The 72,089-nt window shown below is 36.7% G+C and overlaps 1 protein-coding gene and 1 long non-coding RNA gene across 6 annotated transcripts; one reads left to right on the top strand and one right to left on the bottom strand.

Annotated features, from left to right (window-relative positions):
* Positions 1–40,371: 40,371 nt before the first annotated feature.
* On the bottom strand, positions 40,372–71,543 carry scml4 (Scm polycomb group protein like 4). Of its 5 annotated transcripts, none has more exons than XM_048207008.1 (9): positions 71,029–71,543; positions 63,429–63,666; positions 53,298–53,524; positions 51,446–51,572; positions 48,023–48,223; positions 46,249–46,449; positions 44,531–44,737; positions 42,737–42,882; positions 40,372–41,801 (listed from the first exon to the last, which is right to left on the bottom strand). In XM_048207008.1, the coding sequence occupies exons 2-9, from the start codon at positions 63,628–63,630 to the stop codon at positions 41,676–41,678; spliced, it is 1,437 nt and encodes a 478-aa protein (XP_048062965.1). In that variant the 5' UTR covers positions 63,631–63,666; positions 71,029–71,543; the 3' UTR covers positions 40,372–41,675. The 5 variants fall into 5 exon arrangements, with proteins under 5 accessions (XP_048062965.1, XP_048062966.1, XP_048062968.1 ...); XM_048207009.1 differs by having other exon boundaries at positions 44,531–44,734; positions 71,029–71,541; XM_048207011.1 differs by lacking the exon at positions 71,029–71,543 and adding an exon at positions 53,914–53,983 and having other exon boundaries at positions 63,429–63,553.
* LOC125278157 lies at positions 46,306–51,080 on the top strand. Its single transcript, XR_007187061.1, has 3 exons — positions 46,306–46,445; positions 48,046–48,182; positions 50,471–51,080. It is a non-coding gene; the product is annotated as an uncharacterized LOC125278157 (long non-coding RNA).
* Positions 71,544–72,089: the final 546 nt, after the last annotated feature.

Genomic DNA, 72,089 nt, shown 5'->3' with positions numbered 1-72,089 from the left:
TTGCCTTGAACAGCATAAACACAGTTCACACAGCTAATATAACCCTCAAAATGGATCTTTACAAAGTGTTCATCATTCATGCTGCATGCATACATCGGATCATGTGAGTATTGTATTTATTTTGGATGTTTACATTTGATTCTGAATGAGTTTGATAGTGCTCCGTGGCTAAAGCTAACATTACACACTGTTGGAGAGATTTATAAAGAATGAAGTTGTGTTTATGAATTATACAGACTGCAAGTGTTTAAAAATGAAAATAGCAATGACTCTGAATACAGTAATAAACGATGGTAACTTTAACCACATTTAACAGTACATTAGCAATATGCTAACGAAACATTTAGAAAGATAATTCACAAATATCACTATAAATATCATGATATCATGGATCATGTCAGTTATTATTGCTCCATCTGCCATTTTTCGCTATTGTTCTTGCTTGCTTACCTAGTCTGATGATCCTGCTGTGCACATCCAGACGTTAATACTGGCTTGTCTAATGCCGTGAATATGGGCTGGCATATGTAAATATTGGGGTTGCAACAGGAGGTTACACACTACATGAGCTGACAACAACTCTGTCACCCAATGACTTTATTTGAAAATAGACATTGGGAAGAAATTAGATTAAATTTTGAATTAAATTTAATTAAAATTGAATGAACCCTTTCACACATAAGTTTAAAATATTCTGGCTGACCTCCCAGAGTTAAGGGCACCATTAGAACGTTTCCTTTACTGTTTCCATGACGATGCGCCATGATTGTCATATGACACACCACGGCCACACTGTTGCAAAATATTATTTAAAAGGAAACGGTGGTGCGTTGAACACCCTGTTCTGATGACACAAGAGTTGCAACTATGGCAGCTGAGAAGGTCATTCTTTGTGTTCTTTTGAAGAATTTTCGTAGCCTGATGAAGTCAGTGTTTAATACTGCAAAATATGCTTGATGTCACAGTCACTGCCCTTGCCATCCAGAATAAAAGAGAACACATTTGTAAACAACTTTACATGGACCCATTGTGTGAGCCGCCTCTTTAATACTGCGTGGTTTATATACATGCTGCTGCTGATTGGGCTGCCATTTTTGACCCACCAAACAAGAGAAAACGTATCAAACCCATTGCACACCTTTGCACACCATTTCCAGGAAACATGTAGTTCAACCCGGAAACCGTAGCAAAAAGTTGCGTACCGGTTTGAGCTTGAACGTGCCCCAGATGTATCGCTTTTTTCACCATGTCATCAACTATCTGATATTCCGATTCTCACATACAAACCCGATTCCAAAAAAGTTGGGACACTGTACAAATTCTGAATAAAAAAGGAATGCAATAATTTACAAATCTTATAAACTTATATTTTATTCACAATAGAATATAGATAACATATCAAATGTTGAAAGTGAGACATTTTGAAATGTCATGCCAAATATTGGCTCATTTTGCATTTCATGAGAGCTACACATTCCAAAAAAGTTGGGACAGGTAGCAATAAGAGGCTGGAAAAGTTAAATGTACATATAAGGAACAGCTGGAGGACCAATTTGCAATGTATTAGGTCAATTGGCAACATGATTGGGTATAAAAAGAGCCTCTCAGAGTGGCAATGTCTCTCAGAAGTCAAGATGGGCAGAGGATCACCAATTCCCCCAATGCTGCGGTGAAAAATAGTGGAGCAATATCAGAAAGGAGTTTCTCAGAGAAAAATTGCAAAGAGTTTGAAGTTATCATCATCTACAGTGCATAATATCATCCAAAGATTCAGAGAATCTGGAACAATCTCTGTGCATAAGGGTCAAGGCTGGAAAACCATACTGGATACCCATGATCTTTGGGCCCTTAGACGGCAGTGCATCACATACAGGAATGCTACTGTAATGGAAATCACAACATGGGCTCAGGAATACTTCCAGAAAACATTGTCGGTGAACACAATCAACCGTGCCATTCGCCTACTCCGGCTAAAACTCTATAGGTCAAAAAAGAAGCCATATCTAAACATGATCCAGAAGCGCAGGCATTTTCTCTGGGCCAAGGCTCATTTAAAATGGACTGTGGCAAAGTGGAAAACTGTTCTGTGGTCAGACGAATACAAATTTGAAGTTCTTTTTGGAAAACTGGGACGCCATGTCATCCGGACTAAAGAGGACAAGGACAACCCAAGTTGTTATCAGCGCTCAGTTCAGAAACCTGCATCTCTGATGGTATGGGGTTGCATGAGTGCATGTGGCATGGGCAGCTTACACATCTGGGAAGGCACCATCAATGCTGAAAGGTATATCCAAGTTCTAGAACAACATATGCTCCCATCCAGACGTCGTCTCTTTCAGGGAAGACCTTGCATTTTCCAACATGACAATGTCAGACCACATACTGCATCAATTACAACATCATGGCTGCGTAGAAGAAGGATCCGGGTACTGAAATGGCCAGCATGCAGTCCAGATCTTTCACCCATAGAAAACATGTGGTGCATCATAAAGAGGAAGATGCGACAAAGAAGACCTAAGAAAGTTGAGCAACTAGAAGCCTGTATTAGACAAGAATGGGATAACATTCCTATTCCTAAACTAGAGCAACTTGTCTCCTCAGTCCCCAGACATTTGTAGACTGTTGTAAAAAGAAGAGCGGATGACACACAGTGGTAAATATGGCCTTGTTCCAACATTTTTGAGATGTGTTGATGCCATGAAATTTAAAATCAACTTATTTTCCCCTTAAAATAATACATTTTCTCATTTTAAACATTTGATATGTCATCTATGTTGTATTCTGAATAAAATATTGAAATTTGAAACTTCCACATCATTGCATTCAGTTTTTATTCACAATTTGTACAGTCTCCCAACTTTTTTGGAATCGGGTTTGTATTTGCAAGAGAGTGTTTTCTCATTTAAAAACCTACATCATGATCTTGATCTTAATCTATAACGCGAGATGGGCGCCGCCTTGTTTGTTTGCCCTTTAGTTCAGAGAGTCCTGTCAGTCGGATTTATAGGCTACAGCACATGAATTCATCCATTTGTACCGAAATACATGTGGCCGGTGAACTGGGAGATGAATAGGGTAAGCTTTATAGTTACTTACACAATGTGTATCTGATATGAATAAACGTCTGCAAATTACAGGCTGTTTGAATGGATTGTTATAGAGTACCTCAGGGATGATGTGTTTTTGTAGGCAAAACCCAGAAGCGAGTTAACATTTGTGTAGATAAAATTGTGTAGATTTATCAATATAGCGAGTCTATTAAGATGTTATGATGAACTATATGCCTTTCTCCTCTGACGTTCTGAGTTGTTCAAAGCGTTTGTAAGGATACTGATTGTTAGAAGGCAGCTGTCTGACTCTGAGATGAAGAACAGGAATGGTGTGTGTAGCATTAGCAATACATTATTAGCTGTTTGATAACGTAGTCAAGCAAAAGGCTAATCATATTAATTCATATTAATTGATGACAGAACCGTTGCAAGGGCTGTGCCAAGTGTGCAAGCGCATAGGGGCTCGCGCCAAAGTAAAGTGACAGCTGACTTCAAGTAAAGCCAATAAAGTTCATGTTTTTGATCTTCGAAATATTTTAATACTATAAAACATAGCTAAAACAATATTGCTCTGAGTGTGTGTGCATATGTCAGGCAGTGTGTCCTTGCACGCCAAGTTCTGAGAGAGCTATTCAGTCCATTCTAAATTCTGATTTTGGCCGCCTCTGGAATGGATCAAACCATAGATATTAGCCTACCTGATTACTTTAAGTAAATACGCTGGAAATCTGTGCTCATTCAAGGATGTGCATTTATTTCATGTACGGAGAAGGCACGGGGGCCTGCAGGATTTCATCTGAATGTTTTTTAAATCAGAACTCCAAAAAGCAACGAAATTGTCAAACATCCATTTAAGCGCATGTTCACAGAGGAAAACGGCTGCTTATTCTCAAGATACTGTCTGTTTTACTGAGAAATCACTTCAGGTGATTCACTGAGAGAGCAGTCCAAACAAATGCAAGTGGATTCAGACCGTTTTGCAAAGGCGTTTTACCAATTCATAATTTAAAACACAATTTAAGTGTCAGATTAGTTCAGTTGCACAGCTGTTAAACTGAATATACGAAGCGAAGCAAGTATTTTTTCTTAAATATCCACAACACAAACAACAAATTGCTCGTCACTACAGCAACAGTATACTCTCTGAGCTGGCATGAGCGAGTGGAGGCGGGGCTAATTTGCATATTCATTGATCCGTGTATTAAATGACGCAAGGGTGTAGAGTTACATTCAAGCTATTTTAAGGCATGAAGAATTTTTTTTCACTTCAATTTTTTTTTAAATATGTTATTTTGGTGATCAAAGATGATTTTTAAGGGATAAAATAATTGACTACAGGGGGACTTTAATCATTTCAGCTCTGTAAGTGAAGTCGCTTGCACAATTCAACGTATCATTAAAAACAATCATGTAGCGAAAATTAACTCAAAGGGGAAATATTAATAATTATTCATAACTCATTATGATTATTAATTATGATTAACTATGAATATGCAAATCCGTTAATCAGATTAACTGGACGTAGCTACATTAAAATTAACATTACAATCAGTTAACCTGTTCGTCCAGTGAACGCTCAGTGTTGATTGTTTATTAATTCTAAGAAATGTCAATTTCCAAGTTATGGAAAAATAATATTTCTTATTGTACTGTACTACTCAGAGCACGTAGTCCGGATCTATCACTTAAGAGGCAATTCATTAGCAGACGGAGTCAGAACCAAACGTGTATTGTGCACAATCTTTATTAACTAACTCACAAACACATAACTAAACTAACAAACACATAACATAACATACATAAAGGGTCACACACACACGCAAGTCAGAATGAGTAATGATAGAGTTGAACCGGAAGAGATGCTGTTACTAGAGCTACATGAAATGTCAAAGGCAATCTGGAAAGGACTCATCAGTTTCTTTTAGCAATAGCAAAGGTAAAGTCTTTACAAATCAATACTAAATCGCTGTTTAGCATTAAAATGTACGATACTTGCAAGATGCCTTTAGGCTGAAGAGCGTCGGATCTGCAGGTTGAGGATAACTCTTGAAGTTATCATCTGAAGTTGTTGCCAGTCTGTTGGGTGATGAGCACATGGCTGGGTGTTGTAGGCCAGGGGCCTACCAGCCTTGCGGCCGGGCCTAGAGAGGCCGGCCGCAAGGAGATTTGTTCGGTCGTCTAGAAGCAAGGAAGAAGAGAGGGAGTGGCACTGTTCGCTGGTTTTTAACCTCTGGTCAAAGTCACACCTCTCAGTTGTTGACCGGACCAATGAAGATGTTGTAATTCTGGGTGGCAACACCCCTCCTGTCAGGGCTTTTACGACCCAGAAAGATTAACAAGCTGAGTTCTTGAATCAGAACTATTAAATATTCTTTTAATACTGATGTGTTGCACAGGTATGGATGTACTGCATACACAAGCATTTAAATCTTCCCGCTACGAACGTATAGACACTAAACATGGCATGATTGAAGTTACCGTGCAGGTCATAACATTTAACAATCATCAAACATGTAAATACAATGAGTACAATACAACATCAGTAATAATGGATACCATTTCCTGAGAAGGATTCATTTATAGCACAGTCTGTCTATACATTAATGCCATAGAGTCTGTGTTCTGTGTGGAAAATGCAGGGAAGATGCAGATTTTCTGTGTCTCTACTCTGTTCTCCATGCGGCAACCACATTCCTCAGCGCAATAAACTTGTAACTGAAAACTTCCCGGGGGATGGGGACTCCAGAGTGAGCTTAAAACTATTGGTTAACTAACCAATAATTGTGTCTGATTTGCCTCAGTCATTACACTCAGAAAATAAACTTTGTGCTAAAAAAAGTAGCTTGTTACTGAAAAGCTCTGCTGTTGTAAAAGCAGCTGAGCCAAGTGTCACATTATGTAGTTAAAATTCTTTACTCCAGCACTCCTTAAAATGTAAATGCCAAAGTATGTTTTTACTTAATCTTTGCTCCCTATTTAAGAAACATTATTCCCTTGCTATTATTTATTTGGCAAAGGTGAGTCATTATGCTTATACAGCAAGCTTTTAATCTACATATCCTGTCACCTTCTAACACCAACCAGTGTGCAAAGATACTCTATTTTTATAGCTTATTAAAAAGCATCTAAAAGGTATAAGAAACAGATAACGTATGTTGGAATGGAATGAATTATAAACAGGCAGAGATAAGCAAAACCTTCCCTCTAGGGCTTTCATATCCCGCAGTTATTTTCTACCAGTCTCTGTAACATGAATCCGTATTTTGAGAGTATGCGAATCATGGGAGTTTTCTTGACAGAGACATGCTCACAGGGAATACTGTACGTGTCATGCTGTTATTGCTGTTGGTTTCTTGATTATGCATTTGAGTGATGGACAGCTGCTGCAACTTCCATTCGGGAAACAATAACACAGACATGTACTGTATCACCATGCACGTTTGGGTGTACATATTTTCCTTCATATTTTACAGCCAACATCCTTGTATCTCTGAAGCAATGTTATCAAACCGATATTCCCCTAAAACAGCTCTGGGGTCAGGAAAATGAAATGACAGGTGCCAAAAGCATGTGGGTTATTTTGGGATGATTGATTTATCATGACTCAATCAACCATCAACTCTACCCCTCCTCTTTTGTATCTCTGCGCAGATTAAAAAGATGGAAAAAAATAGCCAGTGTGTGAGGTGTGGATAGAATGAAGGGTCAGATATGATGGGAGTTCGTGCGGAGTAATGGAGATGTATTATTTTGGGCGATATGGAGAATTGCTTTTTATCCCTGCTGATTGAATTCAAGGCAGGGAGTTATTGATCAAATGAGCCATCTCTTTCCTTTCCTCTCATATTACACTTTCCCTTCATTTTCTTTGTTTTTTTCTTTTGAAAAGAGACACTATAGATTTCTTGATTCATTTAATTAAAACAACACTGACCTAGCGGCATTTTGGCGAAAAATACTTTTATTTCTATAGTAAATCAAGTTTGATCCCTCCAATGAGTTGAAGGTCGATAGGACCGTTCTTTTAATAATAATAAAAAAGACTTTTTTTCTCTTCAAGCTCTGTTTAAATGGACATTTTAAGGAATTAACCTATGGCTCCTAACTCATAAAGTTTTGATTGCACCCTCCAAGTACAATAAAATATGTATTAAAATATATCTTCTATATACCAACAACATTTACCAAAGTTTTTTCTTTATTATCTTCTCATCACTTATTCATCAGAGGTCTCTCTCATACTAATCCATGCTTCTTCTCACTGTTGACATGAAGGAGAGAATCTTTCAGTGTTTCTATGTGTGTGTGAAAGGATGTGCAGCTGTCCACTGACATGCCAAATTGCAGCATTAATTAATATATTTCTTTTAGCAATATCACTATTGTTGTGCACGTTCTGACCTATATTATTTCAAATCTTGTAAATGTGCTATTGTTTATTTCCTCACACTGATAGCTGGAGACAAGAAACAAGAAGAGACCAAGAAAAGGAAAGAGTGGAGCTGATGGAGGAGTTTGCCAGTTGATTTGGATGTGTTTCAACTGGGAATGCTACCAACTGGGATTGAGGCAACATGGCATAAGTCGAGGGAAGAAGGAGAGGAAAATGAGAATGTGACAGGAGATGATGCAGAAGTGGAGCCAAGGACGAGGTAATGTAAAGTGACAGGATGCACATTATTGATGTCAAACTACAAAACAAGGGTAACTGAGGAAATGTTGTGAATATCCAGAAACCAAAACCAGGAGAGATTTCTAAATAAAGAGATTTGAAAAAAATCCCATTTTATTAGCATTTACTTACTCTTGTGTCATTTGAAACCCGTAAACTAAATTTTTTTTTCAGTGCAAAACAAAAGGAGACATTTTGAAGAATTGTACCACTCACTCTTTTCACATGGCAATTTGTAACTATTTCATGTTTTTTGGCGATTTGGTGCATTTTTTTCTTCTAAAAATCTTATGTAATTCACATCACATGAATTCATATGAAATTGCCACATTGTAAAATAGTTACATTTTCCTACGGTCGAGATTCCATGCAATTACAATGCATCAACAATCGGCTTCAAAAAGGATACAAAACCATCATGGAAAAGAGCAAAACTTTTTAAAACTGTGTTCCACAGGAGAAAAATAAACTCATACAATTTTTGATTGAGATAAAAGTGAGTAAATGATTATATAATTTGCATTTAGTTTTAGTTTATCCTTTTTTTAAGAAATTTCCACACTGTCTCAACATTTGTTGTCATTATAAAGTACTGTATTAGTTAAAAACCTGTACCTTTTGTTTAACACACTACTATCAAAGATGTGATCTTGGTGCCCTTTCCAATATTTTTTCAATATTTCTAAGTTACTTTTATTCTTTTTCTTCTCTCTCTCCTTCTTTGAGAAGTACATCCTGTCAGTTTCATGTGTGCCTTCCACATCCTCTATGGCAATCTCTGGAGAGAGAAAAAAGAGAGAGAGAGGGAGAGAGAGAGAGAGAGAGAGAGAGAGAGAGAGAGAGAAGTCTCTGAGTGGCAGAGATAAGCCAGCATCAATGCTACAGGTTTAACCACAGCCAGACGCAAACCAAAGAGAGACAACCGCAGGGCAAACAAACGGTTCGCCCAAACATGTTTGACAACGAGACGCCCTCTCTCCGGTTACATTCACACTTTGAAGTGCAAATGACATTGACAGACAAACAGGCATGTTCAGAGTTTGCTATATGTATTTATTTGTACTTGCTCGGGTACAGGCTGAGGAGAGAGGCCTGATGTTCTGAGGTGATAAGATGCTTGAAGGTTGAGTTGCAGATTTTGCTTTCTCTAGCTACTGCTAATGTTAGATAAGGCGATTGGCATGGCAGTGGAGCAATATGAAAAGCACTTTTAAAAGGTGCCCTGAAGGTTGGACCTCCTGACAGATCCTTTTATCCTGTTGAACATGGGCGTTCATATGAAATGCATGAATCGATAAAGAGCAAGAACTATAGAAAAACCTAAACATTAGCTCAAAACCAGTAGTATTCCAACATATTGCATCATAATTTTTATTCCAAGGAAGCCGTACAGGTGAAATGTCTTAAAGGGATAGTTCACAAAAAATGAAAATTTGATGTTTATCTGCTTACCCCCAGGGCATCCAAGATGTAGGTGACTTTGTTTCTTCAGTAGAACACAAATGATGATTTTAAACTCGAACCGTTGCTGTCTGTCAGCGGTATAAAGCTTGTGAATGGTAACACAACCTATAAGAGTCAAACATATGCATAGACAAGTCCAAATTAAACCTTGTGGCTCGTGACGACACATTGATGTCCTAAGACACGAAACGATTGGTTTGTGTGAGAAACGAACATTATTTATATAATTTTTTACCTCTAAAACACCACTATGTCCAACTGCGTTCAGCACTCGCTTAGTGAGGTCTGATCGCGCTCTGACAGTGGAAGTGATATCTCGCGCTTATACTTCAAGGACATAGTGGTGTTTCAGAGGTAAAAAATTATATAAATAATGTTCGGTTTCTTGCACAAACTGATCGTTTCGTGTCTTAGGACATCAATGTGCCGCCATGAGCCGCAGGGTTTAATTTGGACTTGTCTATGCATATTTTTTGACTCTTATAAATTGTGTTACCATTCACTCGCATTATAAGACTGACAGACGGCAACGGTTGGAGTTAAAAATCATAATTTGTGTTCTACTGAAGAAACAAAGTCACCTACATCTTGGATGCGCTGGGGGAAAGCAGATAAACATCAAATTTTCATTTTTGGGTGAACTATCCCTTTAATGGAAACACCCTTTTTACCAAACAGAACTGCAAAGGTAATGACTATTTTCAAACAGATTTTCTGAATAGTCGGCCTGATTGCCACTGATTTCAATTTATAGTTGTCTACATTAACCTAGAATGGGAGAATGTATTTCACATCATCTTTATGAAATTATAATCAGAAAAAAAATTACTTTTTGAGTTTAAATGACAACAAACAATGAAACCAGGAAATGAATAAAATAATATTATGGTACTGAGAATTGTTATAGTGAGAAACGATGTGATTTGAATAATTAAAGCGCAGGTTGCCTTTAATGAAATGCATTAATAATGTTTTATTGTGATGGCCATAATAGTTTGTTCATAATTATTCATTCTTGTAAATAAAAATAATTATATTAAAATCTTAAATTATATAACTCTTAAAATACACCGCACTGCTTTCAAAAGGTTATTTTGTCTTGCTTTCGAAACTGCCCGCCAGGGTGGGGTTTTCCTTATAGTAATTAAATAATTAAGCCCAGGCTGCTGGGGTGAGAGATAAGTGCTAGAGGGAAAGTTTTAGCATATTAATTAGCAGTGATTTAGTATCCACTCCTACTCCAATAAAGACCTGAAATCAATCGCCCCTCACAGAGGACGTAATTAATGGCAGTCCTCCCTACACGCAAACTACGCAAGGTGCGTAATGCCCTCGAACCACCAGGGGGCACCCTTGCTCTCAAAGATTATTTAAAGTGCCCCTATTATGCTATTTTAAAGGTTTTTAATTTTGTTTTGGAGGTCTCCCATAACAGGTTTACATGTATCAAAGGTCAAAAAACGCTTTCATTTTCTCATTATATACATTGCACATCACAACATTTTTCAATGATTCGTCTGATGCTTCAGTAATAACGACAGACAATTTGCATTAATGGACACAATTTTAGGTAATAGTGAGTAAGTCACAGTTGATTTATTTCAGTAAGACAGTGATAATATGAGTTAGCCAGTTAGCTGGAGACCTAGCACAATAAAACACAAAACTATGTATTTTGAACACCCAGTAGAAGATATATACATCAATAATTAATCATGCTGAATCATCAGACTAGGTAAGCAAGCAAGAACAATAGCGAAAAATGGCAGATGGAGCAATAATAACTGACATGATCCATGATAACATGATATTTTTAGTGATATTTGTAAACTGTCTTTCTAAATGTTTAGTTAGCATGTTGCTAATGTACTGTTAAATGTGGTTAAAGTTACCATTGTTTATTACCATCGTTTATTACCATCGTGTATTCACGGAGACAAGAGAGCCATCGCTATTTTCATTTTTAAACACTTGCAGTCTGTATAATGTATAAACACAACTTCATTCTTTATAAATCTCTCCAACAGTGTAGCATTAGCCGTTAGCCACGGAGCACTATCAAACTCATTCAGAATCAAATGTAAACATCCAAATAAATACTATACTCACATGATCCGATGTATGCATGCAGCATGCATGACGAACACTTTGTAAAGATCCATTTTGAGGGTTATATTAGCTGTGTGAACTTTGTTTATGCAGTGATAGAGTCGAGAGCTCGGGAGGGGGCGGAGAGCACGCGATTTAAAGGGGCCACAGCATGAATCGGCGCATTTCTAATTATGCCTCAAAATAGGCAGTTAAAAAAATTTATTAAAAAAATCTATGGGGTATTTTGAGCTGCAACTTCACAGACACATTCAGGGGACACCTTAGACTTATATTACATCTTGTAAAAAAAACGTTCGATGGCACCTTTAAAAAAGCATAATGGGGCACTTTAAATAGCATATCACTATACAATGTAAACATATTTTTATAACATGCAAATATTTAGCGGAGTCATGTAGAAATGTTTTTTTTTTTCTAATACTTAATGATTTATGTTTATTTAATAACTGTTTTGGACTGACATCATGCAGTGTGGCAGATAATGACATGCATCTTGACATATGGCAATATGGCTTCTAAACGAAGCTCTCTGTCATTTCAGATGTGTGTTATAGTTTTTCTGACATCTAGATGGTGTCAGAGTGATACTTTCATAAAGCATTTATTTAGCCGTCAACGAAAATTTGGATTTAATTTTAGTTTTTCTTACTGTCAGTTTAATGTGTTTTTAAAGGGTTTTCCTTTACATATTTATATACTTTTTTCATAAAGTGCAATTTATTGCACCTTGCATACAGAATACTGTTGTCATTAATGGTATGGGGGGGGCTTTCAACAAAGTTTTGCTTAGGGCCCCTAGAAGTGTAGGATTGGCACTGGACCTCCCTCTCCTTGGAACTTTATTCGGTTGCAAATGCACTTTCGCTTCAACCTCTCTTATTAAAAGTTTTTCTGCTATGTGAAGCATCTTAATTAATGTTCCTGATACAGAGAATTTGTTTAAGCATTTAATTACTCATAAAAATATATGTAAATTATTATTATTCTAATGCATGCTTAGACTGGAGTGCCTATTAGGACTCTGGCCCAAAAGTAAAGCTTTATCTAAAAAACCAAGGGTGACGGCTGTTTTGGACTCGCATAACGTGAATGGGGCACATATATTTCTATAACTGAGTGTCTAAGATCACTCAGGTTGAAGTTAAAAACTCCTACTGTTCCCTGCTTTTCACAGAGTGTGAGACTTATTTGGCCCTTTACACATTCACGGCTCACAGAGCTTCATGAGGCTGTTTAGCCTAGCTCACACTGCTAAAAACCACTCCACGACAAGTCCCTTTTTGCCAGGTAAAATGTTTCGGGGAGGGCACAGCAAGGAGTATAGCACAATTTGAGGCTAGTTTTTTTGTTAACCCAGAATCTCTTCCAATTACGCCCAATCAGTAATTTCACAGTGTGAGAGTGAGCTCTGTGTGTCCCATGGTAATCAATCTGAAAAATCCCTCACTGCTGGCATGCTGCTTAGCTTGGGACTCATGCCGTCTCTCCCTCTCTCTTTTGTGAAATTGTATTTATCATTTTCCATATCGTTCCTCCCAACCACTTTGTTGCTATCCATCTCTCCACTACAGCATGCCACCTCTCTTAATTTGAATTTTCCATGCTGTTTTCTGGCTCTCCACATCCTTTTTTCTCACTCTACATCATCATGTCCCTCTCTCTCTCTCTCTTTCGCTATCAGAGCTGTCATCTCTCTTTGTCTCCAAACACACAGATAGTGTTCCCAGTATGTTTCCTCAAGCCCATTACACAGACTGCGTGGATGTGTGGGTGTGTGGAGAGATGTGATATGAGAATGCAGTTGCCCTGTTTGGAGGGTCTAACAGCTGAGACGCTGTTAGATAGGCCATTTGGGGAGGGCGATGAGAGCTAACTGGTGTTCATAAGATGTGGCTGTCAGACAGGATGTTGATGAATGAGTGTCTACAAGAGGTGGCTGAGCAGGATGAGTTTAAGGCAGTTGATAGAGAATGTTTGACGCTTGCCGAGATAAAGTGCAGTTGTTTCAACCCGATTGTTGATCGGTAATGGGTTGGGTGGGCTGATATGACTCAAACAGACAGAGAGAGACAGATAGAGAAAGGTCCAGCAGAGTTATTTGCTGTGTGCAAAGGGCAATATATTAGGGATGCACGATACCATTTTTTAAGGGCCGAGTACGAGTACCGATACTTTTTTTCTATTACTCGCCGATACCGATGCCTATACATTTATTAATTTCTCTCTCTCTCTCTCTCTTTTTTTTTTTTGGTGATGTTGCAGTTTTCCAAGCACAACACAGTGAGACTAATGAATGTAGAACAGCTTCTTTATTATTACTCGAATTAAAAAAGTCATCATTTTTATGTGCTTGTCACAAACTTAAAGAACAAAAATTTTGGCATAATTACCAATATATATAATTGTTGTTATATAAAAAGAAATTTACAAATACTATAGAGATAAAAAAAAATTAAGTAAACTTGTTTTTCAGATACAGCAGCCTAGGTTTATTTAAATTTATTTAACATATTTTGTTGTTTTATTAACATTAATGACAAGGCTACGGTCCCTTTAAGACCGAATCCATGGATACTGACACATATCCTGTTTTCACCCAAATGTTTACGTTCACTTAAGCCATAACCGACTGTATTCACGTGAGATACTCCATACAATGGACATTTTTGACAACTATGTGTGCATTTGACCATTCAGGCGCAAGGAGAACTGATCGCGCGCTGTCTGAGAGAACTGGGATCGCGCGCAAGAAAGAGAGAGAATGCGTGCGAGAGAGAGGCTTCCGGTCTGTGTCGTTCAGCGCGATTCTGCCTATCCCGTGTTCACTAATTGATAACGAATTGTGATTGAAAGCATGCAGTGAAACATTGTTAGGCCACCACGGACTCACCCTTCAGCGAAAACTCAAGATCTTCGCAATTTAACATCGCCAAGGCCTTTAGATTAGACTGAGCTAATATGATGTTGATCTGGTTAAAGCTCTAGGAGTTTTTGGAAATGGCAAAAACTGCAAAAAATTTTGCAAAGAAAATTTAAAATATCTCAATTCCTGACTTTTTTTTAGGTATTGGGCTGTTACACGTGTCTACCAAATTTCATCCTTGTATGTGAAACGCAGTGTGAAGGGCGCTTAATTTAAACTTTTAACATTTTTCCACATCTAATTCTGAAACCCATATGCAAAGTAAATTTTCACCACTTCTGATGCGTGTGCAAAGTTTCATGAGTTTTCGAGCATGTTTAGGACCTCAAAAATGTGATTCATTTCGGAGAAGAAGAATAGCTCACACCATCTCGGGCCCTTAATAAACAGTGCTTTAGGTTTTTCAGGAAGATGTACTAACAGTGGTATTCATATAAGTAATAGCCTAGTAAGCCTACAACCGAAATAGAATAAAGTAATCAAATGTAAAATAACAGATCTCGCCCCCAATTGACTACCATAGTATTATTTTTTCCCACTATGGTAGTCAATCAAGATCTGCTTGGTTACAAACATTCTAAATGTAAATTATGTACAGAACATTCATTTTTGGGTAAACTATCTTTTTAACAATAATGACTGCAGCAGATTTATTAGGCTCCTGTCACTTTAAGAGCTGCATGGATCCAATATAAAAAAAAAATCAATTCCAATTTATCGTACAGCCCTATGTGATGATAATAATGAGAAATGTTTCTTGAGCACCAAATCAGCTTATAAAAATTCATGTGATCTTGTGACACTGAAGACTGGAGTAATGGCTGCTGAAAATGCTGCTTTGTCATCGCAGGAAATTACAGTTTAAAATACATTCTAAGAGAAAATAGTTATTTAAAATTGAAAGTTTTCTAATATTTGAAATATTACTGTTTTTACTAATTAATCCAGCCTTGATGAGCATAAGATGTTTTTTTAAATCATACAATCCCCAAACTTTTGAACAGTAGTTTATATTATATATATATATAGCACTATAGCACTATAGTAGACAGTTGAACTAGTCTGTTGTAAATGCTTCTTGTCTCTCAAATTTGTTCATCTGATATCACTGTCCTTCATAGCTGATTATAGCTTTGGGGTTAGACTTACAGCAATGGGAAAGGTGTTATGTTATGGTGAGCGCTCAACCTAGACAGCACACATTACTAGCCGCTAGTATGCCAGCATAGCACATTTTTCACAGCTTGCGTATCAAGGGCCTTTTAAGCTGTCAGAGCACTTTTTCTGCACAAATCTGCAGAAAGGCTGAATTCTAACCTCAGTTTGACACCGTCCAGTGTGCTAAAAGAGATTTAAACAAGCCCTATTGGCCCTATGGCCTCTCTCTCTCAAGTACACAAAGGCGCAGACTTCCCGAGCAGCCAAATATACCTGCATTCTTCCTTCCTCCAGACATTTTCTCATCAAATGCCTATTTGGTAGCATGGATTACTCAGATCCTCTCAGGTGTGTGCACACACTCGCTAGCAATTGGGTGTGTGTGCATCCTTTTGAAGTGTCATGTCTTTTTGCAAAAGATTTGTGAGAAGAGGTGAAGATATTTAGCAGGGTCACATGTAAAGGGGAATGGTGCTCCAGAGAGACATTTGGCAAGCAGTCGTGAGTCACTGAAGTGAATGGGCCATGGCAAGACATTGTGGCAGTTCACAGACACAATACACACACACACATACAATCTGCATCACAATATCCAAAAAAAAACAAAAAAAAAAAACAGGCAAGTTAGAAAATCTAACACGGCCAAAAGTATGTGAACACCCCCATCTAATGAATGGGTTTGGCTATATTTCAGCTCTAGCAGGTGCAAAAATCAGGCATACTGTCTCCTTAAACAAATATTTATAGTAAAATGGGGAACTTTTCTATTCTTCTGTGAATTAAACTGGGTCCTTAAAGAAATGGTTTACTGGTTCTGGTGTGGAAGACCACATCTAAACCTCACTGAACACCTTTGCAATGAATTGGAGCGGTCAACTGTGAGCCAGACCCATCAAGAAACAACAATGCCTGACCTCAGTGATGCTCTGAAAAGAAGTAAATGCCAAGAAATTGAGAAGGTGGAAGCTGTTATAGCAGCAAATGGAGGACCAACTTTCCTCTTCATGCCCATGGTTTTGACATTAAAGGATTAGTTCACTTTCAAATTAAAATTTTATGACAATTTACTCACCCCCATGTCATCAAAGATGTCCATGTCCTTCTCTCTTCAGTCGAAAAGAAATTAAGGTTTTTGATGAAAACATTCCAGGATTTTTCTCCATATAGTGGACTTCAATGGCCTCCAAATGGCTGAAGGGCAAAATTACAGTTTCATTGCAGCTTCAAAGCGTTCTACGCGATCCCAGACGAGGAATAAGGGTCTTATCTAGAGAAGCCATCACTCATTTTCTAAAAAAAAATTAAAATTTTATACATTTTAACCATAAATGCTCATCTTGAACTAGCTCTCTTCTTCTTCTTCTCTATTAGAATTCCGGCAGTGTAGACACTGCTAAGTGTATTACTGCCCTCCACAGGTCAAAGTTTGAACTAAATTGTCATATACAATATACTAGTGCAAGTGAACAATTAGTTCAAACTTTGACCTGTGGAGGGCAGTAATACATGAATATCTTGGATGACATGGGGGTGAGTAAATTATCAGGAAATTTTAATTTGAAAGTGAACTATTCCTTTAAATATTCAACAACCATGGGTATGGTTTTCAGGTGTACACATTCTTTTGGCTATTAACTGCAATATATTACAATTTCCATCTCAGCCAATGGTTGTCAACTCAAGAGAGTGTTAAGCATATATAACGTTATAAACATAAATTATACTAATGGAAATAATGATCAATTGTTTTGTTCTCTGACAGCAGTATAACTTTCTCCCATGCCAATCTATTTGCACCTCAAAACATTTTTTTTTTACTGTTGTTACCTCGGTACAATCAAAATATCATGTCTTAAATCTCCACTTCATAACAACAATGGAATAAAGTTACAGGAGCATTAAGTTTCTTGGCATTAAAGTGCTAGAACTTTAAGAAACCATTTACTCCCTGAACTGAAAAATAGGGCTAAACTGTACTTTTTTAAAAGTTTTATTATGCATAAAATACAAATGAATTTCGTTTGGACAATGGGGCCAAATTTCTTGTAAATCTGATTAAGATTAAATGCGTAGCTGGCAAAGTACTTGGAGTACTTTTAAGTCAAAGACTGAAATTTATCTTTAATGGTGTGTTTTTATATCAAACTAGTACATAATGCTGAATGTATTGTCCAGTTATGATTTAATATGACCTTTTGTAAAATAGACTCAACTGAACTTGGCATATACAATGTGTATGTTGTTGAGTAAACCAAACTGAACCGAAAACTGAACCCTGTGGAACATCACTTTTAATAATTTAATCATTTTATCATTAATTGGAAATTGCCATGAATTACAATCACAAGTTACAGAAGCTTTCATAAGCACTTTAATCATCATTTTAGCCTCGTTTTCTAGTAAAAAAAAAAGAGAAAATATAGTAACACATTCGTAGAATGACCTAGAATTAACTTCACAACTTTTCTAAAAAAATTTGACAAGCTCAACCTTTCTGAAAACTACCCTGCAAAGCACAACTAATATAATTTCCCTGCAGTGCACACCATCTGATAATGTCCTCTTTTTCATATGTAAATTCGAAGCTGAAAAGCTGACAGCCAACACAGTGTTTTAAGCTCAAATGTAAATTTCCTTTAAGTAACTCCCAGACCACAGAACAAGAATGCTAATTCTTTGACTTGGAAATTCATAGGGGTTATTTCATCCATAGATCCCAAACTCCCAGCCCAGGGATCAGCTTTTGGGAATAAAACGAGGCCTACCTCAGCCACCACCACTGAGCTTCGATCCCACAGGCACAAAAGCAAAAATTGGGGGCTGAAAAATTGTACCTGTCATTCTCACACATGTAGAACAGCTCTTTTTTGGCATTTCAATTAAGCTGGAGATGGGGAATCTCACCTAAGCTGTCGGTGTGATCGTTGCTTCGTCTCCGGGAGGATTTCAGCACTATCGCTCAGTAGTAGGACATTCCTCGCAGACTTCATTATTGAACTGCTGCTCTGTGGCTTACAGTCAGAGCATATACATAATGACAACTCACAGCTGAATCTTTCCCCTCTATAGAGATTGTATTAAAATGTCATATATTTTTGATGAAATGATGGCAACGTCATATTTTAATGCTTGTTGCACTGATAGACTTTATTCCCTTTGCAGCTATAGTGAGATTGAAGTGAAACGCTGTGCTATCATTTTCATAACATAATGTAGTCAATATCTAATATACACAAATACATTTGAAACATTCTTGTTCAAACAAGTACATGCATTTAAAAAACTGCACAAGTGATGTTATGAGTAAAATAGAGAAGTTGTAAAGACATCTATTGCCTTTACAATCCTGGTTAAATACAAAAGACACATTATAATAAAGATACGCCATGTAACTTTTGGCCCTCTAGTGGTTAAAAAAACAAAACTGTATGGATTTTGCTGAAGAACGATGTTTTGATTGTGCTTCGAATCGTTACTGTGTGGATGAATATGGTTATTCTACTGCTCATAAAATATTCACTACTAGGCTTAAGAAATAACCAGTTTAGATGGAATGGATCTCAAGCTGACTAGCTGAAGACGTTGCCAGCTAACAAAAAGAAGTTGTCAGAACATTTTGTTAACATTCTCTTCAAGTTATGGAAACGTTCCCTGTTAGCTGGGTTACTGCTATATCCATTGTTAGACATGGTACTTCCTTGAAAATAAATTCCAGCACAACAACCATAATGAAAGATAGATAATCTTTTGCAATGACCTCTGTTAGAAAGCGTCATATGGCAATTTATCTGTTCAATAAAAAATGTATCTGTTCAATAAAATACTTTACTACTTTACTCCGTCTTCTTGTCGCTTTTACAACATTTCAAATACCCAGGGGTGGATCTAGAAAATTATTTATAAGGTGGCATGAGGTCTATGAGGGGTGGCAACACCAAAGCAAGCACCTATGCATAGTTTTTGGAGATTTATGGCCTGACATACACAATTGTGTTCACAAACATTGCATTACCAAAAAATCTATAACAAGATTTCAATATCCATCATGGCACCAAGTAAAGGCACTATATGAAAAACATCAACAGATTTAAAATGAGTCTGACCTTGTATCACTAAAGGAGACGAGCAGTTTTATTAATACTACACAGGTTACTTCGATGGCATAAATCACATGTTTTAGTGCAAGTTAAAGAACAACAAAAACTTGTTTTTTGAAAACAATTTTTGAGTTTTTGTTATTAACAGAGGTGGGAATGTCTGTGTGTTCACCCAGAACACCCTCAACTACATACTCTAGCAACACCCCAGCAATTGCAGCAAGAGCCTAGCAACCACCCAGAATCTCCTAGCAACCACCTAGCAACACTTTAGCAATCACCCAGAACATCTATATTCTGGCCTACTGACCAAACTATTTATGCTTTTTAAACAAGACTTTAAGTTGGCTTTATGACAAGCCAGCATAAATTTGTCTTTTTAATCTAGTTGAAATGAAACAATTTAACATTTTCTCACAACTATAAACACAATCTCAAAACTATGCACCAACTTGTACAAACCTCAAACTTCCAGGTCAAAATAAAATGTTTTAGTCAAAAACTTATTCTTGTCTGACAAAATCAAACTTTGTCCTCAGATGACACACAAAACTTAACAAATACACAGACTACTGCACTGCCCAGTGAACACTAGTGAGATCAATTCATGTAACACTGTAACAAAAATACCGCTTACTGGGATTCAGGAATTATTTTGCAGCTCACTGTCTACTAAACTATACAAAAATAAATTTACAGATACAGTAAAATACAGCAATGATTTTTTTTCTTTCTTTTTTTTCATTTTACTATTGTAAATTGATCTGGCAGTAGATATGTACGAACTTGGTATGCAAACTAAAATTCAGCATCCTCTGCACATTTGGCCAAATTTTATTACAGTATATAAGGTACTATAGCAGTGTATTGGTCTTCTGACACAAGACAGTCATTTCTCAGTTCTGCAAAATACAGTATAACAAATGGCTACAGAGAAAGTTGACAATCACTAGTTTGAGGGTGTACAACGTGCTACAGTTTACTGTATAGTGAAATTTCCCTCATCTAAAGTACTGGTACTGTGTAAGTTTAAAACCCCTGTAAATTATTCATTCAGCTCTCTCAGATTTTGACTGGTGTGTGTCATCAGTTTTGCTACCTAATGTTGTCATAGTTAAACGTTTTGAGAAATGTGTCTTTGTTTTGAGAACTGAACGAAAGGTTTGGGAAACTGGGCCAACTGAATCACTTATAATGTGTTAGCAATCGAGAAAAGCTCAAATACATTTAGATTCTTACCTAATTAGTTTCTGTGATTGGGATCTTCTTATTGATTTCATGTTACCGTTTCGTCGGACGGCAAAAAGACGTTTATCCATGATGAAAGTGGAGCGGGCGGTTGGTGAATCAGCTCGCAAACAATTACGAAAATTCGAGGACTTCTGCGTTAGCCGAGAAGCAATAATTTTCCGATTCACGAACAAATGGAAAACAATTCGTAAGTGAATTTGGCTGCGCTGTGTTTTTGACTCCCAAAGAACCAGTTCATAAGAGTCATTTGTTAATAAAGCTGACTACATTGGGCGCGCTGCGTGCGCATGCAACCGTCATGCAGCTTATTGAAAGACGTGTTTTCTTGCCATTATTTTGCAATACGCTGTCTGTGTGGCAGATGGCAGATGGGGTGGCAAAGCTTTTTCTTAGGGTGGCAGTTGCCACCCCGGTAGATCCGCCCTGCAAATACCTCAGTTCTTGCCATCTCCGAAAAGCCAAGCCGTTGATTCTCGTTTCATTACGAGCTCTTTCACGTTCTTTGTCGGTTTAGCGGCACCCTGTCAACCTTTCTCACTCGTTGTGACAAATAACCTATACCACTATGCTAGAGCAACTTTTCATTACGGATAGGACGATATACGTGCACGGGCAGTGACATATGTAGCCTACATAATTTCCAGCAAAAACCATCCCGCTGGGCCACTTGATCTAAAATATAAACACTTACTATCATTAATCTAACATTGCCAGAACATTATTCTAATGTTAATCTAACGTTCCCAGAACGTTAGTGTTTTGGGGTTGTATAACGTTATTCTAACATTAATCTAACGGTCCCAGAACGTTATTCTAACGTTAATCTTACATTCCCAGAACGTTAGTTTTTGGTTCCTAGAACATTATTCTAACGTTAATCTAATGTTAGTCTAATGTTCCAAAAAGGTTAGTTTTTGTTTTGTCTAAAGTTAATCTAACGTTCTCATAAAGTTATTCTAACATTAATCTAATGTTCCAAAAACGTTAGTTTTTGGCTTGTATAACGTTATTTTAAAGTTAATCTAACGTTTCCATAACGTTATTCTAATGTTAATCTAACATTCCCAAAACGTTAGTTTTTGGTTTGTATAACGTTATTCTAAAGTTAATCTAACGTTCTCATAATGTTATTCTAACATTAATCTAATGTTCCAAAAACGTTAGTTTTTGGCTTGTATAACGTTATTCTAAAGTTAATCTAACGTTCCCAGAACGTTATTCTAATTTTAATCTAACATTCCCAAAACGTTAGTTTTTGGCTTGTATAACGTTATTAAGTTGGCTTGAAAAAGCCAACTTACTGATCTACGTCTTAAGCTTATTATTATTATTATTATTATTATTAAGTTGGCTTGAAAAAGCCAACTTACTGATCTACGTCTTAAGCTTATTATTATTATTATTATTATTATTATTATTATTCTTCTTAGACTAAATTTCTAAATGCATCTCCTCCTAGACTGTTCAAGCTACAACCACCAAACTCGGACTAGACCTTCAGACTGTTCTGACTTAGTGTGCTATATCTTTTCAGACTGATCCGACTTACGGTTTTCCTAAAAAAGCTGATCAAAACTTGGAAAACTCCCATTGACTTTCATTGAACTGCCTTGGCTGATCTGAACATTCCGTCCAACTGTCAATATTCAAATTCAAACACACAGACTCAATTTAACTGCCATTACTATTTCCAAGCTATCTATCTATCTATCTATCTATCTATCTATCTATCTATCTATCTATCTATCTATCTATCTATCTATCTATCTATCTATCTATCTATCTATCTATCTATCTATCTATCTATCTATCTATCTAATCTATCTATCTTCAAACTATCTATCTATCTATCTATCTATCTATCAAACTATCTATCTATCTATCTATCTATCTATCTATCTATCTATCTATCTATCTATCTATCTATCTATCTATCTATCTATCTATCTATCACTGGTAGCTGCCAAGTCACTCCCTAGCAACCAAACAGAGTACCCTAGCAACCATATTGGAAAATCTATATCTCTGCATCAGAACATCGTACAGACATGGGGGTTGGTTTGTATTGTCAAGCAGCCTTTGGAGTATCATCATTGGTAGCTGCCAAGCCACTCCCTAGCAACCAAACAGAGTACCCTAGCAACCGTTTTGCAAGATCTATATCTCTGCATCAGAACATCGTACAAACATGGGGGTTATTTTATATTGTCAAGCAGCCTTTGGAGTATCATCATTGGTAGCTGCCAAGCCACTCCCTAGCAACTAAACAGAGTACCCTAGCAACCGTTTTGCAAAATCTACATCTCTGCATCAGAACATCGTACAGACATGGGGGTTGGTTTATTTTGTTCAGCAGCCTTTAGAGTATCATCGTTGGTAGCTCCCAAGCCACTCCCTAGCAACCAAACAGAGTACCCTAGCAACCGTTTTGCAAAATCTATATCTCTGCATCAGAACATCGTACAGACATGGGGGTTGGTTTATTTTGTTCAGCAGCCTTTGGAGTATCATCACTGGTAGCTCCCAAGCCACTCCCTAGCAACCAAATAGAATACCCTAGCAACCGTTTTGCAAGATCTATATCTCTGCATCAGAACATCGTACAGACATGGGGGTTGGTTTATTTTGTGAAGCAGCCTTTGGAGTATCATCACTGGTAGCTGCCAAGCCACTCCCTAGCAACCAAACAGTACCCTAGCAACCGTTTTGCAAGATCTATATCTCTGCATCAGAACATCGTACAGACATGGCAGTTGGCTCTTTTGACTCATGCTAGGAATCTGGACTTCCAACATGCTAGCAGTGAATAGCTACATGCTAATAGTGATTAGCTAAGTGCTAAAGTGGGCTAAGAACATGCTAATAACTCTATAAAAACTCTATAAACTCTAATAACTCTATAAACTCTCTATAGTATCCATCTGTGACAACTACCAATCTATCTATCTACCAATCTATCTTTTTATCTGTCTATCTATCTATCTATCTAAACTACTTTACTAAAACTAAACTTTCAAACTTCAAACTTTTAAAACTACTTCAAACTTTCTGGACCGGCTTTTTCAAGCCAACTTAAAGTTTGTCCTCAAACTTTTTTATCTAGTTATTATTATTCTTCTTAGACTAAATTTCTAAATGCATCTCCTCCTAGACTGTTCAAGCTACAACCACCAAACTCGGACTAGACCTTCAGACTGTTCTGACTTAGTGTGCTATATCTTTTCAGACTGATCCGACTTACGGTTTTCCTAAAAATGCTGATTAAACCTGGAAAAAACTCCCATTGACTTTCATTGAACTGCCTTGACTGATCTGAACATTCCGTCCAACTGTCAAAATTCAAATTCAAACACACAGACTCAATTAAACTGCCATTCCTATTTCTAAGCCATTTAAACTCATTCAAACGCATTCAAACTCATTCTATCTATCTATCTAAATCTAACTCTATCAAACTCATTATATCTATCTATCTAAATCTAACTCTATCAAACTAAATCTATCTATCTATCTAAATCTAACTCTATCAAACTAAATCTATCTATCTATCTAAATCTAACTCTATCAAACTAAATCTATCTATCAAACTAAATCTATCTATCTATCTAAATCTAAATCTATCAAACTAAATCTATCTATCTATCTAATCTATCTATCTATCTAAATCTAACTCTATCTATCTATTTGTCTGTCTGGAAAGAGGGAGATCTGTTCACAAGGTGGAGGATAAATCTCCCTACAAGAAAGTAATAAAAATGTGTAGTCAATTCTTATTAAATACTATATTAAAAATATTATATATTTAACCATATAATTGCCTTTTAAATTTTATCAAGAGTGACACAATAATAACATGCTCTACTCTTGATGCATCAAAGCAAATTTTCCAAACCCGTTCTGTTGGAAGTTTTGCAACAGCATGTATTATATTTTTGTCTCCTCGCGCTACATCGCATCCAGTTGAAACAATGATTGTAGTGGTTTCTTGCTTTTTGACGCCTCGTACACAGTCTACTTTCTGGGGGTAAGGGCATTTCTATTTCCCAGAATGCTTTGCAAGAGACTTAATCGGAAGAGCAAAATTTACTTTATTCACTGTCTGGTTTCACAGACAGGGCGTAGGATAATTTAAGTAACTTTTATAAACATACCCTTGAAAAAAATGTTGTGCATCTTTAGACAAAACAATGACTTTACAAGATATGTCAGTGCAAGTTCAGTTTAAACAGCCCAAACATGCATTTTATTCTCGGACTAGCTTTAGCCTTGTTTTGTCTATGAGTTTTTACGCAAGATGAATGAAAGAGAGAACATTTTTTGTCATGTTGGAGTTTTGCGGGTTACCATCGTGGTGACGAATGGAGCCTGACGTTAGGATGACGACCGGCGCTGTGCTTCGCAGTACATGGTGCTGCTGTTTAACACTTACGAGGAGTACAGTGTAAGTGCAGCTCCAGCCATGGACATCGGTGCTGAAAAGCTCCCTATCTCATGAAACTCAAAAGCATTATGTGTATATCTAAGTAATGATCAGTTGAGGGATGAAATTGATGAGCTTAGTGAGGTATGAGGGTTTCACGTAGTGATGGTAAGGCGTCGCAGTTGTTCAAAATTGGCTGTGAAATCCCTGATGTTAATACACTTTATTCTCATTGGTCAGATTCTGCGATGACAAGGATGACGTGTTATATGTTTTTCTTTGACAACTTCCTGTATTTATCTTGATAAAAATCTATCTATCTATCTATCTCTATTTATCTGACTATTTCTATCTAAATCTATATATCAAACTAATCTATTTCACTATCTTTCTCTGACTATTTCTATCTATCTATCTATCTATCTATCTATTAAACTACTAAACTAAAACTTAAACTTCAAACTTCAAACTTTTAAAACTGTTTCAAACTTTCTGGCTAGGCTTTTTCAAGCCAACTTAAAGTTTGTCTCGACGAACTTTTTTATCTAGTTATTATTATTCTTCTTAGACTAAATTTCTAAATGCATCTCCTCCTAGACTGTTCAAGCTACAACCACCAAACTCGGACTAGACCTTCAGACTGTTCTGACTTAGTGTGCTATATCTTTTCAGACTGATCCGACTTACGGTTTTCCTAAAAATGCTGATTAAACCTGGAAAAAACTCCCATTGACTTTCATTGAACTGCCTTGACTGATCTGAACATTCCGTCCAACTGTCAAAATTCAAATTCAAACACACAGACTCAATTAAACTGCCATTCCTATTTCTAAGCCATTTAAACTCATTCAAACGCATTCAAACTCATTCTATCTATCTATCTAAATCTAACTCTATCAAACTCATTATATCTATCTATCTAAATCTAACTCTATCAAACTAAATCTATCTATCTATCTAAATCTAACTCTATCAAACTAAATCTATCTATCTATCTAAATCTAACTCTATCAAACTAAATCTATCTATCAAACTAAATCTATCTATCTATCTAAATCTAAATCTATCAAACTAAATCTATCTATCTATCTAATCTATCTATCTATCTAAATCTAACTCTATCTATCTATTTGTCTGTCTGTCTGTCAAGCTATAATTTAATTTTAATTTTAATTTTGGTGCATCCCTAATAGAATATTCATGCATGTCTGATAAATTTTTATAATTGAATGGATCAATTTAGCATGACCACACAATTTTTCATTGTTGCAAAATGACCAAGAAAGACAAAATCAAGTAATTGATTAAAATATAATTTATTAAGTAAATGGCCATTTGGATCACGCTTAGTCTGGAACCTCACCCTTAAGTGTGCCAAGCTGAAGTAAAAAGCTCCAGAATAACTCACTCTTGGGATCACTGGAACACACAAGCCTTTCCACCACGTCAAGGTGGCGATCCTTGGAAAGGACATTCACTCTCCATTCATTCCTTATCTAACACACACACACACACACACACACACACACACACACATTCACTCTCCATTCATTCCTTATCTAACACACACACACACACACACACACACACACATTCACTCTCCATTCCTTATCTACACACACACACACACACACACACACACACATTCACTCTCCATTCCTTATCTAACACACACACACATACACACACAGTCTTTATCTAACATGCACACAAGTAGACACATCTTACACTTCTCATCTATCTCTTCTCATCTATCACTTCTCATCTATCTATCCATCTATCTATCTATCTATCTATGACTTCTCATCTATCAATCTATCTATTTTCTCATCTATCACTTCTCATCTATCTCTCTTCTCATCTATCAATCTATCTATCATTCAAACTCATCTATCTATCTATCTATCTATCTATCTCATCTATCTCTCTTCTCATCTATCACTTCTCATCTATCTCTCTTCTCATCTATCTATCTATTCTCTCTATCTATCTATCTATCTATCTATCTATCTATCTTCTCATCTATCTTTCTTCTCATCTATCACTTCTCATCTATCTTTTCTCATCTATCACTTCTCATCTATCTCTCTTCTCATCTATCTCTCTTCTCATCTATCTCTCTTCTCATCTGTCTTCTCATCTATCACTTCTCATCTATCTCTCTTCTCATCTATGAATTCTCATCTATGACTTCTCATCTATGACTTCTCATCTATGACTTCTCATCTATCTATCAACTTATTCAAATTCATAAACTCTATCCATCTATCTATCTATGATCAACTCTCATAGCAACCACCCAAAACAACCTAGCAACCACCCAGAACACCATGGCAACTGCATAGCAACCACACAAATCACCCTGGCATCATCCTAGCAACCAGCCTGGGTACAATAGCAACCGCATAGCAACACCATGGCAACCACCCCGAGTACCCTAGCAACCGCATAGCAACACCCTAGCAACCACCCCGAGTACCTTATCTATCTATCTATTAAAACTCATTCAAACTCATGAACTCAGACTCATCAAATCTATCTATCTACTAAAACTGATTCAAACTCATAACTTTAAAACTTTAAACTTTATAAACTACTTTAAAATTTCTGGACCAACTTTTTCAAGCCAACTTAAAGTTTGTCTACAAACTTTTTTATCTAGTTCTAAAGTTAATCTAACATTCTCATAACGTTATTCTAACATTAATCTAACATTCCCAGAACGTTATTCTAACGTTAATCTAACATTCCCAGAACGTTAGTTTTTGGTTTGTATAACGTTATTCTAAAGTTAATCTAACGTTCTCATAATGTTATTCTAACATTAATCTAATGTTCCAAAAACGTTAGTTTTTGGCTTGTATAACGTTATTCTAAAGTTAATCTAACGTTCCCAGAACGTTATTCTAATTTTAATCTAACATTCCCAAAACGTTAGTTTTTGGCTTGTATAACGTTATTCTAAAGTTAATCTAACGTTCTCATAACGTTATTCTAACATTAATCTAACATTCCCAGAACGTTATTCTAACGTTAATCTAACATTCCCAGAACGTTAGTTTTTGGTTTGTATAACGGTATTCTAACATTAATCTAACGTTCCCAGAACATTATTCTTATGTTAATCTAACATTTCCAGAACATTAGTTTTTGGTTTGTATAACGTTATTCTAACATTGATCTAACATTCCCAAAACCTCAGTTTTTGGTTTGTATAACGTTATAGGCGTACCATAGTGTATCAGGGTAAGACAAAAACACATTTTGGAAGAAGGATTAAGCATATATATTGACTTATTCTTTAAATTTTTGTTACTTTTGAACCAAAAAAGTTACATTTATACTGCAATTGCAAGATATAAAATTTCAAAGTTTCAATCAGGAAAAATAACGTGTAACTAGTACGCTATACAACATTAAAGCTGCAGTTTATGGGTTGAAGCCAGAAATGGATGAAATATGTAATTTCTCTGTTTATTTCACATTGTAGCAATACATTCTTCGCTGGAAGACTTTCAAGCGCTTTTTAAATATCTGTATGTTTTACTTCTGCAATGGCTTTTTTCCACTTGGAGACTGCTGACCGCCAGAGGACAGTCCATAATCTGTAACTGTTATAAGCCTTGTGGTCCAGTAAAAATAAATAAATAAATAAATATATATACATATACACACATATACAAACACACACACACACATACATATATGTACATATATATATATATATATATTAACATCCTTAGAAAAATATGCATTTACTTGATAAGCAAAATTGCATACGATATTAAGACTTTAAGAAAATAATTCTTGAATTATAATATAAAAACTAAATGAAAATAATAAATTAGAAAATCTAAACTTTGTGCTGATGAAATACAAATGCAATTGTTTAAATAAATGTTAACTGAACTAAAGGGTGCATATTAATACTTTAAAAAATACAGATCACCCAAAAATGAACATTTTGTTAACTACTTATCCTCCTGTTGTATTCTGAAGAATGTTTTTATCCATATAAAGACAGTCGATAGGGTCCAAACAAACACTGGTCCCCATTGACTTTTATTGTATAGACAAAAAACATATATATTAAGTATAAGGCAGATTTGGTACAAAAATGTACATTTGAGGACTTTAGTGACAAGCTAAAGGTACAATTTTTGCACATTTGTCTTCCTTACAGTGTACCTTATCAAGCTACCATAAGTATCTTTAGTGGTATCACATCCATGTGATCCCAATTCCTTTGGGTTTCTGGTCCTGTGTACCAACGGTGAGAGAATTTGCTCTCCTGCTCAATCTGACAAGTCATGTGAATGTGTGGGAGTGCAGAAAGAGTAGATGTATCTATCAGGCCTGGAGCAGCTGTAATGTAATGTTAATGTTCAAGATGCGAATTGTGCATCCGTCAGTCTGCCAGTCAAACCCTGGTAACATCATAATTTCAGCCCAACAGACGGCGCAGTTTCATGCCAAATCTGAAGGAACAGACACACAGAAGTTCCCCTGCCCCCTTCTCACTCACTTCGCCTGTCATCTTCTCTGTAATCACGTCTAGATTTAGTTATGTTTCCATCATTTGTTCCTTGGTGCATGTAATCACCAAAACAAAAAGCAAGGCTTTGGTGAAAGGAAACATATGTGTGCATAGTGCATACACAAATACATGTACATGTACTGATCTCAAAGCAGTTAGGCAAATTACAAACCATCACTTTTTTACATTCCAGCTCTTCTCCCTCCATCCTGAGCTGAGCCTTTCTTTTTTTTCTTATCACATTGTTGCATGTCCTTCTGCAGTTGTTGCAAGAGAGAGAGAGAGTAAATCATAGAGAAAGAAAGAGACATGATGAAGCAGCAGCAAATAAAAGTGATCTATCTTTATTTCCTGAGGCAAAAGGGATGTCTTACAAACTATTTCAGAATAAAATGATTACTCAAACAGGATTTAGAGGAACCCACAGGGAGGGCACGACATATCCCACTCTCCGTCTGTCAAATCCAATAAGCTACTTCCTCTTTTCTCATCTGCTGCTGTCCCCCTATTTAAAAACATCTCCAGAAGCATTCTACATGAACTCCAAACGGATGGTGTAGAGGGAGATGAGAGCTCGTTATGGTATTCCAGGCAGACGGAGACGTTTCAAGATCTTTATGTGACATATTTGTGCCAAAGTACAGCTTATCTCTCGTCCTAGAGAGATAAGCTGTATGTACATGAGAGGCACGTCTTCAGTCGGTCTGCTGACACTTTGCCATCATTGAGATGAGCTCATTTGAGTCGACAGATAAGACTACAGCACTCTTTAAAGAAGCCTGCACTGCTATGGGCATGTTTTCCTAAAGCCTTTTCTTTCATGTGTTACAATATACATTGAGGTTCAAAAGTCAGAAACTTCACTGACTATCTGGATTTTAAAAAATAATTTAAACCTGAAAATAAAAAGTTTCAGGATTTTAAAAAATTCAGAACAATGAAATGTTGATGTCACAGGCTAGGGTTTAGACTGAACATGTTGAGTGCCATTCAGTTGAATAGAGATCACTTTTTAAAATTCTAATTCAATTCCTGAATTTGAATTAAGACACCAGACAGGAAATATAACTGGAGTACAAATTTGAATGCAAGGAAGTACAATTAAAATAAATGATGCTTAAAAAAAAACTAGTTTTTAACTATAAAACAAAGTTTGTAGATAGAACGATAGATAGATAGAACGATAGATAGAACAATAGAACGATAGAACAATAGAACGATAGATAGACAGGGTTAGGGGTAGGTCATTCGTAAGAATTCATACAAATTTGGTAAAATCTCGTAAAATATACATACAATTTAGCAAAAAAACGTATGAAATCGTACGAATAGCCACCTCGTAAAATACATACGAATAGCCGTGAGATTTTCACATTATAGTACTTCATTGTATGTGAGGTTATGTTTACATTTCCAGTGGTGGGATTGAGAATATACTCTTTCTGCAATATTCTATAAAAATGGATTTTCTCCATGCCTTTGTGGTGCACGTTTTATCTTTCAACATTAATTTAAGAGCTTCTCCAGAATCTCTAGACTCTATATTTGTTTTTCTGTTCAGAAACACTTGGCCAGAGGCACATGGGTTTTTTGGGGGGGGGGTGCTGCTGTTGCATGTTAAGAAGCTTTTGAGTGCTTCCCCTTCAGCACGATAGACATTCATTTCAGTTGCATCTGTATTCTCAGGACACTCCGGTTTAAAAAAAGAATAGAGCAAGCCTGACCTGTCCTCCCTGATTCTTGTAATCTTTTTCTTGTGCGTGGGTGCTCTTTGATGCCATCAAAATAACAGCCTCTAAAAATAAACAGATAATAATAAAAAACAAAATGAAAAAAAAAAAAAACAATAGTGCATTCTTTATATTACTAGTACTCAGGTTACAACATCCCTGCCATGAAAACATGCGGTGAATATCAACTCCTGTCTATTATACTCTGTCCTGCCAGAAAAGGCAAACAGCATATACAGTCAAACCAAAAAAATATTTTTTATATATTTTTACTAGTGAGTGTTATATTTTATTACCATTTTTTTAAACTATAGTGAATAAACTGAATTAATGAATGAAATGTTCAAGGTGTCTAAATTTTGGTTTGACTGTATATTATTTATATATATATATATATATATATATATATATATATATAACCGTAGCTGAAAGCTATTTGATCATCATCAGGTATGAATGGATTTTAAATTCTATGCAAAATAATTGCACAAAATCTGACTGCAGATATTTAGTTTACCACACTTACTAACCTTTTTTCAGTAATACATATAGTTCCAAAACACACAAGGGGACTTTTGTGTAATTTGTCAATTTATAAATTTTGAGGAGATTGAGTGAAATATGATATATTAGCCCATGTTTTGTCATAGCTTTAAATACAGAACATTTAAGACACAATAGTGCCACCTACATGTAGAAGACAGTCAGCACAGCACAGCACAGCAGGACAGGTAATAATAATAGGCAGTTTTATTTATATTACTGATTTTCAAGGTGTAACAGAAGTGGAGGACTAGGAGTGCGACTAATCAATGTATTAATTCAAAAATAAAAGTATATATATAATATATATATATATATATATATATCACTTTTTTCTTAAATTGAACCATTTTTAATATTAATTTATGCAAAACTAAAAAAAAATGTATCTATTTTACTGTTACATTTAAGTACTTTTTAAACTTTTAATAAATATTTTTAAATATTTAAAAAAAAAAACATTTAAATATTAAATTAATAAATTGCTCATGTATTCCCTAATATAAGATTAAGATTAGCTTGTTTTTAAGTATTGCCCTTCATACCTTCCTTTCTTTTTATCATGAACATCACAAATAGCTCCTTTTTCTTTGCCTCGGTTGATGGCAAGCTTAGATGGCTGAGATAATGAGCTTTCCCTTTAAAACACTGTAAATTTTCACAGTATATGTGACCCTGGACCACAAAACCAGTCATAAGGGTCAATTTCTTGAAATTGAGACTTATACATCTCCTGAAAGCTGAATTAATAAGCTTTTCATTTATATATGGTTTGTTAGGATGGGACAATTTTTGCCCGAGATACAACTATTTGGGTGCAAAAAAATACTGAGAAAATCACCTTTAAAGTTGTCCAAATTAAGCATAGCAATGCATATCCACACACAAAAATAATTCTTTTTATATATTTATGGTAGGAAATTTACAAAACATCTTCATGGAACATGACCTTTACTTAATATCCAAATGATTTTTGGCAAAAAGAAAAGAAAAATCAATCATTTTGACCCATACAATGTATTATTGGCTATACACAAATCCGCCGCGAACTCTATGGGCGCCGCCATCTTGCCTGCCGCCATTACTGCGTGCCTGCGAAGTGTGACGGTGTGACCAGGGTGTGACATTGCCGGTGCCCTCTAATGACATTTCAATTAAAGTTCATCCTGCTCATTAAAGAAAATGTCTGGTGAAAGGGAACATGGGTAGATGATGTCAGGCAGTGGCCAAAACTTACCGATAAAGGTAATTTATTGACAACATAATGTAATAATGTAAAAATGTAATGTAATGTAATTAAGACGTGTATTAATTGATGACAACAATAAAACCGAACGCTGTCATTACTAGCTGTGTTGCTAATATGTTCACAAGCTTAAGTTTCAAATAATTATTAGGCCATCCTTAAAAATATTCTTGTTTGCCATAACCCGACCGACCCTGTCAATTTAGGACCGACCCAATTAATTATTTTTTCCCCTTTTAGTCCGACCGACTTGCCGATTGTAATTGCGTTAAGACCCACGGATTTTTTTTTTTACTCTTCAAACAGCTAATACAAATGCAATAAAATGTTAGACACACGCAATTGACGCTTTTCACACGCTCTCACGCCACACATCCATTTTCTCACGCACAGAAAAATCGCGAAGTAAAGAGGACACAGACCGACAGACTAGACAGAGCAGGTTACTTATGATAGAAAAAAATCTCAGCTCTCAGATTCTGTCAATTTTATTACGAAATTCAAACAATAAATACCGTTTTGGTGCTTGTAAATGTGACATGCTAGAAAAACAGATTAAAAAATATTACAACACCAAACGACGTATAATGTTATGTTCTTGTAAACATGTTTTTCAAAATGGATTTATGTATTCACACTTACCTTCGTCTGAGGTAAATCTCTCAGAAATGACCGAACGCTGTCAGCTAGCTGCCCCTCACACAGAACCTGTTTTGGCTGATATGTCTACTGTATTACATCTTTATTATATTTTTACTTATATCATTAAATAAAGTTGTTATTATAATAAAAAATGCATTATATTTAAATTGTTATTTTTAAATAATACTGCCAGCTGATAGGGCTCTCTGTATGTTTACAGCATTAAGTTAGGTGAGTTTTTTTTTCTTGAGAAAAATGAATGCCTACCTTGTGTAGCCTAGCTAATATTTACCCAAATGAGTCAATATTAAATCAAATCACAATAATAATTAAATAATAATAATTGAATAAAAATAATAAAAAAGTGTAGCTTACCAGAAATTGTAGCCTACCATGTAAACATTGTAACATGTCACTAAACCTAATAAAATTCAGCTTAGTTACTAAAATGTTTTGACAATCACAATACACTTAATGTGATGCAATAAAAATTTTTTTTTTTTTTTTTTTTCCGACCATTTTTTTTTTTTTTTGGCTGTTATGGCAAACCAAAATATTTTTAAGGATGGCCTTAGCCACGACCAGTTGTAGCAATAAAATACATGTTCTTACAGGTATTCAAGATTATTTTATTAATCATCTGGCATGCGATGAGCCATCTCGGTTACGTGTTTCATCCACTTTTGACGCACATCTTGGTCCTCCGCTCGACCAGGAACTCTGTGCAATCCGTATGGCCGTAAACATGGGCAGTCAATGTGCAACAAAGCTTCGTGGATTACACAAACGGTTTTATTCCAGGCCTGTAGTTTTGTGCTGTTGTTAAAACAACCAACCACACAACACGCTCTGCCCGGCATCACTGGACAGCATAGGTACTAAAAAAACTATATACGGTAGCTAACATCTGCTACAGCCTACGGGACCAACACGCTACTTCTGCTACTTCCTTAGCAGCAAGGCACGCAGTAATGGCGGCGCTGCTTTACTTCCGTGTTTCGCCGGATTTGTCTATTGCTACAGATATACCCGTGCGACTTAGGCCGTGTGTCCACCAAAGCGTTAGGCACGCTAGGCGCTCTGCTTAAAACGCCTATCTGAGAGCGCTTCAGCTGCGCGGCGTTTTTTTCCGTTGAGACGCTTTGTTGCTATGATACGGAATATCATGCCACTGTTACTTATAACTGATTTTGCAAGTAATTTGTTTCAGACTTAAAATGTTCACACAATGTGAAATTACTTTGCTATGTATTTTCGGAGAGCAGTAATATTAAATTCTCATCCATTTTGTTCCGTTCTCTGTTTGTTGATGTTGTTGTACAGCAAGAATGTTGTGACGGTTGGCCGGTGTAGTATTTGTCCCGCCCCTCCTCCACTCTGATTGGACGGCTGGCTAAAAAGTGACAGTGATGAGCGCAGCGTTTTACTCAAAGTTGAACGTTCTTCAACTCGCGGCGACCAGTAAAAAACGCCGAGCTCTCAGCTCTTGAGCGTGAAAAAGATGCTCAGCGCCTCGTTACGCTCCTGCCGTTTAAAAAACGCGGCGCTCCCATTGAAAACAATTGAAAAAGTACGCTAGCAGCTGGGAAAAAACGCTCTGGTGGACACGGGGCCTATTATGACTGCTTTTGTAGTCCATGGTCACATGTGAGAAAATTATTTTGTACAATGAAGCCTGTAAAATAAAAATAAAAAAATCTGACAAGTGTCATTACTTTGAATTTGTAAAACCGGCACAATATCGTGTATGAAGATTTGGAGGTATAGAACATTCTACATTATCTCAAGCCCAGAAAAGACTTTATTCAAAAAGTTTAAGAATGGCCTTGAACATGGAGCAGCATTTGTATGCATGTTCTGGCTTGTCTGTCTGCACAAGAGCAGCACCAGGGATACAGGAAATAAAAACAGCAATACACATCTGTGGTTTGTATCTGTGTATCATGGCATCTAAGGTTCCGTGAAGAACCTTTAAAGTGGTGGTTGATTTCACTTTTTTAACTTTAGTGTGTAATGTTGCTGTTAGAGCATAAACAACTTCTGCAAAGTTACAACGCTCAAAGTTCAATACAAAGGGAGATATTTTCTTTTAAAGAATTCTCTGTTTAAGGACTACAACAAACAGCTGGTAGGAACTACAACGAGCTTCTTCCCGGGTTAGTGACATCACATTTTCCCTAAAATTTACATAAACCCTGCCCCCGAGAACAAGCAACAAGTAGTGAAGAGTGTTGTTACCATGCCGTCATTTTACGCTAGACTGCTTCACAAACGAGGCTCAATTCAATGCTGGATTTGCACAAAAGATTAACATGATGACACATGCTAGTCAATGAGTTGAATCAACTCCACAGCAACTACATAAATTTATCCACTAACCGTTCAGAAACGTCCAGATGCATTGTATAACTTGTAACTTCTTCCTGAATCTCTCCATCAGTGTCCGACTCCGGTTTGAACAATGTAAGGCTGAACACTGTTACTGACAATCCTCATTTTGGCTGCGTGAGATACTCCAGTTTTGTTGTTGTTGAGCAACTGAAGCGTGAGCTGTTAAAGCTCCGCCCTCTTCTGGAAAGCAGGCAGGGAGAAGCAGCTCATTTGCATTTAAAGGGACACACACAAAAACGGTGTGTTTTTGCTCACACCCAAATAGAGCGAATTTGACAAGCTAATAACTGATTTGAGGGGTATTTTGACATGAAACTTCACAGACATATTCTGGGGACACCAGAGACTTATATTACATCTTGTAAAAGGGGCATTATAGGTCCCCTTTAATATCCTTGGAACCTTTCCTTTGCACAAAAGGGTTCTATATTATTAAAATGTTCTTCACACAAAGAAAAAAATGTTATTTTAAGACCTGTTTAATGAAAGCATCTTTGAGGGAAACCAAAATGGCATTGTTGTGAAAAGCCCTTTGTGGACCCTTTATTTTTAGGAGTTAAGCCATATAGAGTGCTGCAGGGATGATGTATTTTGTAGGCCAAAACCCACAAAAAGTCAGTGATTTTGGTTATATATTTTTAATATATTGTTTCAAGATTTTTTCACCTTTTATTCTAGAACAAAAAAGACCAGTAATACCCCACTTGTGATTTTTTTTACGTGTCTTGAAAAAGGCAACTGCTAACAAGTGGATAAATGGGACTACAGAGGTTGTCGGGACATTAAACGTCATCAGCCGAACAGGTAAACATCATACGCACTATCATCTACAGCCCTGTTGTGTTTATAACAGTGCTCTTGCAAACTAGTATAGCTCACACTTTCAGGGAAAATGTTTTTTAATAAAGACTGAAAGAATTGTCGGAAGCTATTTAGGCATCAAAATTCATAAAATTTGGGTTCATTTGTGAAAATTATCTTGATAGACAAAACGCAAGTATCATAAACTTTTGCTGATTACAGATCTTATTTTGAAAAGATCTTATTGTATTGAAAAATCATCACTGCACCACTCTATAGCCACATATAGATTTACACATACATAGAGTTCACTATAGGGTGTTCATAATGCTTTATTCTGACTCTTTCGTAATGCTCTATATTAACCTCACAAACAGACACGCGATGCAGAGCCTGTCGTCAGTCACGAGAGTTCACAACACTGAAACCTATCTGAAGAAATAAAGCAAACCAACCATAAAATCGTATGCATAAAATCATTATTCGTTAAATACACAGTCATATTATAGCACCAACAAGAATGGTCCGTGTTGAAGTCCCCCTTTTTCCATTAAAACTATTTTGTGAGCTGACAAATTTAAACAGTCTTAAACGGGACTATCATCAAGAGCAGCATTCATAAATGTACACTTACATTTTCCATTATATCAAAAATGACAAGGAATGACATGGTGCGGAGGCAAACGCAAACCTGACATATGAACGCACACAAAACGATCCAAAACTGAACTTAAGAATAGATTATCCCTAAAAGCCCACTCATATTCCTGACACAAACATTGGTAATATCTAGCCAGGACCATCGGAGCCTGTCAATGTCAGCAGAATATCTGTGTGAGGTCATAAACAGTCCGAAACATTATTAAAGATTGTTATGAAAGTGTCAAAGCTTCCTACATGAAGTAGGATTTAGTTAAGTGCAGCCATAGAAAAGAGTGCTTGCAAACATGTTTAAAAGCTCAGTGCTGCTATTATTCAGTTAAAGGGCTTTTAAAACTAACAAGATATTCCCACTGCTTGAGTACATGAGTGGAAATCAAAAAAACTGTCTGCTTTTAAAGCTAATACAAGAGTTTGAACATCAGACATGGCTATTATATTTCAATAATCTTGGGTCTTTGTGTTAAAAACATCACAGGACTAAAGCCCAAACCCTTTTGTTTATACTTTTTCCGACCAATCAAGAGACGGTTCATGAAAAAATTGAATACTCTACTTCAGTCAAATCAGTAGATTCACTTATAAAGAATCCTGACCTCTTAATGTAGCACCAGATTTAAGAGCTCACTGATTAATTCCCTTTATTACCTTCTGGTGCCAACATTTTTTATGATTCTCCTCTTACACATTTTTCATCGAGAAAGCTTTTACCCAGAACAACTAGTGCTACATGAAAAAAAAAACATTTAAAGGAAAAAACAGAACACTCAAACAGCCTCCCTGATGCAAAATTATAGACAATGATTCTGTACAGATGCTCAAGTTAGCATAGCAGTCGCTTTAAGAGGCAGATCGTACAACAATGAAGTCTAGCACAGCAAAGCTGGTAGCTGATTACATGTTAAAGCTCTATGTGTTCATCAGATGATTGAATCTAAACTGTTTTACGTAATTTGCTCTTTAACTTATGAAATTGTAGATTTCATCTGTGACTACGACATAAATTATCATATTTACACATGATTGCGGATACAGAAATGTTGTACACTTGGGTGTAATCCACTTTGGGAGATGTATGACATCATCAGGGCAGACTTAAAGGAATAGTTCATCCAAAAACGGAAATTCTGTCATCATTTACTCACCCTCATGTCGTTCCAAATTCTTTCATTGTAAGTCATACATGTTTGGAACGGCATGAGGGTAAATAAATGGTTCATTTTTGATGAACTATCCCTTTAAGTTCACCTGAAAAGCAATACAGTAATTCTGAATGCCATTTGTGCAAAAAATAAACAGAGGAAAATAACAGTAATAAAAAAGATGATAATAATAATAATAATAAAATAATTTCCTGAAATGCCTCAGGAGACTAAAATTACTCTTTTCACACATTTTTCACACATGAAAGCAAACCGTAGTGATTGTTTGAAAATGTAGCAGTTGAAATAACATAAGATCAGAGAAGTACCTCAGCTTGCGTTCACGTATACACTGTACATTTATGAAAGAAAATCCACGTCTAATCCACACTGTCAAATGTTAGTGAAATCAAGACAATTTACACAACTTAAAAAATGGGTTAAAACACGTCTACAAAATTTGTGACAACGCTACAATAAAGTTTAATTCGTTTACTTACTCGTTAATGCATTAGGTATCGTGAACTAACAATAAACAACATTTTTACAGCATTAATTAATCTAGGTTAATGGTATGTTCACCAAGGTTGCATTATAATAGTAAAAACAGTAATATTGTGAAAAAGTATTACAATTTAAAATAACCGTTTTCTATTTTAATACATTTTAATATGTAATTTATTCCTGTGATGGCAAAGCTGAATTTTCATCATCATTACTCCAGTCTTATCACATGATCCTTCAAAAATCATTCTTAAAGGATTAGTCCACTTTTAAATACACTTTTCCTGATAAATTTACTCACCCCCATGTCATCCAAGATGTTCATGTCTTTCTTTCGTCAGTCGAAAAGAAATGAAGGTTTTTGAGGAAAACATTCCAGGATTATTCTCCTTACAGTGGATTTCAATGGCTACCAACAGGTTGAAGGTCAAAATTAAAAAAAATACAACCGTTTATGCTTTATAAACAAAATATCGCCTTGAACGTACTTTCCGCTTCCGCATTCTTCATAACGCTTACGCTGTATGTCCTACGCCTTCCCTATTCTACTTACGGAACGAACGCGGCGCCAGTTTCGTTTTTTTCCGTAACTTGAATAGGGAAGGCGTAGGACATTCAGCGTAAGCGTTATGAAGAATGCGGAAGCGGAAAGTACGTTCAAGGCGATATTTTGTTTATAAAGCATAAACGGTTGTATTTTTTTCGAAAATGACCGATCGATTCGCTAGATAAGACCCTTATTACTCATCTGGTATCGTTTAAAGCCCTTGAAGCTGCACTGAAACTGTAATTTTGACCTTCAATCTGTTGGTAGCCATTGAAATCCACTGTACGGAGAAAAATCCTGGAATGTTTTCCTCAAAAACCTTCATTTCTTTTCGACTGACGAAAGAAAGACATGAACATCTTGGATGACATGGGGGTGAGTAAATTTATCAGGAAAAGTGTATTTAAAAGTGGACTAATCCTTTAAATGCTGATTTGGCGCTCAAGTAACATTTCTTTTTATTATCTATGTTGAAAACAGTTGTGCTGCTTAATATTTTTGTGGAAACAATGACCCTTTTTCAGGATTCTTTGATGAATAGAAAGTTACTCAAATTTATTTTAATTTATTTATTTTATATGAAATATAATTTTTTTGTAATAATGTTACTATCAGTTTACTGTTATTGTTAAATGCATCCTTGCTGAATAAAAGAATTAATTTATTTTGAACAGTAGTATGTAGAAATTATCATTAACCTAGATAAATGTTAGTTCATGATACCCATTGTATTGAATCAACTGAACCTTATTGTATAGTGCTACATATTTTGTAAGTAAATCACAAGCTGACATTTGTGTAGTATCAGAGCAGTTTCCAATATGAGGCCTCTGCTCCAAAAAGAAATTTTGGGACTGATGAGAATTGCAGTGTATTTGGTCCACAGTATGAAACGTATAATACCAGTTTAGTTGTTTTTAGTTCAACTTGACTTGCTGGTTGAGAAACAGCACCTGGTGTGCATTACTATGTTTGTAATGCAGCGTTTTATTGTAGCAGTAACTTCTTTGTAGTGTATCCTGTTTTGTTCTGACTCTGGTTGGCTGGGTGGCTTTCCAAAGACACGACCGGTCCATTGCTGAATAGAGTTGCATTTGTGCCTGTTATTTGCTGGTTGCAAAGTGTAACTGTTCATCATAGTTGTACCCTGCCAAGACTGTGTGCGTATTGTATCTGTTCAGTCAAAAGCCCAATGCTGAATTCTGTTAGTAACTGATCTCCTAGGTTATAGGCCTTCAAAGTAGCTCTCTAAAAAATAAAAAGCTGAATGGTTCCTGGTTACAACTGTGGTAAAGTGTCACAGAGTTGCAGTGACTCCTTTTCACCAGCAGGTGGCTGAAGTTCACAGGGTTTTAGTCACAGTCCACGGCTTTGTAAAAAAGCCTGTCTGTGACCTAATAGGTTTGTTACAGCTCCGTCCATTTGAAGAAGCATGATTTACAGATAAAATTCATCTGCACTCTCGCTTGAGGACAAAAAACTCAAATCCCAGAAAGCAGCTGAGATGACTTGCCTTTTGATTAGAGCAGTGTTCAGATATCAAGTAATCAATAAAACACTTAAAATTTCCAAAAACAAGGAAATGTTCTGGTCAGTGAAATGTCCCAATACACAGGCAGACAAACCACACGAGTAAAAAAAAAATGTTCTGGTGCTTGTCCTTGAATGGCCAAAGAATGGGGGACAAAAACGTCCTGTACTACAACAAATGTGAGTGAGAGTAAATACTGTGAGTGAATCCATCTGTGTTTGTGTGTGTGTGTGTTTAAAAGGTGCGGAGACCGGTCAGAACTTGTTCTGTTTTAGCTTGTCGATGTGGTAGCAGAGCTTGAGAGCCGGGCCCAGTTTGAGTCCCAGGTACTTCATGATCATGTCACTCTTCAGGAGAAGAAGAGCATCCCCATCAATCTCCTGAAGAAGTAATCACAATGTCCACAACATAATGCTTACTGTACACATGAAACAATGATTTACAGTGTTTAGCTATTGAGGATATTAGAATATTCTATGAGTTGGAAGCACACCTACACAAAAGTATGGCCCAAAAATTATATTCTATTTATTTTAACAAATATTCCAATAGCAGAAACATAGTATGTGAGCGGTACAGAAAGGAAGCAGAGCTTAAAAACAAACATATTGATAAACTTTGCAGTGAAGTAGTAATGATGATAACAGAATGCTTTTGCTCTACTTTGCTCACATACTTTGACTTGAACTGCACATTCCACCTGGATAATATTATAATAATCTCTATTTCTATAATAATAATAATAATAATAATAATAATAATAATAATAATCTCCCCCTCTATTTCTTCACTTGTAGCAAACTTGGCAAATTACATAATGTGAAGCTAAAGTGAACCTGCAGTGCTTTCCAATTACAATTCACATGATAAACCACACAACCACCGAACTCAGAACACCAACTGAGATGGACGTATTTCCATAATTAATTAAATCACAGCCTTTTTTGCACTTTAATAATGCACAAGGTCTTATTACGTTTCCAATTTCAATTCGACCAATTGTGCTGCTCTATTTGGAAGAGTAAAATTCAATTTCATTAGATAGTGTTAAATTGTACTTTTGCCTTTGTTCTGTTTAAAATAAGCAAATGTACAAAGATTTGAAATCTTTTCCATTTAACATTCAGCTCAGGTGGTTATATCAACAATTATGTAAACTTGAATTGATTCTGAAAACTTGGAATTGTGAAGCACACGGCTGATCATATCCAGGGTCTGAACTAACTTTACCTAAACAGAGATTTGTTTTCTGACAACATGTTCAACACATGGTGTTTGTTTGCCACTTGTAAATAAATGTGTCAGTCAAACTCACATGTTTTCTAAAGAGATCCACGTGAGGGCCCAGTGCTTGAGGGTCTGCATCTTTGATAAACCACACCACCTCATCCACACTCCACCTGGAGGGATCCTTACTGGGTGGGGGCTTCGCCTCCCCTCCCTCTGGGGATGGGCTGTAGGCTAGACAGACAGAAACCAGATACAGACAAGGCAAGGATTATATTCTTGGTTGAATCTAGAAATATCATATATGCAATACTTCAGGTGCAAAACCAGTGCACACAAATGGCCATCAAATTTTGGACAAATTTATGTGCAATATGTTAGAAGAGGGAGTAAAAATACTGAGAAGTTAGTTGTCAATCAGTACATACAAGTAGTTCTCAAAACCCTTTTGACTCCAAGGAACTCATTAACCACAACCATTTTTGAAGGCCCCATGACTTTCCAGTTGTTTGTGATTTACTGTAGATTTTTTTTTCTAAATATGTTTACTCACAGTTTCTACCCCATAAAATAGTTTAGCGCAAGGCATAATTAGAAAACCATTTCCTGGTCTAGAAATCACACTTTTAACTCTTCTAAATCTTTTGTTGTAATAATTTTAAAGGGTTAGTTCACCCAAAAATGAAAATTCTGTCATTTATTACTCACCCTCATGCCGTTCCACACCCGTAAGAACTTCGTTAATCTTCGGAACACAAATGAAGATATTTTAGTTGAAATTCGATGGCTCCGAGAGGCCTGCATAGGGAGCAATGACATTTCCTCTCTCAAGATCCATAAAGGTACTAAAAACATATTTAAATCAGTTCATGTGAGTACAGTGGTTCAATATTAATATTATAAAGCGATGAGAATATTTTTGGTGCACCAAAATAACGACTTATTTAGTGATGGCCGATTTCAAAACACTGCTTCAGGAAGATTCGGAGCACAAATGAATCAGTGTATCGAATCATGATTCAGATTGCGTGTCAAACTGCCAACGGCTGAAATCACGTGACTTTAGCGCTCCAAACAGCAGATTCGACACACTGATTCATCTGTGCTCCGAAGCTTCCTGAAGCAGTGTTTTGAAATCGGCCATCACTAAATAAGTCGTTATTTTGTTTTTTTTGGCGCTCCAAAAATATTCTTGTTGCTTTATAATATTAATATTGAACCACTGTGCTCACATGAATCGATTTAAATATGTTTTTAGTACCTTTATGGATCTTGAGAGAGGAAGTGTCATTGCTCCCTATGCAGGCCTCACGGAGCCATCGGATTTCAACTAAAATATCTTAATTTGTGTTCCGAAGATTAACGAAGGTCTTACGGGTGTGGAACGGCATGAGGGTGAGTAATAAATGACAGAATTTTCATTTTTGGGTGAACTAACCCTTTAAGTCATATTGAGGCCCTCTAGTGAGCTCCAGCCCCCTGGGTTGCCAGATTTTCACAACAAAACCCACCCAATTGCTATTCAAAAATTGCTATTCACGTTCTGAGGATTAAAATCCACTTTTTGGTGGGGTTCCCCTGGTAAAATTTGCATTCCAGGGGCTATATATCATGTTCTTTGGGGTCTAGAGATTTTTATGTCCGCTTCAACCCGCGGACATAAAAAACTACCCGTGGCAACAGTGTTAAAGTAGTCCCATGGACTTGGCAACACTGCCTGCTTGAGAACTATTGGTACTTTATATACCATTTAGTTTTCAGTGTTTTTATTATTTCTTAGTATCTTCTCACATACATCTTCTCATTTGATTAACATGGTTATAAGTAGTGAGGAAACTCTATTGCTGCTTTAGCGAATAAGTGGAAATTTCCGTTTTCTTACCACTTCTGTTTCCTTCCTGGAATGTGCTGGGACTGGCTGCCTGCCTGCACACGCCTCCAGAGTAGGCGGGGCCAGAACGAAAACCATACGTAGGTTTACTCGCCGTGTAAGGTGAGGACATCGCTCCAAAGGCAGAGTCGCTGGGGTCAACAGAATAGCGCTTGGGGTCAATTGAATCGCCATGGTAATCATCCACCATTGAGTCTGCTGCACAAAAAGAAGCAATTTAGGGATTGGTGCAGATTGGTCTGCATGGGTTTATCTAAACTAAATTATATATATATATATATATATATATAAAAACGCACACAGCAAATGCTAAGCAAACACATCTTTCTATGTTTTTCTGCATTCATACGCAAACATACAGAATGACTATTGTAGTCCGATTCACAAAAGACCAAATCTTAAAGGGATAGTTTACCCAAAAATGAAAATGATCCCATGATTTACTCACCCTCAAGACATCCTAGGTGTATACGACTATCTTCTTTCAGACGAACACAATCGGAGATATATTTAAAAATATCCTTAGTCCTCCAAGGTTTATAATGGTTGTGAATGGGGGGCTGCGTTTTGAAGCCAAAAATAATGCATACCTCCATAAAAAAAAAGTAATCCATACAACTCCAGGAAGTTAATAAAGGTCTTCTGAAGCGAAGCGATGCGTTTTTGTAAGAAAAATATCCATATTTAAAACTTTATAAATTCAAATAACTAGCCTCCGGTGGACGACCGTACGCAGAATGCGCACGGTCATCTGAAAGAAGATACACCTAGGATGGCTTGAGGGTGAGTAAATCATAGGATAATTTTCATTTTTGGGTGAACTATCCCTTTAAGAGCCAGTTCTTTTAATGAATTACACAAATGCACAGTTATGAGATTGAATCAGACTGATGAATTCTTCACTGAATAGACTCTCTGAACAGTTTTAATGTCTGACTCAAAATGTTTGTAGACTTAAGGTTTTTGAAACTTAAATATCATTATACTGACTGTTCAATACATAAAAAAAGGATATAAAATAAAATTAAAGAATTAAAACAAACAAATTAAAATGTATATTTCGAAATCGTATGTTTTTTTATTGATGTAGTTAGGATGAATTATAGGGAGTTGGTAGACACTGCACACACAGCTGTCTGAAGGAGACACTGATATAGTGTACATAGTGTTGATGAATAACGTAGGCTCCCTCTAGAGGAGGTTTTCCCTCTCTTAACCACGTTAACCATTGACGTGGGATTAAGTCACAACACAACCTTTGCCTGTGTAGCTGAGCAGTGTGATATTGTGTCATACTGAAGTTAATGCTCTAATCTCTAGAGCTCCCAAACCACATTCACAGGGGAAAGAGAGACAGAGATAGATAGAGAAAGAGAGGGAGGGAGAGAGAGAGGTGAAGCCAGCAGAACTCAAACACTCAAACCACAGGCCACTCACAGAGGCACTCAACCTTTCACTGCCACTTAAACAGCTCAGCTTGCACTAAAGGCCTCCTCTGCATGTTCAGAAGGGCAAATTGGACAGCAACAGAAGCGAGTGCAGATCCAATCAAACAGCCAAATCACAAAACATCCAAACCAAAAAGAAACAAAAACAAGAATTGTCTAATATAGAAAATTTAACATAACTGTGCAGCCTATATAGATAGATGGAAATATAGCTCTAGTATTTAAAAAAGGGTAGAATAACAGAGCTTGATGAGCACACACTTGACTTGGGCTGTCCGTCTGAGTGCTTTTCAGTGTGGAATGAGGAAGAGGAGGAGGGGGACGATGAAGGAGCGATGGGCTGGTCACTGAAGAGGTTCTCACACATCAGGCTTCGGCACAACTTCTTGAGGAAGCGCAGAACATAACCTACACTGTTGACCACTGGCAAACTCAACAGATGCTGTTTACCATCAAAGGTGGCTGATGAAGAGAAAGAAAGAGTGTTTAAATTCAAATAAATTGCTCATTGTTGTAAATATCATTACAGGAAGACTTTATTTTGCAGTGTCTGTGTCATCCGCATTACATGTTCCAGATGCTAATACTAACAGTATATAAACATTTTAAATAATATGTACTACAATTGCTGAAATTAAATTTAAACTGAAATCCTGAGAGTTGATTACATTTTGAACTTAATTTAATATAAAAAAAAACAGAAAATGTGCATTATCCACTGATAAAGATTTAAAGGTGCTAAAGAGGATGTTTTATACATTTTTGCAATATTACTTGAAACTGTCTTTACTAACTGATAAAAGACTATTTATTAGGTGCACTGAAAGGAATAATATTAATATACATCATCTGTGCACGAGGTAGGGCCTTAAAAACATCAGCCAATCGTTTACGCGATCATCGCGTAAACGATTGGCCCTCTGGCTTGTCAATCACTGCCATGACGTTCCTTGTGAGAGACGAGCGTGGCTGCGCGCTCCAGTAACTTTCCACACTCCACAGGCGCCGCATGCGATGTTTTTGTCCGGATACAAGAGTAACAACTGCAGATTATGAGTCACCTGCGGTGAGTCCGACATAATGAATCCACTAACACGATACAGCGAATGCCGGTGGTAAACACACTCGTGCACGAGTTTTGGGAGGCGTTCCCTTTGAAAGGAGGGGGGGTTGTTCTTACGCATGCGCTCATTTCAAAAACTCAGTAACAGTCTTTGGTTTCTCAGTTGACGAAAAGATCCTCTTTATCACCTTTAATTGTTAGAAAAATAAAAATGTAAATTCTGACAATTGGCTAAGTGGGCATAGTAATTGGCCAATGATGATGATCTCAAAATGGCCAAATACTGACAGATTAATCTGATCTGGATGATATAATATCTGTCAATTATATGTTTCTACTGATTGAAATTGCACAATTACATAGTAGTAGCTTCACAAAATAATTATACAGCATTCATTGTAATTCAGTATTACTCCGTGCTCACTTGTATACATAAACCTTTACAGTAGATTTAAAAATGCCCAAATCCCATAAACCAACACTAACTTTGCACTAGATCATTACTTTGTACACTATTTAATTAAATTAAACATTTCAAAAAACATTTTTTTAAAAATATATTTTACTATGTAATTTATTCCTGTGATGGCAAAGCTGAACTTTCAGCAGCCATTACTCCAGTCTTCAGTGTCACATGATCCATCAGAAATCATTCTAATATGCTGATTTTCTGCTCAAGAAACATTTCTTATTATTAAGAATGTTCAAAACAGTTGTGCTGCTTAATATTCGCTGATACATTTTATTCAGGTTTCTTTAATGAATATAGTTAAAAAGAACAGCATTTATTTGAAATAGAAATCTTAAATGTCTTTAATGTGAATTTTGATCAATTTAATGCATCTTCGCAGAATAAAAGTATTTCTTTAAAAAAAAATCGTACTAACTTTAAAATGGTAGTACATATAAAGTATATAACACAGATGAATGCAGAATGAGAATCAGAATGGAGGCACGCATTTGCAAATTAACCTGAGATCTTTTCTCCTCCGTAGCCCTCTGTAAGCAAGGTGAAGACGGATTTCTGTTGAAACGCGCTGTCAATGCAGCCCTGTACCGCCTGCTGCAACACCACAGAGGGCCTGGCGGGACCCAAGTGATCCGGCAGTTGCAGCACCTTCTGCCTGTCCAGGTTAGGACCCGTGTTCACCTGCTTATTCACGTAGATACACACTGGAATAAGATGGACAGAGAAAGAAAGAGAGATTTTAACATCAAACTGTGTGAATTTAGCAATGTCTGCATGCACTATAATGAATAAGCACAATATGAAACTACTCTATTTGTACTTTTTTCAGTTCATGGTAAGGCCACTGTCTGATTAGCTTAGAAAAACAAAAAAAACAAAGTTCAACATTGCAGTTACTGTAATTGCAATTCTATGGTGAGAAATTTGTTTTTGTTCTGCTCTTGCTTTAATAGTTTTTGCATTAACTGAAATTGTATAAGTGTAAGTTTATACTGTTTGATTAAGTGTAATAAGTAACTTTAGAAGTACATGCGGCAAAGTAAACATCACGTCACCATAATAATCCAAAATTAAACCATGATCTATATAATGACAACGCCTACATGTAATTGTACAACACGCAGTAAGCACACAGTACACATCTTCCTCAAATATTTGTAGAGAAATCTTCAAACATTTGAAACCACATTTATAGATCATTTCTAGAGGTCAGGAAGGGAGAATTGAATTTCAGATCTAAAAAATACTCACATCCATCATGTCATGGAACCCAAGAGACAAGCAATAAAAGGAAGAGAGGGCAATAAAGGAGAACCGACATAGAAGTAAAGAATCTCTGCTCTTGTAACAGCATAGGATTCTTCACTTGTGAACAATCGTGTGTCTTGTACATTTCAGTAGTTGCAAACGAATAATAAATCAAAATTAAACCTGATATAAACATGTACCAAAAAATACTCTCTTTACATAGACATGTTTTTATTCTCTTACCACTTAGAACTACAAAGGATATTACAAATATACACCAGCTACTCTTCTTAAATTAATGTCTTTAAACTAGATAACATACTGTAAATCACACCTAAAAAGCATCTGTGATTTTATGAGCCAACCAGAGCCAATCATTTTTTAATTACCCTAAATAAAATAAAACAAGCCTTTTCCATTTCCATGTATTTATTTATCCCAAGTGACTCACAAATAAGGAAAAATACAAGCATGAACGAATCATCTTAACAAAAACAATACAGGCTTTGTATGTTTTGCCACAGGAATATAACAGAAATAAAAAGAGAGAGTAAGAAAAATAGAGAGAGAGAGAGCAGTGTGTGTAGGAATCCACCAATCACTTGCCCCCCTCCCACTTCCTCCCACACAATCTGTCCCCACTGACTTCCCTGGCTCATCTGCAGCATGCGGATGCTTTAATCTGACAGATTGCCATGCTGAGGGATTTCCTTCGTCGTCTGTCATCTAGAAGCACCATGACCAGGAGTCAGACACACACACACACACACACAAGCACTCCCATAAAATAATCACAAGAAGCAAGTAACCTGTGTGTGTCTTTTAGAATGTGTAACAGGATAAAGTCAATGAACAGAAAGTGTGTGAGATGACACACAAAGCCTTAAAACAGATAACTGATAGCAAGATCACTGACTTGCTTACAGAAAATGTAGCACATTCAGGAAAGGCAATATAATTTAATTGCAAGCGTGCACATACAAGCACGTTTTTCAAGATAAAACAAAACACCAAAGCTGTTAACAATGACCTCAGGTCATTAAGGTCATGACCTCCTCAACAACACCCACAACAGACATCACTCGCATCGGAACGCAGGTTTGCGAGCACTGAGAAGCTTTGTCAAATTTCTTTCTTAAAAGAATTAAAGACAAAATGCTGGTGTCAAACATATGAATCTGGACAAAATGAACATGGCTTTTGAAATATAGGAGAGGGACCAAAAGAGAGCATGACTTTTCCACTGCACAAAGAATTAAAGTCTAGAAACCTGTGGGCAGACAAAAGCCTCTTGTTCAGCAACTGCTCCCTACAGCAAACGGATTAAGCTTTGAGAACTCAAGATTGAGTTCAGCCATACCGTCACAACTTCTCATGTTTAAAGTAGACCTTGAACAGCATTGAGATGCAGTCTCCATTCATTTTGAAAAGCAGAACTGAAATTACACATGTTGAAGTTGTGATGAGAATTCATTCTAAACTCATATTTTTTAAATGGTAAGATTTTTTTTATTCCACTAAAAAGGCAATATAGCAGAACAGAACTGATGTCTCCATTGTAATGAAGAGATAAATTAGATGATAATGCTTCTAAGGCTAGAGCAGTCAGGTCCCTCAATACCGTCCCTTGAGACTTTCACACCTATTAACCTTTAAAATAAGAGATGTAACTACTCTTTTATTTCTGTTCCCTTTCCTTCTAGTCATGGATGATATTGTCAAACTGAATGGGCAGTACATACCCCAAAGATTGAAATCTTCACTGGCTACGTTCACACAGACTGAGTTGAGGACTGACAGATCTATGATTGAAGTCTTGTCACAACTGACACAACAATTTTTGCATGCTTAATATGACAGACAAGCAACTGATATGGACTCTCTCTAGAGAGAGAGAGAGAGAGAGAGAGAGAGAGATGGAGAATAAGCATGCAAAACATTTTTGTAGTTTAATTAGAATAGATGTTGTCTTAAATAACAGAAAAATATATAGTCTTGTTCTAATAAAGACAGTGTTGTTGGTCTTTTCTCACCCCTGAGGCATACATCTCATCATATCGTCTTGATAAAAAATAACAGTTATCATAATTCTGATATATGGGTAGAGTTACAGTCCCTACGGAACACTAAAAAGAGAATGAGACAGCACTGAGTCATAATGTAACTCCTCTGAGGACAGTGATTCTTCTAATGCTCACATTTTATTATTCCCTTAAAGGTGCTCTAAGCGATGTCACACGTTTTTAGGCCAAAACATTTTTTGTCACATACAGCAAACAGCTCCTCACTATCCGCTAGCTGCCTGTCCCCTGAACACACTGTAAAAAAACGCGGTCTCTGTAGTCGCCACAAGCTCCGAAAACGGCAACAAAAACAAACTGGTGCAGCCTGGACCACAAAACATAACAAACACGCTCCAGCCAATAACCGACAAGAATGATTTTAAATGCGCGTTCACGACTGTTTCAGGAAGCATGGGGGGGGGGGAGGAGGGAGGGTCTAGCTAGCCTCTGTTTTGTTTGACAACACTTCGAACGTCAACAGGAAGTTACTCCACCCAGGATCGTTTAGAGCACCTTTAATAGTTAGACCTGGTTACTTGTTTCTGGGATCTGCATGGCAACACTTCAGACTGCAGACAGTGAAACTGGTAGTCTACGGATGTGTGTTTTCATTACCTGTGAGGACCTGTGGGGTGGCTGAGTGGGGGATAGTAGCAGCGTCCTGGGGGATTGAGCTCATGTCTGGTTCTGGAGTGCTGCTGGGAGGAGAGATAGCCAGGGGTGTCATCAAGCGGGACTTCAGCTGAAAAAAAAAAAAAAAATCATATTTTATTATTATTATCATTATCATCATATTATCATATATTAGAGAATAATAATGAATTAATAAAAATATAAAGATATTTATAAAATATATATTTATGCTATGTAATTTTTATATTATTATTTATTAAAGTGTGTGTGTGTGTGTGTGTACTGATGAGCCAAAACACAGTTCGTTAAGCAAATATCGTTGGTTGTCTTCTAACAGGGCCACATATTAAGGTTTGGGTAGATTAAATGTAACACGTAATCAACGTGTTGGATGCAGGAGAAATGGGCAGGAATAAAGGTCTGAGCGACTTTAACAAGGGCTAAATTTTTAAGGAAAGGCGACTGGGTCAGAATATCTCTGAAACAGCAAGGCTTGTGGGTTGCTCCCACTCAGCAGTGGTCCGAGGAGGAACCAAACACAAACCGGCAACAAGGTGTTGGGTGCCCAAGGCTCATCAGTGCACAAGAGCAACAAAGGCTATCCCATCTGGTCCGAGCCAACAGAAGGTCTACTGTGGCACAAAATATTAATGATGGTTATGGGAGGAATGTCACAACACACAGTGCAATCAGAGCGCCCATAATGACCTCTTTTCACCATCAAAAGCGCCAACAATGGGTCCCCGAGTGTCAGAACTGGACCTTGGAGCAGTGGAAGAAGGTCGCCTAGTCCGATAAGTCCCGTTTTGATGAGAGCCGTGTACATGCACCTTAGAAGTGATGGCAACAGGATGCACTGTGGGACGACAACAAGCTGGTGGAACGAGTGTGATGCTCTGGGCAACATTCTGCTGGGAAACCCTGGGTCCGGCCATTCATGTGGACGTACATTTGACATGTGCCACCTACCTAAATATTGTTGCAGACCAGGCAAACCCCTTCATGACACTGATGTTCCCTGGTGGAAGTGGCTTGTTTCAGCAGGATAATGCACCTTGCCATAATGCACACATTGTTCAGGAATGGTTTGAGGAACATGATGAAGAAATCAAGATGTTGCCCTGGCCTCCAAATACCCCAGATCTCAATTCAATTGAGCATCTGTGGGATGTGCTGGACTAACAAGTTTGATCCACGGCGGCTCCACCTTGCAACCTACAGGACTTGAAGGATCTGCTGCTAACGTCTTGGTGCCAGATACCACAGGACACCTTCAGGAGTCTTGCAGAGTCCATGCTTCAGCAGGTCGGCACTGTTTTGGCAGCACACGAAGGACCAACAGCATATTAGGAAGGTGGTCATAATGTTTTGGTTCATCAGTATACATCCGGTAGCAAATTTGCCTTTTTTATTTAAAAGTCTTGCAAGGATGTTTACTGCAAATCTGCTAACATGCACTCGTGTGTAGCTCTTTGAATCAGCAGCAGAGACATTATGAGGCTTGTGCTCAGGCACACGGCTAAAAATAACTCAGCAGCAGCAGACTGCAGATACATCAGTCAAAGAACAACCACCTTGTCCCCTCCTTCTCTCACACAGTCAACATCAGATAGGCCTACCTATATACAAACACACACAAGACATTATTCTGCTCCTCTAGCTAAACAATCATACAATAAGTGTTACACACGCACCAGCATGTATTCAAATGCACCACTTGATGACATTTATACATTTGGCAGACACTTTGAACAATGGAAAGGCCTTATCTTTGTGGCCTACAAATGCATGGTCATATTTAAATGAACACACAAACACTCTGATATTTGCTGACCTTAAAGCCAGGCTTCCTCCCTCTTTTCTTAGGCACTTTAATGGGTGGGAGGGATTCTGGGTAGCGACTCTGATATTCCGGGTGCCTCTTCAGGGGTGGGCGACCCCTCTTGCGACCTGGAACTTTTCCACTTGGGGGCGGGAGGAAGGAGGGGCTAATGGCCCCAGGTGATTGCATCTCTCCACCCCCTGACTGAACTGAAGCAGCAGCAGGAATACTCATGAGACCTGAGAGAAAATAACACAATGTCAATGTCAGAACGTTCAACTGCATTTACAGTGATATTTAATCATTTTTAATACTATATGCTGAATATTTTTCTTGATTGAAAGTAAAAATTATCAAATACTTCCATGTGTACTGTCAACTGCATCATGTGATGGAGATTGCCCTTACAAATACTTTCAATTGTACAACATGTCTACTATGTGAACTTTCTGGTTTGGGTTTCATTGGATAATTCAAAGTTATAAACAGCAACGAAGACGCAAACCACAACTTTTGTAATTCCCAACCATCAATTCATCATGTAACTCGCCAATGCAATGCACCCACCAATTACAACACGCACACACACAAATCTGTGTAGTCAGTAAGAAATTTTGGGTTCCCAGACCTTTCGACCAATGAATTTCCATGACTTTTCATTCGTCAGTCATTCGTGATTACTGGATAATTTTAGTAATCTGAAAGAAAAAAAAATATAATATAGCAATTATAGCTGATGAAAATTCAGAGAAGTATAGAAATTGATAAATAAAAATAGTAAGAGAAAAAAATGGCAGCATTTTGTTTTACAGTCCTGTTCCGCACATACTATATACTTATTATAGTAATTACAATAACTGGTTAGTAAATAGGTACCTACCCTGAACCTACCCCTAAACCTAACCTTAACCCATGTAGTTACCTTGTATTGCCCACTACTTTCTTATGTATAGCAATAGCAATTTTAGCTGATGAAGATTTAGAACTGAGCAAAAATACAGCAATTAATAAATAAAAATAGAACAAGAAAATATAATAAATATAGCAATCATAGCTGCTAAATAGTTTAGAAATGGGCATAACTAGGAAATAATACATTAATTTCAATGATTTTTTTTAGTCTAGAAATCACAGTTTTAAGATTCCCTGATATTTACAGGTTTACCATGACCATGGGAACCCTGCAATTTCCATTTAATTTAATTCACAAAAAATAAACACCAAACCAACCGAAACCAAAACTGTCTGAACTCAAATTACAGTCAATTACAGCTTTAACATAATCATTTTGAGAAAGCTAAACTAACAGAACTAAAAGTTGCAAACTAGCTGCAGTTCTTGGAAACATCACTAGTATAAATAAATAAACAATGCAAAAAAATATAACAGTCTGACCATAATTACACAAAGGAACTTTTACATTTATTGGATAAATAGCAGAAAAACATACTCAAACCATACAAATATGAAATTCTCAATGAACTAATTGAGGAATTATTTGAAGAACAAAAGCTTGGTGGTGAAGCTGTGAGGTGGCTTACACTGTGCAGAGTGTGGAAGAAACAGACACTGTGCCACATAAAAGCATCTTCTCTATCCTGTGCTCTTCCAACTCTCTCTCTCTCTCTCTCTCAGTCAGTCAGTCAGTCAGTCCCCCTCCCCCAGCCCTCATTCACTCTCATCCCCTCCCCCTCCAGCTGTGGCGCCTGGCCTCAAGATCAGCCCTGACAGACGGCTTCCCCTGCTCTCCTCCTCTCTCATCCTTCCTTTTTAACTAAGTATTCCCTGGAACTCTGTAGAACCTAGACCTTTTTAAGATGAAATGAAATTATTAGGATTTAATTATGATTTCTTAGACAAAAAAAAAACTAGTAAGACACATTTTTTATCTCATAAATACAATTAAAATAATAATAATAATAAATTAGGGTGATTAATTATTGTTCATTTTACTTTATTTTAATGTTATTTCATATATATCATGTTACATTATAATCTTCTGTAACTGAATACACAGAACACACTACTTTCATATTAAATTTTTTAAAGGGGAGCAGTAAATATGCCATGCAATGCGTGAAGTGCATTCGCTGTAGTGTGCACAGACAATAGACAGAAGCTCGGCTGTAAAAGCAGAAATAATAAGAAAGACATGAATCTACATCTGCTTTTCCAGATAAACATTCATAAGACTAAATGACGAATAGTAAGAATACAAAAAGTTATTTGCCCAAACCATCAGGTAACATGTCATGTGACATATTATGCTGAAATATAAAGAAATTGCTTGTTTTAATAATTACTATTTGCCTACAAGATGAATAGGAATGACCCTAATTCCAAGTTATTTTCCTATGCACTTTCTAAACAGATTATTTCCGCTCACCTGCGCTCTCTCCCATGCATCTGCCAGGCCATGCGTAATTACATTAATCTATTTCTCAAGCACTGTGATGTGTTTCCTACAGAGCTGCATAAATCCATTCTAATTCCGATGAATTTATGAACCGGTGCACGGCAAACCGTTCAGAAAGCAGCCTGAGAGAGAGAGAGCGCGCCATTAAAAATAGAGCGTCAAAAATAGAGCACCGTTCCTCATGTGCGTGTTCATGTTTACGAGCCGTGTTGCACTGCGCGCGGTCTGACTTCCTTATCCCCTAATCTCACCGCAAAATCAGTGGCACGCAAACGTATTTTCAATGTATGAACACTCACCGACCACTCAGCTCTGGAGCGGATTCGTTATCAGCAATGTCAAGAACAGCGTATCAAACGCGCTTCCGTGCCTCTGTCGCTTCACAGACCGGCCGCTTCTGAAACCCCCGCCAGCCCTGAGAGCCTCCACCGCGCGCTCTCGATACCACCGCGCGCTCCGCAGTCGCTACATCGTCCCCTTTCTGTCGTCATGGCAACTGGGCGCCTAACATCCTCCCTTTGCCATAGTCGTATGCTGATGCAGAGCCTGCGGAATAATTTACACTACAGCAGCGTTTAGAGCAGCCAAGACTCCCAAAACGCAATGCCCACTGCCAAAAGCTAATGGACTGAATTTTGTTAGCCGCTTTAAATAATATTATTTATGATGTAACCAGCTATTTTCTTCGATTTCCTTTTTATTTAATAAGAAATATTACTAAGTGCATATGTATAATTAATAAACTACATAATAACTACATGATTTTAAAGCGCTGGCGACTTGTTTTACAAGAAAAAAAAACGAAAAAACCTTTAGAGTAGTTAAATGTTTGGGGCAATACACAAAATAACGTTTTAAATGTGTAAAACTGATTTTGAAGATTCTCCCAGTAGGTTTAAATCTACAGGCTAAACTACAACAAATTGGTAGCCTAGTTATAGTGAGACATTTATATAACATTAAAAAACCTTCAAAAAAACATGGCAAAATATGCATGCGTTCTGTCACATAATTTGGAAAGGAAACCGATTTCAAGTTTTTTTCTGTATTCTGCAGACACAATGAACATAATAACCCTGCAACAACACTGCAAAAAAAAAAAAAAAACTAATTTTAATATACTGTAAATGTAATGTTAGTACTAGCCTACAGTTGCCTTAGTATATAAGGTAAAAAATAATCATATTATATTTTAAAAGATAACATGCAATTGAAATCTAAAATACTGTTAAAAAAAAAGCATGAATTATCCTGTAATTGGGAACATTTTATCATATTCAACAAAGAAATATGTATACCTACAGTACCTTTATGTGTTCGAAATTATATTTTCTATAATAAAAAAATAAGTTATTTAAAGTTCTACGGTCCCTTGTTATTACCAGTACATTTTGCACAGATTTTAATAGCTTAAATAATGTAGCGTTATATTATTTAGTGACACTGACAAGCTATGAACTCATGATGCAAAATATTTGTCTATGTTTTAAGAGCTAACAAACAATAAATAATAAACAAATAAATAAATATTAGCCTATATCCAGCTCTTGAATGTTCTAGTCCCTTTCAGGTTAATTAATAATCTTAAACAATGGACTTCAAACTCCATAGTTTTAAATACCCTATAACCTCTTTATTAAAGCTTGGAGGACAATACTTTATCTAACCTCTTTTATTAAAATTCAGGTGCTTTATTGTGAATCACAGAAGGCCTACCACCATTTTGCAGTTTTGATGTAAGAAGACTACTATGAAAAATTTATAACACAAACAGCACAATAAAATGCAAGAAAAGAGCAAATGAAAAACATCACGTCAGAAAACCCATATAGGCTACAATATATAGAAAGGCAAACCAGAGGAAATATTAAACTTGCCTATTACCAACAGCACACAACAGCACTGCCTGAACGCTTCTGAGCACTTTTTTCATAAGTTTTTACTTTGCTGTAACATTCACTCATCAGCGGTGGTGCTAGTCACTTGTCATTGAGAAGATAGCTTCATTAACCATGGAGCGCACATGCACACATTCAACCAGACAAACCCAAGCAGATGATTTCACTAGGTGCAGTTGGATAAAGCCCCCCAATCTTGGCCTGATAACTGAAGGAGTTATGATTGGAACTACAGGATAATCCCAACACCGCTCTGACAGACTGAGTCCTAGCATTGTACAGAGCTGGAAGAGGCTTCCTTCTTCCCTTCCGACCCCCCTCAGAAGAACGCTGGGAATGTGTAACACTCCCTGAGTCGGAGGTGGGGTGGGAGGGGGGGGGGTCTGGCTCGTGTACCACACACACTCACACTATCACATGCTGGCGAGTGTACAGACAGTGTAGTCATGTATCCGCTGACTTGCTCTGTGCAGGAGAATGTTGTTAGATACACAAGCTAAAGATTAGGCACTATGTAAGCTGGACAGTGAAATAAGATTCAGGAAAAGTCTTTACATAAAAGGTTTAAACCATTGAGCAGTGAGGCAATAAATTACATTTTGGCCCCTTCTATCAGCACCTTGCTGCTACAGTAAGACTGCAAGCACTACGAAACTTGTACACTTTCTTGTTTCCGTCACACAAACACACGCAGCATCCCCACAACTGGGCCTTCTACACAGCTTCCATCAAACAGACCTGTCCTTGACCTCCCACTTGGATACTTGCATGTGATAAACTGCTTCCAGGTCAACAGAAGGTCAAGACAATTGTCTTTCAAGTCCCACCACACACACACACACAAATGGTTCAAATTCAGCATCACCATGCCATACTTTTCGGTTAAAAGAAAATTAAACTATAATAATAAAAATAAGAAGAAGAATTTAGAAGAAGATGATTATATTGCATGTCTGTTAAATGCATATAGTTGGCATGTGTACCATTAAAAAAAAAAATATTGCACAGAATGCTCAAAATGCTAAATAAATAAATAGCCTAGCCTATAAGATGCAACAAACAGTACAAAAACAACACGTTTTCAATATTTACATGTATATTTACCCACAAGCCCTTTAAAACACAAAGAGCCGTATGCTTTGAACACAACAAATGAATGAACACGTGAACACAGAAACAACAGCACCAGCAAAGTTCAAACTACAATACATGTACACAAAATCAAATGGGTCATCAGCAAGATCAATAATCTATGTGGGTTGCTATGACAACAGCACATTTGCCAATGTAGGTAGAAAGAAAGAAAGAAAGAAAGAAAGAAAGAAAGAAAGAAAGAAAGAAAATTATCTTCGGGATTTAAAGAGTCTTGCTGGCAGTCAGAGCTCTAGCTGCTATCACAGAAATCACATCCGCTCCCATGGCTGAAAGACAGTGGTTTCTAGGGAGCCGTCTTACTGGCCACTAAGAGGATGCAAACCAAAAACAATGAGCAAACTCATGGAAACTGTGCTAGAAACCCAGCTAGCCTGACACATTATTCACAAAACCAAAGCCTCTATACAAATCAAAGCAGTGGTTCTGGTTTTGACTTAGGACCCACATTTAACACTAGAACTAAATAGTGATCCAGCATACCATCAAAACTGTATATCACACAAAAGTGAAAATTCTGTCATTAATTACCCACCCTCATGTCATTCCAAACCCGTAAGACTCATTTATCTTCAGAACACAAATGAAGATCTTTTTAATGAAATCTGAGAGTTTTCTGTCGTCCATTGACAGCCTACGTAACTACCACTTTCAAGCCCCAGAAAGGTAGTAAAGAAGACATCAATGTGACTCCAGTAGTTTAACCTCAATTTTATGAAGCAACACAAGTACTTTGTTTACACAAATAAAAACAATTGACCGCTTCATTTACAAAATGTTAATCTCCAACGAGTTCACAAGAGCACCACAATGCATGCATGTTGTGTGCAATGCATGCAGGCGTTGCGCGAATGCCTGTTGGAGATGAATATTTTGTAAATAAGGTGGTAAATTATGCTTTTTGGGAAAACAAAGAACTCGCATCGCTTCATGAAATTGAGGTTAAACCACTTGGGCCACGTGGATTACTTTAATGATGTCTTTACTACCTTTCTGAGCCTTGAAAGTGGTAGTTGCATAAGCTGTCAATGAAGGGACATTAAAGAGATCTTCATTTGTGCTAATGACATGAGGGTGAGTTTTAGGGGTGTAACGCTACACGTATTCATTCACGGGGCAAATTCCAAATGGAAGTGATTAGGGCTGAAACGATTAGTCGACATTATCGACAACGTCGACAATAAAAAATTGTCGACAAATATTTTTGTTGTCGAATAGTCTCTTGATCTCATACGACCTATTTGAAGGGCCTGCAATAACGCGGTGTAACCAGTGGGGCGCTGTAGCGCAATACTGTAATGCAGCCCTCCCGGATCCAATCCAATAAAAGAAGTCAGCGCTTTGGAGAGGACAGTGCAAACGAAGTCGAACCCGTGAAATGTGGGAGATTAACATAGCATAAACATAACAAACATAACGTTTAGCATAACTACAGAATACTGTCATGCAGGGCCACCAACTCTCATTCAAACTCACTGTTCTCACGCCACACGTTCATTTTCTCACACAGTGAAAGATGCATCGCAGAGCAAAGAGGACACAGACAACACACTGACAGATCAGGTTACTTTTGATATAAAACTAAGTCTAAGCTTTTAAATTCAGTCAATATTACTACGGGATTCAAACAATACTTGTGGTGGTGACGCTGTTTAACATTGTGTGGCACATCGCTGTAACACCTCTGTTCAAGCGGCATGTGAACCTATTCCTCTCTATTACAGCGCGAAATAAACATGAATGAACATCAAAAAGTACTTACTGAAATGAATCCATCTCTATTGTAATCACTTAATCAGAGTTTTAACCACAGAAAGAAGTCAATAAAACTTGCAAACAAATATATTGCACAAAATGTAACATTTACCTCAGGAAAGCCATTCAATGACCATAAACTCGATAGTTTGTGTGTGTGATATATAATATGTGTGTGTATGTATGTTGTTGTTTAATTTATCAAAAAAAAAACACATAATTACATTATATTTTTTTAACCTGAAGGATATTGGTCTATTCAGTTGGCTTGAAAATTATTAAAAATACACATTTAAAAGCTGAAGTGATTTTCTTGTTTTATTTACTAGTTAAAGTACAGCATAACTCAATATTTTAACTAATTGCTAAAGTAGAATAATCAAACAAAGCTTACTGATTAATCAGTGCAATAATCGACGATTAGTCGATTAATCGTTCTAATAATCGATAGATTAATCGATTATCAAAATAATCATTTGTTGCAGCCCTAGAAGTGATCATCCCTATACCCTATGTGAGCAGGGCACGTGCGTACTGTATGTAGCCGTTTGGAATACACTTGGCAAAGGGAGCTGCGTAATTTCCTCATTATCTTCAGCTGGGATGTTCCCGTGACAACGCAGCGCTGGCATAAATAAATATACAATTTATATTTTTAAAAGTTTTATATATACTACTTTTTATATATTATATAGCATATTTTAAAAAACATTTTAATATATAAAATGTATGATTTTTATTTTTTTTTTAAAAGAAAAAAAAGAAAAAAAAGAATTTTGCCGTTAAAACAGCATTGTCACGGGAACATCCCAGCTGAAGATAATGAGGAAATTACGCCGCTCCCTTTGCCAAGTGTATTCCAAACGGCTACATACGGCACGCGCGTGCCCTTCTCACTTAGGGATGATCACTTCCATTTGGAATTTGCCTCATGAACCGTTCGGTACAAATACGCGTACCGTTACACCCCTATAAAATAATTAATGTGACATAGGCTAGATAGGAAATAAATTAGACTATTTTGTATTTACAAACACCTGGCATAAACACTAGATTAAATATTGTATTTATATTTGGCATATTACCGGAACCCATCAGCTGAAAACCAGTGAAATATAAAACTCAGAAAAGGGACACTCACGGCTGTCTCATTGGACACTGCACTCTGAAACACATTTAGACAGCCATTTCACAGCCTGACGCAGAACTGGGCGCCATTCACCCATCCAGCTGATCACTATATTTAATTTCTAATTATGCCTGGAATACAGAAGCCAATAAATCAAAAGTTAATTAAAGTCATGGATTCATCTTTAGTGGCGACTCAATCATCTCAAACCCATTAACACTGCAGATGACGGACAACTACTGCGTGAGTGTACGTTCATGTACGTGTCTATGTAAATGGAGGAGAAGGAGAGGAAGCTGGAGAGCACGGTACAACACCTTAGTTTAAAAGGTTTTGAAATTTAATTTTTTAATTCACCGTGACAAATGTGGCATGCATGATGTCAGAGAAAACAGAAAAAAAGTACCAGAAGATCATTAGAAATAAACCATTTTCTATCATTATTTACAGAATCTATCATTATTATCACAATTTTCACATTATTCTTTTGAGACTATTGTCACAGCATTTTATAATGTTCACAAAATATCAACAAAATGCTGCTTTCACTGGAACAAAAGCTCTAGGTGAGCCAAGCAAAGAACGATCATCAATTTCTGGTTTCAGAGTCACATGCCTGGAACATTCCCACTGATTGCACACTTGCACAAAACATGCAATATAATGTGAGCACACACACACGTTTGTTTTTGTGAACTGTGGGGACATTCCATAGGCGTAATGTTTTTTATACTGTACAAACCATATTTTCTATCACCCTACACCAACCCAACACCTAAACCTACCTATCACAGGAAACTGCACATTTTTACTTTCTCAAAAAAAAACTCATTCTGTTTGATTTATAAGCCTTTAGAAAAATGGGGACATGGGGTAATGTCCTTATAAGTCACCCTCTACTTGTAATACCTATGTCATACCCATGTTATTATACAAATTTGTGTCCTGATGTGTCACAAAAATGCGCACATACACACACACCTACTAACTCAAATCAAAATTACAAAAGAAACATAATCGAGCATTGTTTGTCAAGTCCTCCAGCCAACGCCTAGCACAGAGGAGGGGTTTTGTGAAGAAAGAAAGAAAATAAATTGATGTGTTTCCCCTTACAAACAACAGCAATAAGTTATTTACTTCATACATGGCAAGTTGCCATAGCAACAGACAAGGGAAACCTGATACTGAAGACCATGTGATCAAAATCTAAAAAATAAATACCACCAAAAATTAGTGTATGTGTTAGACAAGTACAGTACTATATACTATTTCACCCCAAAAAAGCAAAAAACATAATAAAAAGCGAAGGAACATCTGTCTTCACACAGCGTGAGAACAGGGACTGCAATAATTAAGAATGACACATTAATCTCCATTAATCTTTTTGGAGCCAAGCAGCGCAGAATCCCAGGGTCCAATGTAATGAACGGAGGATCTTCTCACTCTTCCATTCTATCTGTCTTTCATTCTTTTTCCCTCTTGTACCCAATCATATATTTGTGGTCCTTTTCACCAGCTGGAGAACCATTTAAATCCCTATTAATGAAGGTATTATACAAACAGGTCTCTGTATGCATAGCATTTTATACAATATAGAACTGACCTTTTTCCATTCAAGAACAGGATGTGAGTAAACAGCATCATAAGGGAGAATAACAACTATAACGCTAATATAACATCCACAAAGTTCTTATCATTTTAAACAGCAACTTGGCAATTCAGGATCAAGCATGGATAATATATGTTTGTGAATTCTGCCTTTGAACTGTAGTTATCATGAATGAACGTCTTACTTTGTGAACAAGTAGGAGGTGTCCTATCACGTATCCGCTGCCCACTCTGCGCTTCCTCTCCCAGGTCAACCAGTTGCCAAAAGCCCCTCCCCCTGTCGTCACGGCGATCAAGGCGAAGGCGGAGCCTGACGCTCTGCACACCCAGGACGCTTGGTATCCAGGAGACAGTGGAATCCTCCAAATCCCTGCCACGCAGTCTCATTCCCACAGCGACTCGCGCATCGACCAAAACATTACACTGGGAGACACAAACATACATAATTGAGAACATTAGACTAGTGTGCATGAAATCATTTTTAGCTACATCTATACTGTTTCCTTTAAGGTAACAAGTAGCCTAACATCTAATGTAAACAAAATGACCAATATATTTTAAATGGCTTCCATCATTCTCTGAGGAGAAGAGTGGAAAAAGCAGGCTACGCCATTGGAATCTCATTCTCATTATCCATTATAAAATTGATTATATTAACACTGGGAATTTAAAGGTCTAAATTTACAAATCTTTGAAGATTTGAAATCTAAATAATATGTCATTTTATTTAAAGGATTAGTTCACTTTTGAATGAAAATTTCCTGATAATTTACTCACACCCATGTCATCCAAGATGTTTATGTCTTTCTTTCTTCAGTTGAAAAAGAAATTAAGGTTTTTGATGAAAACTTTCCAGGATTTTTCTCCATATAGTGGACTTCAGTGGACTTCAGTGGGGTTTAATGGGTTGAAAGCCCAAATTGCAGTTTCAGTGCAGCTTCAAAGGGCTCTACACAATCCCAGACAATCCCAATAAGGGTCTTATCTAGCGAAATGGTAATTTTCTTAAAAAAAAACAACCCACAAATGCTTGTCTTGCACTGCTCTGCAATCTGCCATAATCACGTTACAAAGGTCACGCATGACATAGGTGGATGTACCGATCCAATGTCTACAAAGCGAATGTGCAAAAATTAAGCCAAATGCCCTTTACAAAAAAAATATCTGACTATTTTGAAATTGGAGGAGAAAATGAGATGGAGTTTTTCACCCTCCCACGGTACTTCCGCCTCCGTCACACATGACATTTCTGCAGTGCAAGACGAGCATTTGTGGTTAAAGAGTATATAATTTTTTTTTTTTTAGAAAATTACCAATCGTTTCTTAAGATAAGACCCTTATTCCTCGTCTCGGATCATGTGGAGCCCTTTCCAAGCTGCACTGAAACTGCAATTTGGACCTTCAACCCACTGAACCCCACTGAAGTCCACTATATGGAGAAAAATCTGGAATGTTTTCATCAAAAACCTTAATTTTTTTCGACTGAAGAAAGAAAGACATGAACATCTTGGATGACATGTGGGTGAGTAAATGATCAGGAAAATTTAATTCTGAAGTGAACTAATTATTTAACTATTTTTTCTTAACAAGTGTCTGCAAATGGTTTGTCTGGATAGACATCTGTCAGTGGAGCAATCTTGTCTCTGAGTACAATGAAAAATCATTTTAATAATAATAATAAAAAAAAGAAATATGGTAAAAGAAAAAAATTAGCAGAGCAAAAGCTAATGATATCATGAAAAGTAATTCTTAACAAAATGTAAAATGTGCATTTATACATGTAGGAAATTTTTGTTGGGTGTGTTATATATTGATATATATATATATTTTTTTTTGCATTAAAGAAGTGCCTTTGCGCTTTGCTTTTGGTGCGAATATAGTGTTGTGCTTCTTCAGTTTTGCTCAGGGAGTAAACAGACCTCATTAGCTTGGAAGAAAATGCACACAGCAGAAAACCATTTGAATCAATGTGATCCAAAAAACTTCTGGGCAACATCAAGCTTCAAGAGATACATCAAAAGAAAAAAAACAGCTATGAGTTGGATAGTGACCTGAATAGATGTAAACAGTGGCTAGCAAAAGTCCATGTCCGAGGCACTCTTGGACTTGGGTAACAAATTCCAGCAGCTCTTAATACTCCAGAACTCCAGTTACACACATAAAAGCATGTACAAGTACCTTCTGAAGTGTAAGGAATGTTTTCATTGACCTGAAATCAGGGTATTGAACGAGTCATTGCATTAGAGGTTCCCAAGCATCTTTGTCAGTGCAATAAAAAAATCAGACCAAGCACTTTTTTTGGCAAAGGAATATGTCTTGGCAGCAATTTCTGACCCACTCACTGGGTGGGCATGCTTGTTATTCTGCCGAGTGGTGATGCAATACATCTTTAAAGTAAAGATGACCCAAAGTGGTCAGGACATCACACACACACAGATGGTGGGTTTCCTAAACACAACCCTCACAGAAAACTTTCTGCATTTTTACATAAAAAAACATAATTTAGAATGATTTAAAGGCTGTTTTCCTCATGGGGACCAAAAAAAAAAAAACATCCCCACAAAGTCAAACATTTCTTTGTGGGGACAGCTGGTCCTCACAATGTAAGGTTTACCAGGATACACACCACTACAGGAAACTGTGGATTTCAAATTGAACAAACTACACATGTAATCTACATGAGGTTCTCCACTGCAAAGTTACATTTCCCAGTGGAATGAAATCACTTATCACACTAAGTCAGTCCTATATCTCAAGATCATATTTTTTAGTTCTCTCAGAAACATTGATAACTGCAACAAATGCCATTTAACAGGGATATAATTTTGAGGACGCTGAAACCGTAAAACCAACTAAAGAGGAATGCATCCCCCAAATTACCTGCTACCCAACCTGACTTAGCTCTGACTTAAAGGTATAGTTTACCCAAAAATTCCAATTCTCTATGATTTTCTTAAAAGGATATATTTTGAAGAATGTTGGTATACAAACAGTTGTAGTTCCCATTGGCTTCTATTGTTTGGTCAATAAATACAATAGAAGTCAATGGGAACCAAAAATATTTGGATACCAACATTCTTCAAAACATGTTCTTTTGTGTTTAGCAGAAGGCAGAAAGAAATACAGGTTTGTAATGACACGAGGGTGAGCAAATGATGAAAGAATTTTCATTTTTTGGAGGACAATCCCTTTAAGCATCACCAATAGAATTATTTTTTTCTGAAAAAACTACTTTCAGTAGTTTTCAGATTCCAGTTCTTTATAACCACAAATAAACCATTTCCAACCCTCTCAGCATCAAAACAAAAATGCATCATGAAAATCAGATGTTGAATTTGGATAAAAAAAAAAAAAAAATCACAATGACTTCTACTGATGAACAGAAAAGTAATTATTATAAAAATGAGATGCAAATTAGCCAACTGTGCCAAACAGTAAAGCTATTGTTAGGAAAACTGGACTGGAGGAGAATAGATGACTTTTTACCACACAAGACCAAAAAAAAAAAAAAAAAAATTAAAAGTCCCTTTCTCTCCCTCCCTCTTCCTGTCTTTTAATTTCTATTCCAAGCATCCTTTGAGCCATCTCTTTACAGTCTTAATAGGAAATCTGTTATTCTGTCCAAAAATGAACCACAAGGTGAACCAACCTATAGTTTTCATGAATTTATATTTTACTGGTTGGTAGCCTTTGTGGCTTTTTCGATACATGTATTCGCGAACATAATCCTCAACAAAGGTATTGGGTTAATTTAATGAATCATGAACCCTTTTACATTGCCAACTCATACGGTTTTGATTATACTTTCATAAGTCCAGATTTCCTGCTAAAGGAAACATTTGATATTAGAGTGTGCATCTAAATGGAAAAAGTCAAATCACTGCTTATTTGTAAGGTATTCAGGCAAGGATTGCAACATTTTCTTGACTATGACACTGTGTTACATGTTTGAAGTTGTTGGATTTTTAAATTGTGCATAACAGTGTATGGAGTGCAGAGAAAAATAGTCCTACAATTTGTTTGATTTTTCTTTTTTTTTGGCCACTCCATTACTCATTTTAATTTAACAACCAAATCAATGTGGTCGCTGATCTTTGAATATTCTGTAAGTGAGCTAATTCCAGGAAAAAAACGAGTGTAACAAAGGGTTGTAAACAGTGGCCGATGGGCGATGTAAGTCAGTTTACCAGGGGGTTGAAGTAATCACTAATAATAAACCACTCAGTTTAATGAGAGTAATGAGACCCAGTCATATCACAACCTAACAGCTGGATTACATTTGATACTTCCCTCGCCTTCAGCACAACAAATCAGTTTAAAAGAGAGCTAGGTTTCACTACCACACAAAAAAAAAATTAAAATAAATCAAACCTGAACTCTCATCCCCTTTTAGTTATTATATAATAAATAAAACAGAGATGAGTAATCTGGATGCAGAAGTTTGCATGCTTTGCTCTCACGGCAGACCGGCAGCTGACCCTGTAATAATGCCTGCCCTTCCAGATAATCCTTTTAGTGAGGGCCACACTTGGCCACTGCTTTATTAGCATTCATCCATATTTTATCATATTTATTCGTATTTGCCCTTGTGCTCTGTAGGCTGAGAGAGGCTTAGTCTCCCCTTGAGAAATTACTTCAGCAGCAAAAGACAGAATCAGAGACACAGACACATTCAGAATTTAAACATTAATATTCACTCGTGCCCAGGACAAATACAGACTGACTCTTAATTCACATTCGCTACACAAACACAATTATCATTCTGGAATGTTAAAACGCTAAGGTGCACTCAGTAATTTTTTACTTGTCAAATAATGTAAAATATGTTTAAAATCATGATAATCACATGTTTAAAACTTTAGACAAACCAGTGGCCTAAAAAAACTGTTTTAATTTACATTGTGGGGTCACGTAAGGTTGGCGTGTTGAGATAACGTGTTGGGATACACAATATTGGCCGATATTTTACAGTAGTTTTTTTTTTTGTATTATTAATTTGCCTTAAGTCCCCTATTTAGATTACCTTTGCCACAATCTAATGCTCACTTAATGTTCATCTTTAAAAACACTAATATTTTAATATTAGCACTGTTTAATGTAATATTTATCAAACCTCATGCATTTTTCATACTGTAAATTATCATGTGGTGATGCTTAAATTCCCGTATCAATTTTTTATGTTTTATTTTTTATTTATTTAGACAAAATAGAATTTAATTCTAATATCGGCCATAGCATTAACTGACCAAAAGTGACAATGAAAACTATTTCAAATAAATGCTGTTCTTTTGAACTTTCCAATCATCAAAGAATCCTGGAAAAAACAATGTATCACAGTTTCACAAAAATATTAAGCAGCACAACCGTTTTCAGCTGTGATAATAATAAGAAATGTTTTATGAAAGTACCAAATCAGCATATTAGAATGATTTCTGAAGGATCATGTGACACTGAAGACGGGATACTTGCCATTTCAGGAATAAATTACATTGTAAAGTATTTTAAAACAGTTATTCTAAATTGTAATAATATTTCACAGTATTTACTGTATTTTTTATCAAATAAATGCAGCCTTGGTGAGCCAGAGACTTCTTTCAAAAACATTAAAACTGACCCTGAATTTTTGAAAGGTTATGTAATCTCAACACACATAACATACTGAATGAACCTCAAAAAAACGCATTCAAAATGCAAAACCATTTGAAATGGAAAAAATTCCATATAGTGAGAGCTTTTAAGACCCTTAACACACCCAACAAAACCTTAACAAAAAACTAAAATAACTCTTCCTTCTGACTGTGATGAGAGCGGAGCTCATAGGCTGAGTCATCAAAACAAGAAGACTGAATTTCATTCTGGACGACATTCAGTGAGAAATATTCAAATACACCTTCCTTCAGCTTTACTGTGTTTAGGAGACATACTTGAAAATCTAGGAGGTGGAGCCATGGGACAAAAGCAAAAAAGATAGATGGGAAAATAGCACAATCAGAAACAGGGAAGGGTCTAACAATGGTAATAGTGAAGTGATGTGGGGAAGGTCTTGTAAATAATATGGGAGATCATGGTGAGGATCAACTAAATCACCTTCAGGTTCTGAAATTTCACCCAGCTAAATCTCAAGCGTAATCATACTCTCAAGAATCACTTCAGAAAATTGCCGAGCTCATATCAGCACTTGGAAAGGCTCTCTGTCTATGGCACACAAAAAAAAGATTAGCCACTTTTGGGCCAATTACTCCACAATCAAGTCTTATTTCAGGTCCATTTTCAGACCAGGAACAAGGGTGAATTTTAGAGTACCATGTATGGCGCTCTACAACATCCTGCTGATATCTCTGATGCTTCAACACAAGGTCAACAGAAAATTATGTATCTGTCATGCAGTGGTATTTCCTCACATAGAACATGCCATAAACTATAAAAGGGCAGGGCTGTTTTTGCATGACCCTGAAGTGCTCTGTGACGCCAGCGTGTTTTCCTAACCTTGTAACCAAACACACTTTCACACAGTCCATCTCTAGTGGCTTATTTGGTTCAATAATAAAGAATGTGTGTATCCACTTATTCACTCTGACACAGTGCCTGAGGGTCTGTTAATACACACACCACTGCATTGTGTATGTGTGTGTCAGTGTCAAGGGGGAAAGAAACCTTCACAGGAGACATTTGAGGCATGCTTAATCCCTGAAGTTGCTTTTTTTTCTTTTCTTTTAAAAAAAAAACATTACTGGGGGATTAATAATTATCCCAAAATGATGACTGTTAGAAATCATGACTAAAGTGTCATGTCATTAAAGTCCACAAATGGCTCTGACAATACACCAAACCATATATTTCTGCAAAATGTACCTGAATAAAGCAATAAAACAAACCATAATCAGCTTTCTTATTCACAAATCTCACCAGGCTGAAATGCAGGCCTTTAGTACTTAAGGGAAATTGCCAGCAAAACAAGAGCCAGCACAGGTGGGGCAGATAGGTTGTCCCAGCGGAGTAAAACACATAAACAACCCTACCCAGAGGAAATGTTTATTACTCAGAGGTTGCTTCTTCATAAATCAGGAGACTTAGATAACAGAGATCTCAGTAATGTTTCATTAAAGTATCAACTTCGCCTCAGATGTTTCCCAAAAAATCTTTAGGAGAAATAAAAATAGACACAAATAACCATTTGTTGATGAGAAATCTTTGAATCTCTGGCTTTTAATTGTAGTATCTTGCCAGTTCTGAGCACATTTCTGAGAAACTTAGGGTGACACATGTGAGATTCCTTCTCTTCAGAAAATCTGAAAAGCAGAAGACTTAAGCATTTTTCTCTATTTAATCTCATTGCTGTCTAGGATAAACATTTGAGACCTTGAAGACATCTCACCTTTGGCTTCTCTTTCCTGTGGGTGTAATTAAAACAGATCTTCAGGTAAAATATAATATGTATTTTATAATAGGCCTATATTTCTTAGTATATTAGAAGAAAATAAATAAATAAGTTTGATATGCTGCAGATTCAAAGTTGCAAAAATTCGTCATTTAAATAATCTGTTTGTACACCTACCAACCTCAGTGATATCATCAGTACGTGCAATCTTATCTCAATATCCTCTTATTAACAGACAGATATGTAACGAACAGTAAGTTATTGCAAAAATTACAGTCTATAATGTTAATTAATCACCAGTCAGACGACATTGCAGTGACCATTTCATATTTGCATCGATGAACTTGGCGTCTCGAATGACACTGACAAGAGCAAAGATCCGCTTGGAAAAAGCCAAAATGATTTACCTCTGCTTGTCGGCGGCTGCAACGCTTAGATTTGTCGTCTGTCCGAGTCTTGCAGAACACTTTACCCCAACAGCAGCAGCTGGACTGCGGGCTCGATTTTCTTCCCGCGCCGCCGGTGCAGAAGTGAATTCGCGCGAGGACCGCGGCCAGGGCTCCGGGAGCAAAAAACCCAGCCGGTTTCGCTTGCACGCAGACACGGTGCCAAACAGACCCGCACCCCGGGGATCTAATTAAATGGCAAGGCACGGGGACGTATGGTGAAACGTTTATATATTTCGCCTAGGTATGCAAAACGATGTAGAGTAAAACACCCACACAGGATATCCGACTGTATCCCAAAACCTATTGCATAAATACTGCATGTATGTGTGTGTGTGTGTGGGGAGCTGGAAATCTCTCTTCGGTTCTTGGGTTTTGGAACAAACCCACTTGAACCCAGATGAAGCTTGTTTGTGAAATTCCGTGGAGGATTGCGAGCTATTTTAAACAGTGTTTCCGATCCGGTTATTTTCGCTAATAAAGCAATGCTCAACGTTTCTGAACTTTAGATTTTATAACAGTTGTTTTTATATCGTCAAAAGACTCATAAGTAAGAAAATACAGCAGACTGAGTGTCATTTTATTAAAATGTGTTGCATCAACAACTGTCATAAAAACTCACCACACAAGCCCACTATTATATTTTTATCCGTTTCGGGTTTTTTTTTTTAAATAGGCCAACATAAATACAACATATATATATATTTGATAAGTTAAATGCAATTTCTTTTCGAATTACAGTAAGCTAAATCATAATTTAGCGACCAGCCATCAACCCTTTCTGCGCGCATTCAGCTGTAGTACAGGTAGCTAATGTATAATTTAAAATTAATGAAATTAATCAGTGTTTAGGGACTCAAATGATTTGGTTAAGATGAGTGTTGAGATAATAATAAAAAAAAAATATTAAAAAAAATTCTTGCACAAATTTCTTATGTTTAATTTATTGTTTCATGCCGATTATTGGCTACATCTTTATTTATTTAATTATTTGTTTATTTTATATTTTGAAAATGTATGTC

The sequence above is a fragment of the Megalobrama amblycephala genome, linkage group LG11 (genome assembly GCF_018812025.1).
Source record: "Megalobrama amblycephala isolate DHTTF-2021 linkage group LG11, ASM1881202v1, whole genome shotgun sequence".
Lineage (NCBI taxonomy): Eukaryota > Metazoa > Chordata > Actinopteri > Cypriniformes > Xenocyprididae > Megalobrama > Megalobrama amblycephala.
The sequence above is the reverse complement of the archived record's forward strand: the minus strand, read 5'-3'. Positions and strand labels throughout refer to the sequence as shown.

Coding starts and splice junctions, on each gene's coding strand:
- scml4 (XM_048207008.1), bottom strand. CDS start 63,630: ATGAGACTGCGTGGCAGGGATTTGGAGGATTCCACTGTCTCCTGGATA. Junction 51,573..53,297: donor GGAGGAAGCCTGGCTTTAAG/GTCAGCAAATAT, acceptor TTTTTTTTTCAG/CTGAAGTCCCGCTTGATGAC. Junction 48,224..51,445: donor CACCCCACAGGTCCTCACAG/GTAATGAAAACA, acceptor ATCTTATTCCAG/TGTGTATCTACGTGAATAAG.